The following is a 72,089-nucleotide window of genomic DNA, read 5'->3' on the forward strand; positions in this document are numbered from 1 at the left end:
TAGAGAACGTTATTGATTATATGGGGTTCAGAGATTTTAAAACAGCTACATGGCTGTGGTTTTCATGGTTTTGTGGCCCGTTCAATGCAGAAGAGAATTAAGAGTATTTTTTGTCACTTAGGACATATATAATCTTTAATATCATATCTGAAGCTTCCTTCAGACATTAACAAATCAATTTGCATATATTGTAGGGATGGTATCGAGACGAGACGAGACGAGACTTTGTACAGTCTCGGTTTAAAAATAGCTGTCTCGGTATCGTCTCGAGTCAAAAATCGCCATCTCGGTCTCGTCTCGGTCCACAAATGCTTGTCGTGATCTCGGTCTCGGTCTCGAGGTCCAAACCTCGGTCTCGTCTCGAAAGTCTCGAAATAAATAGGTGAAATTAAAATTGTAAAAATATTATTATTGTAAAGTCTATATTTCTGCTTCTTATTTTTGGTCTTATTCTTGACTTAGAATTATAGTATGGTGTACTTCTTCAGAGCTAATTTGCTAGCTCTGATGCCTTCCATGCGTGTGTTCCAGTTTCAATCATCAGTGGGTATATCATATCTGGGATAAAATTCTAATAGTAACCCATATTTCACTTTCAGCAAAAGACTTTCTCATATGGCCTCAGTACTGCCTATATAATTAAACTCTATTAAATTAACTTCAGTACTATACAGTAGTTTATTTCCTTCCTTAGAATAAGAATTGTTCAATACATTCTAACGGATAACGTAACACATAGCAGCATGAATGTATTTAATCGTACCGAAATTGAAATTTTACAATTTCTCATTTATTATCCAATACATTCTGTTTTGACTGTCATTTTAAAAACATAATATAATGTTCATTATAGGAACAAATAGGGTAAATTATTACTACAATATATTTTGCTTAAAATTGATCAAATGCTTTATTACCGTTTCACATCTACGTGTTTAATTGACACCTTATAACAAGAAATTCCTGAACTTCGTGGTGGGAGCTACTGCACTCATCTTTGCTATGTGTGGCCTCGGGCTGCATCACGAAACAAGTTAGATTCAAAGTCAGATGTTTCGCATAGTTCGCGTCTAAATTTAAGTACATTCTGTTTCTTATACAAGTTCCTAAAGTTTGCATTGCATACGCATACGTATATCCACTGCCGTAACATAGATTAAACTTATTCCTGAGCTCTTAGCGGTGCATGTGATCTTTATTCGAGAAAACCAATCGTGCGTTCATTACGTTGAAATTTTATATTGATTGAAAATTACTTCCGAAACATGAACATACATATTATATAAGTATATAGGTAATTCGAGCTAGCTGTATCTATTTTCTCTCTCTCGCCAAAAGAAGTGATTCTTAATTTTCTAGTTTTCTTTTGTATTCTTTTCGTAGTTTTGCAGCAACATGAAGTATTAAATAGTCAAAAATATATTTTTTTTCGCTGTATGAGTTTCGTTAAATTTGGATCCAATTATACCCTACCTTACCTAGTAAATTTATACAGTATATATATATATATATATATATATATATATATATATATATATATATATAGATAGATAGATAGATAGATAGATAATCTGAACATTAGTGGTAGACTATGTTAAGTCACTTTTTGGTCAAATTGAGTTAGAATATTTTTTTAATAGACTATGTTCTTTCTAGTGGTGTAATAATGTAAGTCTAAAGCCATCTTATTACTTTGTAACTACTGAGTATATTTTGAAAAACAGTATTATAGATCTTAGTTAAGGAACCGGTTTTTCGCTTCTCCTGTAAAATTACGAAATTATGACTTGGTTTAGTTTATCTCTGAGGTTTCGATATAAAATCATCACCATCATCATAATCAAGCATTATCAATCCATGCTGGATGAAGTCTTCCCAAGTTTTCTTTACAACTATCTATCTTGGGTAATTCTTTTCCAGGTTACTCCCCAGTGGTTCCTGATTTTGTCACAATTTCTTCTATGCGGACATTTTCTAGGCTGTTTTTGTCACGTGGTATCCAATCTAAGATTGTTTTAGTCTATCGATCATAATTTCGTCTTGCAATATGTCCATCACATTTTCCGGTCTATTTTAAACATTATTTCATTAGTACCAGTCATTAGTTGCCAAATAATTCATTTCTATATATTTGGGCTACAAATAGTTCATATCCTCTACTTTTGGAGCACAGACACGCTACTTTTTGATCTTTGAATAGGCAACACTGACTCAATTATTTAAATCAACACAATGTATAAACCCAAATTTGCTGTAATGGCTAGTACGCTTGATTTTGGTTCGCATGGTCCCGAGTTCGATTCCCGGTAGCGGTAATGTTCAACGACCGAAGTTTTCCGGATTCCACTATGATCAGTAACTCCACATCTTCTTTAGCCGCCCTAGCATAATCATGAGACGTTAAACTAAAACAAAACAAACCAAAAATCAACACAATGTGTATTACTAACTGTAAGTCTTTGAATAATTGCATATAGCTATATGGTATGGATCGAGTTTGAGGTGGTCGGTGGTCAAACTATAACAAATGAAATGCAGTTAGGATGTAATTAAAATTTTAATAAAACAGTGTTTTAATCTAAAAAATACACCAGGCCTAAGGCTTAGGGAGAACAACTAGTGCTACTGAAAAGTTGTCAGTTACGTTTAATTTGAATTACAATTTGCTTTTACATTTATTGCTTGAACCAAAACTTTGACATTAACATTATAAGTAGCCCAAAGACTATGAAAAACATCGTGTTTTGAAAACATTCTTGCACCATGAAACAAATTACGAGTAATTTTAAAATATTTTGCACTTTAGCCATACAAATCTACGAAATGCTTATAGCCATAAATATAGCTTATTTTATGAAACTCTTTTGCCATTTTTGGCTTTTTTAATAACTGTTAAATTGATTCTAAAAACAGCCTACATTTTCTTTGAAAATATAGAGTATTCTTTTTAAATAAATTATCCTCTTTGTCATTACATATTATCGTATTAATTGATTTCTCTAGACAGAGAGTATTTTATTACGCAATAAACACTTGTTTTTCATTTTTCTTCTCTCTCCCCACCAACAGATTTACAACTACTTAATACTTATCGACTCAGAAAGAATTTTAATGTCGCTCCCGTAACAGTCCTATTTGCTACTTCTTAATTATTTCCATTTTCGAATTTAATTGTAAGAATGAAAGCTTCCTAACACCAATTTAGTAAAGTGGTCGGTTTCTCAATCCACAGAGATTGTTTTTGATTACTAAAAGAGACAAATAGGAGATCTAATTAGCTTGAAAATACTCAATGCAATCATGATGATTCATGTAGATGTACGGAGAAATAAGAAGTGTTTGTAAGGACTATGATCTGCCGAAAGAAGTACTGCTGAAAATTGGAACAATGGCAGTCTACACAAACACAGCCAATCTACAATCCAACAGTGGCGTATCCAGTTCCGGCTGCGACGTCATTAATGATGACTTACTTCAATTCAACTTAGGGTTGCCATATTACCCGATTTTAGCGGGTACCATCCCATTTTCAGGTCCTATATTGATCCCCCGCTTAATCATCTCTTAATCACGAAAAACCACCCCCTGTTTTTGGATTGGAGACAAAATCTAAAACGATGTTGTTGATAAAGCGTTTTTATATTCAACGTAAACCTCTACATCTCTGTGTCAATTTCAATCGTAATTGAGTTAAATTTGGACTTGCGCTCAGGTTCAGGCTGTGAGCTATTTGCCCAGTACGCGTGCGCAAAGCCGTTTGCTAATAAGAGATTTGCTCTAATGCATAGTGGTTTTCTTTGTGTACTTTGTGTTTTAATGTAGTGTACTGTATGTTCTATTTGAATGAGTATTTGTTTGCGGATGTAGTGCCAAAAATATTTGAATTATTCAAGACTTCTTACTATATCCTTACTATGCATATATATGATTGCAAATTGAATTACTATATCCTTAGTATTTTAGTTAGATTAGACTCATTATTAATATTTTTTCTTTTAAAATGTTTATGCTGTGTTTCATACATTGTCAAACCGTAGTAATTTTGTATGTTAGTCGATTTCAACTAGCAATCTTTAAAATTGATTAGAACTTTTATAAGAAATGAATGAAATGAAATCTTTAAGTTTTACGTCCCACAGTTATGCCGGTTAGGCTAAAGGAGACTGTGATGATGAGAGATGAATGAAATGGTGGAATGATGAAAGTGGGAGGAAACGGGAGAACCCCGAGGAAACCCACGCACTAAACTAAATTAACTGAACAGAAATATGTAATATCAAACGTAGTGCACTTTGAGAAATTACAACTTTATGTTGCGTTGGCAACATTGCTTGTTTATCTAGTGGTATTGCAGAGTATCTAGAAGAATTTCCCCTTCCATATTTCACACAGCATGTTAAAAAAAATTCAGCATTTTTAATATATATGACTATTACTGTATATATAACTAGATGAAATACCCATTTTTCTCATGGGACCAGTATTTGGAAGTCAAGGCCTGTGGGAGTATCAGTATCTCAGCAACCGCGAAAACTATGTATTTGACACTAATATCGGTCATTTTGTATTATTTTTACATGTCTCGGTACCCCCTACCCAGCAGGTGAACCCGGCCCGCATGCACTGGTAGCTGAATTTGAAAGTCATCGCTAATGGAAGTGACAACATTGATCTCAGCGACCACAAAAACTATACATTTGACACTAATATCGGCCATTTTGGATTACTTTTACATGACTCGGTATCCCTCCTGTGAACTCCGGCCCGCAGCTGAATGGGGTAAATTTGGAGGTTAATGCGATCGGAGTTTCACCATTGATCTCAGAAAACGCGAAAACTATTTGACACTAATATCGGTCATTTTGTATTATTTTTAGGTCTCGGTACTCCCCTCCCCCGCAAGTGAACTACGGCCCGAATGCACTGGTAGCTGACTTTGAAAGTCATCGCTAATGGAAGTATCATCATTGGTCTCAGCGACTGCGAAAACTATGTATTCGACACTAATATCTGTCATTTTCTACTACTTCTACATCTCCCGGTAAACGCCCCTCCTGATTCAAAATTAGAAAAAAAAACGCTTCTTCTTGGTCTGAAGCCTGGGACATGACACTTGTCACCGAAATTTCGTAACTCTTGGACTCTCGTCTGGTCCCCAGGCCGCACACAGGCAATCAGAAAGACAGGCACGCAGACACACAGACAAACAAACTCTTCCTTTTACTTATATTAGATATGATAAACAGGCGAGGATACAAGGGGAGTGTTAAAGGGTTATACCTCCCCTTGACGCTCAGCTATACACTGTATAAAATGGGTTTCAATCCTACTTCTTTCTTTACACTGGATAAAATGTCAAACTATGGTTTAGCCTCTCCCTTGATCATATCCTGGATCCTCTGGTGTATATATATGTATTGAGAGAGGGAGAGAGAGACAGAGATGACTATACACATCAGCAGTGGATTTTGTTTCGGGAGAGGCTTGAAAACGAGTAAGAAATATTTGTGTTGTACGTGCAATGCGAAAAAATGATCACAAATATATTTCGGGAGGGGCTTCAGTCCGATAGCCATCCCCTAAATACGCCTCTGAACATCAGTCAACTGTTCCCATATTACCTAATACAGCAACGAAAGAAATTTTGAGTAAATGTCAATCTTAATAGTTGTCTATATTAATATTCGAGACGAGACCGACCTAAGTCTCGTCTCGATTTATAGAGCTCCGTCTCGGTCTCGTCTCGGTAGATAAAAGGCCGTCTCGGTCTCAGTCTCGTCTCGGTATATAAAAGGCCGTCTCGGTCTCGGTATTATCCCTACTATATTGTAATATAATTTTATCTGTTATAATGTGTTAAGAAATAGTGTTAACTTTCTCATGTATTTAAGCGTATTATATAAACGTATCATATAAACGTTATGCCTCTTTCCCTCACAACTTAATAATTGGAAATGTTTTCCTTGTCCTTTGACGTTCCATATACAAGAACTTTGTAAATAATCATTATTTTAGGGTGTATGTAGGTTAAGGTGATCATGGATCACAGTTTAAATATCATTAAAACAGGATTTTGTTTCTAAGTTTTCAGAAACAAACAATTTTAACTCTACATATTCTTACGTAATTTTCTTATTACGGGTGTTATCGACATTATTAACATATTTTCATTTTTGCTATTCTAATTTATCTTAAAAGGAAACAATTTAAAAGACTGACAACTGATTTCATGACTGAAAAATATTTCCCTTTACACCATCCTCCTTTTAATAAAGAACGTGCCGAAGTATTGAATTATGGGTACAGGGAGAAACAAGATTAATGGAACTATAGTTTCATTAATTTTTATTCACCATTTAACATTGACAACTCTGTTAAATAAAACAATCAAAGTTTCGGAAAAAGATAGAAAATAGCATCATTAATTACTTTAATAATTAATTAATTATTTAATGATTTATTTGCTTGGCGATGCCTTTCTTATTTTTAATTAGTACTACACGTTGAAGGCTGAGGTAAATCTATAGCTCAAAAGTAGCATTGTCAATATGTTTGTCTGACTAAACACTATTAGAGCTATTGGAAATCTATACTACTATATAAATTAGTAAAAGTGTGAATCGCTCATTGTATCATACTGCTGTAATTAGAAGGTTCTTTTTCACGAAATCAACGATTAAATAGGATAATTTGATATACGTATGCTAAAGGGAGGTTCAGATTTTTTGCCAACAGTAGAGTATCTCAGAAATTCCTGACGTTAGGGAGATAAAACTCGGCAAATAAACTTCCAATTAAAATTAACGGGTTTCAGTGTTTTCGAAAAATTACGCTCCTAAACGAGGAAAGGCGTCAGCAAGTTCTAGAATATTCATATTTGCCGTTTTATGTTAATCCATCTATATTCTTCCTGTGAGAATAACTATCACTTCTGGTACTCACTTAGTAGGTTAGTAGTCATACCTATTACACACACACAAAAGCAAAGAAACATATATAACTCTATTGTCTAAGAAGCCCGAAGGTTCAATACCGCATTCAAAAAAACTCTCCATTGACTTCTGTCTTTAGCTAACTGGCTCCAGTTTCTACTTTCTTCCTATTTCTACGAAATCCATCGTAATATTGATCTCTCATCTGCGCTTAGGTATTCCTACTAAAATTTTGTAAGTTTTCCTACTTTCCATTATGACTACATGACCTGCCCAGTTGATGCAGTTTGCTAATCATAATTTTCATTTGCAGACACAATTTTCAACTATAGGGTCCTACTATTACGAAATAATAGTCGAATCTGTTTTCCCCACAGGTTATGTTTGGTGGAAGGAGTGGAAAAGAACTCGATTATAGCCATCATATTCCACTCTTCATTAGCTAATAACTACTTCTTGTTGACAGTTTTGGCAAGTTATACCTAATACTTTTAATAATTCTTAGTCAAAGTTACGCAATAAATTCAGTAATAACATTTATCTACATTTGGTAAATATTCCAAGCATTTGCACATTGTAATAACAAACGTGGAGTCTGGTATTGTAAAATTTGCCTGAAAAATTTGGAAGTCTGTATTAAAACGTAACTAGTTCGTCAAGTTTTACAAATACTTTCTGAAAGGGAAATTTATTTCAAGAACTTCGCAGAATCAATATCATAATTCACCTTGACCCTATAATTCTGCTGTATTGATAATTTTACTCACTTGTATTCCTTCGTAATTTGGCTTTTTTTTTCAGTGCTAAACAGAACGAAATACACCTCCAACTTGTTCTCACGTACCCCATTGACCGTTACGGGATACTTGCGGACAAGCTCGAGGTGCATTTCATGAAGTTTATCACTGTAACGATCTGCATTGATCGTTTCAGCTCGCTTGAGAGAGGTATCATGGATTACTCCGGCATACCAGCAAAAACACTTTTTGTGAGTAGAGAGATGGTTTCGGAAACCAAGATCCTGACCTTTTACGTTCGTAATAGTGGATCAGTTTTTCATCTGAAGTGATAATCTGGTGGATAAAACTTTCCCTTCTAGCTCGTACAATTGGAGAGTTATACATTCAAGAAGACGATTGTTGTTAGCCGGTATTATCACATGTGGCATCCATGGGTCTAAGGTTTTCATCTCGATTGTATGGAGCCGCCAAACAACAGTGAAACGGTGTATACTTAAGTAATTTGCAATGACACAAACATTTTTTCAGACGCTTGCATTCACAGTGTTTCTGAGGGGTTCATCCAAACATGATGGTGGCAGGTGTTACTGTGGGGCCGTTCTATAATGTTGTATCGCCGTAACAAAATTTTAAAAAACAAACAAAAAAAATTATGAATAATGAGTTCATTCGCCTTTCCTGGACCCAATGTACTAGTAATATCTATTGCGACTGGATGTAAAGAATATCCCAGTTTCAATTTCAAAAAGAAAAATCACTTGCAATCATGTGTTCTCCATATATCTCTTTCAAACGAACAAATTTAACGATGATACCTTCTGACTGTCTGATTACCTCAGCCTGTTTGCTGGAAGTGTACGGAGTTTGTGACCGTAGAGACGTAACTTTAGTCCACCCATATGGTGTGCTGCTGTGGTGAGTTTCTCATTAGACGTTAGAGCAGTCATTTCATTCGCACTAATGTGAACTTTCTGATCGCCTTAACAGTATGTTCTTCGTTGTTTTATCATGTCTGTTATAAGTTACCACTGTATTTACCTGACATGTAATATCAAGTTACCTTAACATTTAGCATCATTGTTCTATGCAGTTTCCTCTACAAGTACTTCTTGCTTCAAATAGCAATTACAGAAATCTGTGAAAATGTGGCCACATTCGAACTCAAGCCAGCCAGGTTTAATGCTCCATAACTCCAGAAATAAATCTTTGTACATGGAGGTACATATTTCACAAGGATACTAAGCAGCACGAGGTCTAACCCAATGAGCTCTGTAAATTGTGTGTGTTATATAGGCCATTGTCCTTTTCCGTGATCATTTTAGACTTTCAGACTATGCTATGCATAAGTACCGGAAGTCTTATAGAACGGCTACTATACTTCTATGTCTATTAACATGTATGAAAGTAAAAATGGTAAGAGATAGGAAAACCTGGTTTTGTGGAATCGATTTAGCGTTCCAACAACACAATCAAAAATGGTAGAAACTAATCACTTCCGGTTTTAATGTTGATTGCCACAGAACAAAAAGTAACACTAGATAGAGAGAATTTGGGGGGGGGGGGGAAGGAAGGCAATCAAAGAATATGTTTCATCTGCAACTTTTGTGTTATATATTAATCTTCAAATAGCAAAATCAGTAAGATATATTAAGAGAAGTCCTTATAACATGAAAACCAATGTTAGAGACAAAACCTATGGTGATTGGAACGAAGGGATCGGTGTCAAATATAGACGTAGGAGGGGAGAAAATAGAACAGGTTTTCGACACTTGGGTAGTATTATTAGAGATGATAGGAGGGGGTGAACGTGCAATAAAAACAAGAATAGGACTGGCGAAGAAAGCCTTTAGTAGGAAGAAAAGTTTATTTTGTGGGACCTATGAGAAAAAGACTCATAAAATACTTCGTGTTGAGTATTGTGCTGTACGAGGCAGAAGCATGGAGATTAAGCCAAAATGATGAAAAACGACTGGAAAATTCAAAATACGAATGTGGAGAAGAATGAGGAGAATTAGCTGAGTAGAGCTGAAAACGATTGAAAGGGTGTTAGAAATGGTCGGGGAGAAAAGAACAGTTCTAAATATTATTGAGAAAAGAAATAGAAACTGGTTAGGACATTGGCTAAGAAGGATTTGTATCTTGAGGGTGTGCTAGAGGATATGGTGGCAGGAAAGAGATGAAAAGGGAAATGGGTACTACAATTAATGGACGATATCAAAACAGATAAATCGTACGTGAAGACGAAGAGGTTAGTGAAAGACCGTGGAACATGAAAAATTCTCAGTTGCAGCAACTGACTTCAGAATACCTATGATGATAATTATATATATATATATATATATATATATATATATATATCCTAGCATCACTTACCCGCTGGGTTAAATTAAGAAAAAAATAATATAATCCGTTAATCAGTCAGTTTTTTATTATTACTAAAGCGCTCTCTGACATCGGTTATTTTCTATGATTTTTATATTTCTCTTCCTCCTCCTCCCCAGTGGTGGCTGAATTTAGATTTAAACAGCATCGCAAGTGTCACTGTTCTTCACAGGACCCCGAAAACTATGGATTCGGTACGAATATCGGTCATTTTCGATTATTTTTATTATCTCCACCCTTACCTCTCCCATATTGCTGGGCACGGTATCGCAAATGTCATTGTTTACCACAGCTACCCCGAAAACTATGGATTCAACACTTACCTTGGAATTTCGATTATTTTTATATATCTCCTCCCTTCCCCTCCCGAAGTTGTGGGGCGGAATTTGGAATTTGGCAATAAACGTTTCGCTGTTCATCTCAGCAACCCAGGAAACTATGGATTCGGCACTAATATCGGTCATTTTCGATCATTTATAAGTGTCCCTCCCCTCCCCCTCACCTAAGTTGCATCGTCAAAGTGATATGACAAAGACTGTCTCAGGCTGGAACCTCATTTACGTTGAAAACTTGATTAAAAACGATCCGCTGGTTCGAGATTGTCACTTTGAATTTTATTATATCGATATCTATCTATCTATATATACAGTATATCTATATCTATATCTATCTATCTATATCTATCTCTATATCTATCTATCTATCTATATATATATATATATATATATATATATATATATATATATATATATATATATATATATATATATATATATATATATGTGGTTTTAATGTTACATGTTCGTGTTCCCCTGGCCACATTCCAGTATCACAACTGGAAGGTTACATCCAGTTTCGTTATTGAAATCGCATAGTTTGTGCTCTACCATTGTTTCAGAATGTGAAACGAACCTTACTTATTTTTCTCACAGAATCAAATGAAGAATGAAAATGAAACACGTAAAACATTATATTTTGTCAATTCTACGAATAAATACTAAACATGTATTAAACAACGCATTTCTTATGCCAACGGTATTGTCATTCCTTTTCCCGCTGGAAATCCACTGTGTGGTTTTGCAACCTCATTGTTATAACTTGAACGATGGAGAAATGAGAGAACAAAAGATTGGTTGGTTATTATAACACTTTCGAAATAGCTTCTCACGCGTCGTTGTCAACGGTTGAAAATTAATTGTGTGAAACGTTGAGAGCTGTAACAATATTTCAACAGCAACCACTGACACCTCTTTTAAACCATTTTAATTATTTCTGCGTTTTGAGAACCATGTGAAAATCACTACCCATACAAATCTTTTTCGCACTAAATTTAACTTCGTAATGATTTCTGTCTCCAGAGTGCGTTTCAAATACAACTTCTGTGCAGTGGTTACTATGTTTTCTCCCCATATGAATTTAATATTTTTCATTAACAAAGTCCACAAAAAAGGAAAAATATATTTGAAGCAATGTGACATATGTAATGCTTTTTGTATTAATATATTCATTGCATACTATGGTCAAAATGTTGCTTCTGCAAAAGAAATTACGTTCTAATACACGAGCTGTTCGCAAACTGTCAAATGTAACATTTCCCGTTGACAGTTGGAAAAGTTTACAAAACTGCATGATTAAAATAGTTTGGTCATGTGCTCCCATACTCTTCATTTGGTCAGAGCACAAAGACACACACACAAACACGCAAACACACACACACACACACACATATATATATATATATATATATATATATATATATATATATATATATATATATGAATTTAGTGCAAACACCTGGAAAAAGTGCTAGTTACTGTAGGATATTACAACATTTCAGTGTACTGCATCACTCAGTTCTATAGGAAAGGATGGTGACGTAAATCTGCGCGGTTGACTGTATCCAAGATAGACCGCAGATGTTCATTTGCCTTCAGATTTGTGGATATGGCAGGCCAAGTGAGGTGTTCAAATTTATCCCGAAGTTCTTCAAACCACGTCCACATAAACACTGTTCGTGGTTTGAAAGGATTTGAATGATGACTCATCCGACTATATCATAGTTTTCTAAACTTCAGGGGTCATTGTTACATATTTGCGCCACCTTGATGTCGTGCTAAAGCGTTACGGTACCTTATCAGTGGTTTCATCCACACAACAGGACGCAATATGTCCATATCATGTAAGTCGCAGAGGACTGTGACTGTTGACATAGGCTGAGAGAGGAGATGTTTGAGTTCCTACACCACTTGAATCGTAGACGTACGACGATTTTGAGTGACAATCTACTATGATGCTATGCGGAACTTGTCAGTGAAAGCTTTCCTTTGACCATTGATCCTCTTCTTCGATACGATTTTTCATAAGATTTGTAGTACGTGATCTCCTTGGACTTCTCTCGTGACGCATCCAACATTTGTAGCTTTCGTCACACTCTCGCCACATAAACAGGCGTCATCCGTTTTTCAGAGAGGTCGCATATTTTACACTATCAGCGTCTGGTCCGTTCAGTGCACTCTGTCCTTTTATTTCTCGTTCTGTAGTACAGAGTTTGCCCTAACACGCAACTACCAACAGGACGGCCGCCTGACAGTTGCCAACCTAGACATCTGCTATGATTTAATTAAATTAATATGTCTATATTTATATAGCATCTATGGATAGCAATTTATATTTTCAAACGTGCCATGGATTAGCAACACTCATATAATTTTTGTAACAGAAACTTTTACTAAATTCTTTATTCATGTATTTATTTTAATAGACATTCTAGTCTACGGATGTTCTGTCGGCACGTTCTTTTCTTCCTCCGTACACACATTATAATTAAGATACCTGCAAGCGAGTAGTGCGATATCTTTCTGTAATTGCGGTCCCGATTTTCGTTCACTATACGTCCCTCGAATAAAACTAGATTAATGCTTCGGATTCCACTTTAAGCTGTGGATCCTCTCCTATAAACCGTTTCGCTGAAAATCTACACTAAACTAGACTCCATGAACAACAAATGAGTTATACGTATAAATACAAGATTGCTAGATATGAAAGTAATCCAATAAAACAAATGATTTATCAAGACGAGTTTGGCAGAAGTACAAATCAACGACGAAATATGAAGTATTCTATTCTAGAAGAAAGCAATATTTCCTTCTATTTTTTTGTACTCCTGCAACATTTTACTGTAATTGTAATTTATTCAATTTATTGTAATTTATTCAATTAATTTAAAACTTCACTATGAGGCACGGAGTCACTTCAATCTTGCTTCATACTAGTCAATTTGCTGTCAAAATTGAATTACCTTTGGGAAGGAAAATGAACAAAATCGTATGAAGCTAGAAAATGCTGTACTATAAGCCCACTTCAGACCACGTAAATATTGTTAAGAATGTCTTCCATGTATTGTAATATTTACTTCATTTATGAAAATATTTGTGATTCAAATATGGAATATATTCTAATATGCTAAAAGAAAGAACATTGTTTAAATACTTACAATTCAAAGGATTTGGTATTTTAAATGTTTTTGTCACGACTTTAATTATAGTGGGAAAGCAATAGAGAAACTTTTAACACATTAAGATTTCTATTGACAATTCTTGTTCTCTTCCTTATTCAGTTCAGTAATTTTAGATGTAAAAACCAATGACAACCCATGTTTTAATTTCTTGGGCAGTAAAGCGGAGGCGCAAAGACATTAGGGATGAGCATCTATTTTTGTATACTGAAAAGTATAGTTTTATATTAGTTGACCTACATTCAATCGGGCGGATGATGGCAACAAGGGCAACCGCCCCTTAGCCTCTGTAGCGTCGTCACTGGTAAGAACTAGTAATTGTACGGTAAGTGAAAGAGTAAACGTCATGTAATGTGAATAATGTGAATTCCATTTTAGTCACCTCAAAAGGTAAAATCATTAATATGGATTCTTCTAACACCTTTTCCAGTAAGATCTAGTTTAAATATCTTCCCACTAGAACAGGAGCATAAAAACGATTTTTTGTTGTGGGGATGATGTTCTGAAGGGTATACTACAAGACACTAACAAGGAAGGTCCATAAACCGTGAGTGTTGGATTTTGATGCAAAATTAGTGACAAGATTCAGTTCGAGTTGCTAAGCAACGTAGTAATAGTCACTCCATGCACAAATGCTTCGTTGAGCTGCTACACCAACGCTATCTTGAAATCCGATAGGCAAAGTTTAAGAATAGCTATTCTTTTGGCACAAAAATGAAAAAGCTTTTGGAAGATCTGTCTTCGCCCTTCATTGTAAATCGGAATAGGGCATCTACATGTGGGGGTGCTTCCAGTGCATGATCGCCATCTTGGATGGAAGGCGCCATATTGAATCGCGTTCAAATATGATAAACAGCGAAGGGGTCATGAAGGGTATCAAATAGCACTGCAATTTACTCCTGATTCCATTTCCATAACCAAAGTTTACGTATCTGTTTTCACTTCAGAGTTAAGAGCTCTCTCACTCACAGGAACGTATAAAAACTGTGCGAGTTAGATTTGTATTACGCAGTAGTAACTACTTGCTATGGGAACTATGCAGCGAGTAGAAAATAGTGTCTGTAGTCATGAAAATTGTGACGAAAGTGTATTTGTTAAGTGTTTGTACTGCTCCACGATCCTGTATGCTAATCACTTAGTTATGGATCTCCATCATTACAACTGAAGAGCAAAAGGTTACTACCTAGGTAGGTCAATATTTACTTATGTGCACCAGTTTATATTATTTTTCTAATATATATTCGAACAATCTCTTTGATATTCTCTGCTCGTCAGTACTATTAAACGTGTGTATCATCGTCCACCAGTCTATTCCATCGCGCTTCGGAATAGGTATAAATTGTTGCAGTGCTGCTATTCCATTTTTCACTACAGACATTTCAATTTTAATTAACGATTTCTCTCACTAGGTGCAAGACCTGATTGGTATAGTGGCTATTGTACATCAAGTGACTACTACTGCACTACTTAAAAAGGCTGCAACTGCTCGCATTACCGCATTTCATAACACAAATCTAACTCGCACAATTATTATATGTTCCTGTGGGTGAGAGAGCTCTTAACTCTGAAGTGAAAACAGATATGTAAACTTTGGTTACGGAACTGTATTCAGGTGTAAATTCCAGTGCTATTTGATACCCAATATTTCACAATATTTCTTATTGCTGTGACATTTTCATCCGTAACTGTGGTGCTCGGTTACCCAGAGCAAAACTTATTTTCTGGATTTGTCGCAGTGTTAAAATTCCATAAAGCAATTCAAAACGATTTCTCGTGAAGGGGCAGTCTCTGAACGATCATGACATAATCTTGCGTTAAACCATAATTAAAATCGTAAAAGATCATTGTACGAAAACAATGTTAATCGAGTTCCACCCTTGTCGACTGACAGCATCAAACCAACATGCTCTTCCAGCTTTCTAATTTTCAAATAAACAGGCTTCTAGCCTTGCAGTTATAATTTCCAGCACTAGAGACCATACCTTTATAAAAATGATATTTTCAATATGGCAACACTATTTGAATTTCAGTATCTGATAACTTTTGACTTGCCCTTCGCATTTGAATATATGGAGAAAGAGCCATGAGTCACTGATTCTATTACATAAATGTTAAAATGTTGAAATAAAGAAAATAATATAGATTAGACATATGTATGAGTAGCAAAATGAGATGTACTGGTTGCAATGTCTCAGTTATAGAGCGATTATCTGTAGCGCATGAAGTCCCTGGCTTGATTCCAGCTTCCGTCAAGTGGATTTTGTGATGGAAGAAAACTATGTGTAGATTTTCTTATGGTTATACAATCCATTTAAACGTTGTTTTCCTTAGCCTCAAAACATAAACAAGACAGATTAAATTTTATTAATGTTGAGTAAGACGCTAGAAATAAAACATTACTCAAATTTGCCACTTTGGGATTGATTAATAGGAGTTGTCTTTTATTACAAACTTTAAATGTATTATGCAATTGTAATTATTTTAAAAAGCAAACCAAAAGGTAAAAGTATTTAACTTTATGCAAGGGTTATTCTGTAAAATACATGTTTCTTCGCGTTGACGAACTTCCACAATACTCGTATTTGTTAAGAGAATTCCGTTTTACTTACTTAAGATTCCCGTTTTTACAAATATCGCCTCCGCCTCCGCCAATAATTGAAACGACCTCTGTTGTATTTACGTTTGCCAAAAAAGCTCTCAAATGACCCTTAGCTCCAATTTTGGACTGGTTTCTAATAGCCATACAACCATGCAGAGCCATACAAAGAACTGTAGAAATAAGTAGCATGCAAGACTGTATTCCGATTTGTGACTTTCAAACCAACTTGAAAGAATTTGTTGGTCATGTAACTTACGCGAAAGTTACGGCGTCCGAGAAAACCGTATTCAATTGATTTTTTGCTTTATTTCGCTTTAAATATCGTTATAATTTTGTTTGTTATTCGTACTTTATTTGAATTCTATGACTATAATTCATTCGTTTGGAATTGCTATTTTTAGCACATCCTTCAAAGTATACTAAGAGTAAATGGATGCAATTACTCAAAACGTTAGTTCCTTCTGAAATTGTGATTAAATTAAATTTTTCTTCTGATATTAATTATCATGTTTTATCTTGAATGTTATTGTTGAAAATATATGTGTTTGATCCTTTTTCGTACAAAGAACAATCATATGAATATCATAAATATATCTCTTTCAATACCCTCTTCATTATGCCCAAGTAAATAATTATTAACTTCTAACAAGCATTTAATGGACCCAAAAAAGACTTAAAATTAAATAACTTGTGAATCAAATTTCGAATGTGCCTTATCGTCGTTGAAATGAATAAATAAATGAAGTCCATGATAAAATTTAAAATAAATATGATAATAATATTGTTATAAAAATAGATATGATATATGCATATTTATAAGAAGTGTAATTTTCATATATACGAGGTGCATTCGAAAACTCGAATGATTAATATGTATTATTTAACGGTCTAGGATTCTTTTCTTTTATTTGTAAATTCAATAAAAGAAAGTCCTATATTTCGGGCGACATATGTAACGATATCTTTATATTTTCAGTGTAATTCTAAATATATTTTATTATACTTCTGGGCAATGTGTAATTTTAAAATAGGTACTAACTAGTGTGAAGAAGAAGAAGAAAGTACGAAAAAGAGATAGAATCAAAAATTGATTCTAATATGTTAATTGGTTGACTTATTGTTCTTACGTTGTCATGACGAGGAATAATCAATAAATTATTATTCCAGAACCATTTTAAGAAAGGGATATATACACACTCTTTTGAGATGTAGTTATTTTATTCATTATGTGCCAGAATAGAAAGGTAATGTTCAAAAGCAAATAAACAAAAGGTTTTATGTGATTATCGTCACATTAGCGTCACATGATTTGACAAATAAAAAAAGAGAGAGAGATTTCTCTTTCGGTAAAGAAACGAAAATATAGACATGACAAAATTGATTCTATAGCAAGCCTTGCACAGTTGGAGAGTTTATTTTTTATTTTAAATTAAAATTTCAGTAAACGCAAAATTCTGAAACAGTTTTATGTAAAGAATATGTAGAAACCATAGAAACATGTAATATTGGTCAAAATATTTAAAAATATGTAATATGAAACTTGAGTTGAAGCACCCTACAGGTGTGAATCACAAACATTTAAGGATTTGACGAACCTACATATGAAGGAAAAATATGTAATTACATACAAATTCGGACATTAATGATAAGAAACGTAATAGAAGGAAACCATATGCTTAAGAAATCTCTACAGAAGAGAACAAATTATTTGATTCCTAGAATTAGTTCTCAATAATGTTATGCCACTCTTATATTCTAAACAGATAAAGAAATTGTGATGTTTTTAATGCGTCATTCAGTCTTCATCTCTCGGTCCATTAACTGATATTGTACTTTTAAACTCGCTCGGAAAACTACACATTGAAGTTCACAAGAAACCGCAATTCTTACATTTGCATTTCAAATTTAGACACTCAAGTTTGTGACAGCTACACATGGTAATCTCTAAACAAGCCTTGGGAAATATCTTCAAATCTTTTCAAAACTGGCTTCAGAATTTGGTCCTCCAAGTACCATCCGGAATTTTCTAGCCTTGGTAGATAGATCTCAGACTTATCAGCGTTCCCAAATTGCTGCTTGGTAATGGGATCTTTTTATATATTGTTTCAGAGCATCACTAGTTGGAGCTAACCTCTGCAAGCTGCATTTTCCTAAAAGTAGAAGCCTAGCTCCAACATAGATCTTGACATTAACCTTCAGGAGCTTTGTGAAAAACAGTTCAGCAGATTCAATAGCGTTTGCTGATAAAGGAATCTGTTCTAGAGAAAATCAAAGGTCACAGTTCTCTGAGTAAGTATACCATAAGTAGATAATGCATCGCTAGAATTATCACCTTCAGAACTCTTTGTTCTTGTTTCCGGTAGTTTTAAAGATCAGGAGACTGTTAAGTCAAACTTCAAGATCGATGTTCCCAGTCTTAAAGGGAAGCATGAAGAATCAGATTCTAGAATGATACTTCGTTCTATGAATCACAAGTCAAAAAGAATTGTTGTGATGAGTAGAGACACCGATGTATTCCTGCTGTTGATAGACCATTATGACAGAATTTCTTGTAAAGAATTGCACATGATGGCGGGAGTTCAAAGACAAGAAGGTTTATTCCAGTTCACCATCTTTGACACCCGTTATCTGAGAATGAGAAGAGCAGTAATGGCTTATCACACTCCACTTGGATGCAATATAACGTCATATCCAGCTGAAATATCTAGGATCAAGAACTGTCTACTTACTCATGTCAGAAAACTGTGACATTTTATTTTCCTTAGGACGGATTCCTTTATCAGCCAGCGCTATTGAATCTGAAGAACTGTTTTTCATAAAGCTCCTCAAGGTTAATATGCAGATCTGTGATGTAGCTAGGCTCCTACTCTTAGGAAAATGCAGCCTGGAGAAATTACCTCCAACTAGTGATACTCTGAACAACATATAAAGAGATCCCATTACCAAACTGCAATTTGGGACATGCTGATAAGTGTAAGATTGATCTAACAAGACCAGAAGATTCCGGATGGACTTGTAGGACCAAATTCTGAAGTCAGTTTTGAAAACACTTGAAGATACTTGAAGATATTCCCAAAGTTTGTTTAGAGATTACCATATGTAGCTGTCAGAAACTTCAGTGTGTAAGTTTGAAATGCAAATGTAAGAATCATGGTTTATTGTACACTCCAATGTGTAGTTGTCCGAGCGAGTATAAAAATTCAATATCAGTTAATGAACAGAGTGATGAAGAAGATTGAATGACGCATTAAATACATCACAAATTTCTTTACCGTTTTCGAGATATAAAGGTAACCAAGAAAGTTATGTTGTTTTTCGTGGAGGTCTGTGTTCAGTTTTCCCTCACGCCGTGAGGTGAGTGCGAATGGAGATAAGGCGAAGGCCAATTGTTGGTGTGGGTATATCCAACATGCTATCTGGTTGTGGCAGTTTAGTTACACTATGAACTTGCGTAAGGACAGAGTGAACATGGAACCTCCACAGAGCGTCATAAAGGTGTGTATGCTGTACGAGTTCAAACTGGGATCAAACGCCGCTGCAGTGGGGCGGAAAGTATGTCAGGGCTTTGATGAGGGTGTCCTAACTACGCAGACAGTGCAGCGGTGGTTTAACAAGTTTAAGGACAGTGACGAAACATTCGAAGACGCACTACTTAACATAAGACCAACACATGGACAAAATGAAGATCTTTAGGCAAAAATTGAGACGAACAGGGCCAGACATGTGAGGAACTTTGACTAAAATTCAGTGTGAGTAAAGAAATCACACGGCAGCACTTCCATCAACTTGAGAAGCACTACAAGTTGGATCGATGGGTCCCAAATGATTTGACTCCAGGTCAGAAGGCAATGTGAGCAAACACCTTTGGTGTCTCGTCTGAGAAAGGAGCCATTACTCTACAGGTTGTTGACAGGTTGTACAGATTATTGATGAGAATTGTGTCCCGTACGAAGCTCCACGGTGCCGTCATCATTGGATAGCATCTCATGAACCGGTTCCATAAGAGCCGAAACCAGCACTGCACCAGAAGAAAGTCCTTCTTTGTGTTTGGCGGACTGCTCTCGGCATCGCTCATCGGGAACTGCTACCAGCTGGTCAGAGCATCAATGCAACTGTGTACTATGAGCAGTTGAGCCGTGTTCAAGAAAAATTTAAAACTCTTGAGCCAGCACTCTGAATCACAAAGGGTTCTTCCTGTTACAAGACAACGCTAAGCTCCACTTAGCTAGGATTACCCGGGACACCATTCTACGCCTTGAATGGGAAACACTATTGCATCCGCCGTAGTTCCCGGACATTGCGCCGTCCGATTATCACGCCAGTTCAAATACCTAGGAAAGGTGCAAAATTCACTTGATACCTTCTTCGCTTAGCGGCCCAGCAAGTTCTACCGCGACGGAATCCATGGCCTCCCAGAATGTTGGCAGAAGGTCGTCGATGTTGATGGTGTCTATTTTTGATCTTCCAGGTCGTCTTAGGTGACAGACATATCGATGTTCGAAAGTGGTGGGTGAAAAGGCAACAGAACTTTCTTGGTTACCTTGATATAAGATTGGTATAACATTATTGACAACTTATTCTAGAAATCAAATAATTTGTTGCCTTGAGTAGAGATCTCGTAAGTATATGATTTCCTTCTATTACGTTTCATAATTATTATACATTTATTGTATTATAACACAATCTTACACTGTACACAATCTTAATAATAGGCAAGTGCTTCTTTTATAAATAAGATTTAACAGTTTAAAAAATAATAATTTATAAAATATGTTAGGCATATCTTATTTTTTGTTTTTTTCTTACTGTTACAATAAATATTAAGAAGGAAAAGTGGTAATATTATATATAAAAAACGTGGATGACAAATTGTTCCCTGCTCTAGTTCGCTCAGTACCATTATAGTACATAAATCGAAGGGCTTGTAGCAAAAACAGCCCTGTCGAAACAAGATTTTTTCAGAAAATTTAAAGAAAGTTGCATGATTTAGAAGGTATCAGAGACAGGTATAAAGAAACAGATTTGCAGAGTTTCTCATACAGTGTATTAGAGAAAGCTTTCTTTTCACTCTTCGAAAAATTTTTTGTTTGACAAGGGTTATTTTCTGAAAAGGACCCTCAACTGATATTAAAAATGGACATTTTAGTTAAATTATAGACAGAGATAATCATCAGGATTATATACTTGAAGGTAGACAAGATTCACCATCAGCTACTAATATCTACCGTTTGAGGGAATGTAACGCTTGGGCCGTACCGTGATCAGTTTCGCACACGACTGAATAAAGTCGCTTATAACACAGGCACTATTAGTCCTATACTAATATAAGTATACATTTTTGAAAGAGCATAAAATGACGAAAAACGTTTAGTTGAAACATTTTTCCGAATTCGTTCTTGTAAAGAATCTGTGGCTAAAAAACTGACGTCACACTCAACCAATACTGAGTAAAAATGAAAATAACAAGAAAACCATTATATTTAGCTCAAAAATGCACTACAATTAGATTGTAAAAGACTATTAGGCAAACAAAATGAAAAAGTTTGGATGCTCTAGCTCCAATGATTACTGAGATATAGTGAATAATAGAAACGGCTAAAATTTCGGCTTTCTCCCCCCTCCCTTCCCGTGAGGTGTTTTTTTTCTGGCATCTGGCATTTTTGTGATCAGTGATGGGTATATATTCAAAAAATATCGGATGCCAAATTCATACATGATTTACCCTTAGAACTCAATTTTAAAACACGATGCATAGACTATAATGTTTTGGATTAATCTAATAGTTTTACTCTGGTAACCTATGTTCAATAAAATTTTAAATTGAATTCTCACTTGCACTATCTGGATGTCAATTACTTGCAACTGGATGCTCTGTGACATCACTAGTTGGTGCTCCCACAATGAGCAAACCACACAGAGAGAACAAGGAATATCCAGGAAACTTGACCATGATTAGAGACAGTGGTGACAACCAAACAAGAGCATTGAGTGTATACTCGATTATTTTGCAGACAAACTATTTTTCATTCGTACATTGCCAACATTTGTTTTATTCCATTCATCTACCTCGTCATTTCTCCTCATTTCAACATCTGTTAATTCTGCCAGTTATGCGATTAATCATAAAGTCCTGATTTTACGTCATTTTACATCATTAATTTAAATTATTCATAGGTGAACAAACAAGGAAACAAGAGAATGTAGGCACAAACTCCAGCGGAAGAAAATTATAAAGGTTAACCAAGGAAATTCTGTCGCTTTTTATGGAGGTCTGTGTTCAACTAGCCCTCACACCGTGAGTTGAATGCGAATGAAGATAAGGCGAAGGTCAGTTGTTGTGTGAGTATATCTAACATAGTATCTGGTTGTGACAGTTCAGTTACACCGTGAACTTGCGTAAGGACAGAGAAAACATTTTACCCCCAAGAGCGTCATAAGAACTTGTATGCTGTACGAGTTCAAACTGGGATCAAACGTCGCTGCAGCGGGGCGGCAGATATGCCAGGCCTTTGGTGAGAGTGTCGTGTCTACGCGGACAGTGCAGTGTTGGTTCAATATGTTTAACGTAAGGATGGTGACGCACCACGTGCCACGCAAACATTCGAAGGCGCATCACGTGCCAGAAGACCATAGCATGTACAAAATAAAGATCTTCAGGCAACTGAGACTATAATTCAGTGAGTGGAGAAACAACTCGCAGCGCCTCCATCAAGTTGGGAAGAACTATAAGTTGGGTCGATGGGTCCCACATCATTTGACTCTGGGTCAGAAGGCAACGCTAGCAGACACCTGTGTTTCTTTGCTGTCTCGTCTGAGGAAGGAGCATCTCTGGACAGGGTCTTGACCTGTGATGAGAAGTGGGTTCCGTACGAGTGGCGCCTTCATTATTGGTTAGCATTCCATGAACCGGTTCCGAAACAGCCGAAACCAGCACTATACCAGAAGAAGGTCCTCCTATGTGTTGGTGAACTGCTCACGGCATCGTGCATCTGGAACTGATACAAGCTGGTCATAGCATCAATGCAACTATGTACTGTCAGCAGTTGAGCTGTGTTCAAGAAAAATTCAAAACTCAGGAGAGTCCTCCTGTTACAGAACAATACTAAGCCCCACGGGGCTAGGATGACCCGGGACCTCATTTTACGCCTTGGATGGGAAATTCTATTTCATCCGCCATACTCCCCGGACATTGCACCATCCGATTAGCACCTGCTCCATTCCTTAGACAATCACTTTAAGATAAGCCAGTTCAAATCCCAAGTTGTTTTGCAAAATGAACTTGATACCTTCTTAGCTTCAGGGCCCAGCAAGTTCTACCGCCATGGAATCCATGGTCTTCCAGAACGTTGACAGAAGGTCATTGATGCTGATGAGAACTATTTTTGATCTTCCAGGTACGTCTTAGGTGGCATATAGATGTTCGAAGGTGATGAGTGGAAAAGCGACAGAACTTTCTTACTTACCTTTATATTTGTACAAAGTATACATCAGTAGTTCCAAACCTGGGGGATTCGTGGAAAGCAAGTAAGGAGATGCAAGCTACTGACAGGAATAAACCAGATGTGTATACTAATTACAAATATTGCGAATGCTATAACAAAGGAGCGTTAAATCAAATACCATACAAATACAAAACTAATGAGAATTAAGTGTGGTTTCAATGATAACAAAACTTTTTTTAAAATTAAATCTACACTCTTACGGTATGCAAATGTTTTGCTCGAAATAAATGTAAATTGGTGACCGTTATTATTATTATTATTATTATTATTATTATTATTATTATTATTATTATTATTATTATTATTATTATTAAAGATTTGAGAAAATGCTGCATGCGAAATCGCTAAAGGTGTCATACCAGAGAGCTGCAGCGGTTGGCGAGGGGAGTGAAGTATGGAGGGGGCGCTAGGGAAAGAAAGTTCGGAACCACTTGTATGCAACTACACAAAAATCACAGAGAAAAATCGTGCAAACAAAAATATGATAGAGGCATCTAGCATTGAATTATTTTCTTTTTTCATTTCTTCATGTATTATTCCTTAGTTGCGCTTGTATGAAGACTGATCACATTCAAGCTGTGACTACGCTAGCTGTAGAATCTTGGGGGGAAGCGCAGGGGCTGAGACATTTTTGGGAGGGCAGCTATTTCTTGGGGTGGTATACCGAAAATATTATGTTTCTTATATTACTATGTAATAGAACAGTAAAAATGTCGTTCATCGATCGGTGTAAGTTTTTATTATTTCGGGGCTCAAATAGGGCAAAGGTAACAGGGAGATGTGGGACCGAAAACTTAATAACAAAGACTTTTACCTAATCTCAGCAACATTATTCACTAATATTGGCACTAAGTCTGCTTTAACTGAGAAAAGTTTTTTAGAATAAATTCTGTAATGTATTGCATCAGAATAGTGTACTGAATTAAATCATTATATATTTTGTTCAACTGTCGTTTCGAACCACTCAAGACTAAACTGAACATGTAAAGCATACTATTGGTGAGAATGATCCTGCTAGTAAACAAAATACAACGTTTCATGAAAGTTAAAAAAAAACACTTGGATTCGTGAATAGATTAATGACATTGTTTTTCCTTACATTTCTAATAGTTGCTCCACATTTATTCCTGCATAAATGCAATGTGATTAACAATATATTATAAATAGCCCCTGCTAAATAGTTCTAATGCAAAATCTTTGATACCGAAACCAATTTAAACTTTAGATTCAAGTGTACCGGTATTATAAAATAAGGAAAAAAACTTTTGCGAATCAAGAAATATTACTCCCAACAGGCTACAGGATCAGTGTAAAAAGCTCCTAATTTGGGAAAACTAACATTATCTAAAGAATAACTCTTTCAAATTCTCAAAGTATATTACTTTATATCGGTGTTTAAGAGATTGCTCATCTAAAGTATGAGTGTCGTTACGAGAAAAGAAAATATAGTGAGTTTCAAGTGATGGTATTCCTTGCAGTGTTGGACAAATTTCAATTCAATTAACAATTAACAATTGATCTGTAAATTTAATTGTTAATTGCAATTAACAATTGAAGTAAGTAATGGTTGATTGTTAATTGTAGTTGGTCATTAATAATGGAGAATCAATTGCAATTAATCAATTGATTGAAAGTAATTGCACTGAAAAGTAATTGCAATTGAATTTAGTCATTCAATTGCAATTGAAATTAATTGGCAATTAATTCAATTGTAATTGATTTCCTCAGCAATTACTTTCAATTCATTGATCAATTGCAATTAATTTTCACTGATTAATTTTCAACACTAGTTCAGAGAGAGCGTGGGGCAATGAAAACTTTAGCCACGACCAATTGACTCACCACCCATCGTGACCCACAACCCACCATGACCTACTCTGACCCACCACCCACCTTGAACCACTCTCACCCACTCTAACCCACAGACCCACCAAAACCCATTGTCATCCACTCTGACCCATGATTCACGCCCTCTTCTCTACTGACTAAAGAGTTTATACTTGTAATAAAACAAGCCTATGAAATTATCACTCATCGGAGTTTCAATTTCTACGAGCAATCGCTCAAGCACCGCTCTATTACAATAACGGCGGATCTGACCTTTCTAATATAAATAAAATAAAGAGTTTGTTCGTGTCTGTCTGTCTATCTTTGTGCGGCCTGTGGACCAGACAAGTGGACTAAAACTTTTCAAAATTTGGTCACGGGTAGTGATGGGTAAATTCCCGGGAAGATATTTTTCGGGAATATTCCCTGGGAATATTCCCGGGAAGATTCCCAAAATGGGAATTTATCCGGGAATTTATGTTCAATCAGAAAGAAAATTGCAATCTATTACTATATTATGATTTCAAAGTTGAATTAATTTTTATATCACAGCATACGATTACTGTTGTCCACAGAGGATTCTTTAAAATGTATATTCTGTACGGTACTATGTTACTTTATTAACACTTTATTATATTTAGAGAGTACCCATAAATGTATATTTATTTACAATATGTTTTATCGATTAAATATGTGTGAAAAAATTATATAGAAAATTTTACAGTAACAGTTTAAATTCATATGTAAGTGGATTTGCTCAACTTGACTCTATTACTGATATTATAAACACATTAAACGTATAAATGTTATAAACCAATTAGGTTGGGTAAATGCTAGAAGATACCTGTCTCACCAATTTATCAACATTTCCGCATACATATTTATGTTCACAAAATTTGCAAGATGCTTACTTATCTTTATATTTTAGCACGTAACATTACTATATTCTGCCTTTTATTCTATCTATTTCTCGAAATTCCATTCGTTAATTCATATGTAAAAGAAGTCCGAGTACTTCTTCAGAAATTCGAGTCAGAGAGAGGAGACAGACCGACGTCTATTACTAATGGTGGTTCAGGGTTTATTAATAGTACTTCATCTCTATTTCTACATAATTCTAAATTACTTCACAAAATGGTTCCTTTTAATCATTTGTAAATTAGTACTTTGCTAATTTTGACTGTTCTTTAGCATTGGGGACCAGCTTTTGCACCTACTTTTTTGCGATATTCTATCCCGATTCGGTTGTTTTATGGTTTCATACGTTAAATTACGTTACCAACATTAAATTCAGACAGCGTTGCAGAGCAAGCGTTAGCGAATGAAGGCGGGTTAGAGCCCCGCATGGCACGTTGTTTTCTATATTCATTACCAACAGTTCACTTTCTTTTCTCACATAAATCACTTCCACTTACTTCTCCGTTTTGTATAAATCCCCTACTACCCTAAAAAAAATGTGTTCGATACTTTCTTGACTACTTGAACATCACTATCAACTCATTTCTTCCGTAAATCATCCTACTTTTTGCTAGTTTTGGCACCCCAATACTAAGCAATTACATTACATTTAGTGCAAATGGAAATGGAACTTAAAAAATCATATTATTAGTTATATAAAGTACCGTCAAATAATTTTATTTTTTTTAACCTCCAAACTCTTTAAAACCTGGAAGTAAATCATAATATATTAAAGTAATTAGTCGTATGGTTCTTATAATTTGGAAGATAAATTAAAGAAATGGAAATAAATTCCTTCCCGGGAATTTATAGGCCAGGGAAAAAACCCGGGAATTTATAGGCCAGGGAAAAAACCCGGAAATATTCCCATTTTTAAATTCCTTCCCACCGGGAATATTCCCACTGCCCATCACTAGTCACGGGTAGCTTGGTCTAGACCCCAGATCAAGACGAAGAGTTTTTTTTTTTAATTTCGAACTAGGGGGATCTCAGGGGGACGTTTACCAGGACCGGCCTGGGGACCAGACAAGTTGACCGAGAGTTAGCACATTTTGGTCAAAGATACCTTGGTCCAGGTCCCACACCAAGGCGAAGCGTTTTTGACAAAATTCGAAGCAGGGGGTCTCAGGGGAGCATTTACCGGGACATGTAAAAGTAGTAGAAAATGACCGATATTAGTGTCGATTTCATAGTTTTCGCGGTCACTGAGATCAATGGTGAAACTCCGATCGCATTAACTTCCAAATTCACGCTATTCGGCTGCGGGCCGTGGGTCAACGGGAGGGGGGAATACCGAAATGTAAAAGTAATCCAAAATGACTTTCAAATTCATCTACCGTTGTATGCGGGCCTTGGGTCACCAGAGAGGGGAGTTTCGAGACATGTAAAAATAATGGAAAATGACTTATATTAATGTGAAATCCATAGTTTTCGGGGTCGCTGAGCTCAGTGGTGAAACCCCATACCGCGTTTACTTTCACAGTTAGCCCCCATCAGCTAAGGAACGGAGGCATTATAAAGGGGATCACGAGACATGAAAAATTATCTACAATGTCCGATATTAATGTCAACTTCGTAGTTTTCGCGGTCACTGAGATCAATGGTGATACTTTCATTAGAGATGATTTTCAAATTTAGCTACCATTGTATGCGGACCGGGAGTCACCGGGAGTGCGGAAATACAAGACATGTAAAAATAATGGAAAATGACCTATATTATGTCAAATCCATAGTTTTCGCTATCACTGAGATGAATGGTGATACTTCCAAGGCGTTGACTTCCAAACACATCCCCCATCCGCTGCGGGCCAGAGGCGTTGGAACCAGAGGATCATAGGGGCTTTTACCGGAATATGTAAAAAGTAGTAGAAAATGGCAGATCTTAGTGTCACATTCATAGTTTTCGCGGTAGGGAAAGTACCCAAATTTCCTCCCTCATTTGTTTTTTTTTTTTTCCTGTTAGAACAATAATAGGTATAGACACATAGAAATAACGTACCATTGTAGTTTGGACACTTAGCTAAGACATGCCATATTGGATTTTGAAAAGATAATAATTAAATAAAAGAACTGCTGGAAAATATAAAAAAGTACGATTTTTTTATTTTCAAAAAAGTGTTCCTAATTTCGTACCCCAGTGTTTTGAGAGAAGAGTGTGTGAGTTAAATTTCTAAATGTAAAAATTGCTTTATTTATAAGGGTGCTACATAAAAACGCTGATACATAAGAAATACTCAGAAAATGAAATATAATGCGTATAAAAATGAAAATTAAGCCTAGGAGTTTCTTTGAAAATAATGTCCACTTTGTAATACCTTGCCGCATGCAACGTCGCTTACAAGAAAGGAAAAAAAAAAACGTTAATACTTAAGAAATTCTCCGAAAATGAAATATGACGCCTATAAAAACTGCAATTAGGCCCACTAGTTTCTCGTAATAGCCTCTTATTTGCAACGTCACACACACACACACACACACAAAAAGACTACGTAAGAAATACTCAGAGAATGAAATATTATGCTTAATTAAACTGCATTGAGGTTTCTTTCTAAGAATTTAAACTAGGCATACATCACACATAAATGATTTACTAGAAGGGGAAGGAGAACACAATTCGTGACACCATCTAAAGCACCTTGTATACCGTATCCACTTTGTCCGTTTCTTGTCTGCGGAGGGCTTCCCACAAATGTTACCGTTAACATCCTCGTCCTTGCTGACTTCATTGTCAGTAGATATATGTGGGGTATCTTCGTCTTGTTCTTCTTCCTCACTTGATGACGGACAATTAGTCATCTTCTCGGCTTCTTGTTCTTTACAGAAACAGTATTTGCTCGTTTCCTAGGTCTAGCTGATCCCTGCTGAGACTCAATTCAAAACGTAGAGGTGCTTGGTTCACTAGACCTAGATATTTTACGGCTACTTTTTGCGGAATTTTCCAGAAGAAGTCTTCTTTTCGTGTTTTTTTCTTCTTATCTGCCTTCTGACGTTTTTCATGTCAGGAGATTCTGTGACAAGGGCATCTGAAATTAGGTGGGAAACAAATGATCAGACTGCATTACGGACGGCATGATCAGACGGCGGTCTAAACCAAGACGAAAGAGAAACATTTGTTCCAAATTTCGTCCCGGGGATGAAAATTGGGTATACCTGAGGGGACGAAATTTGGAACTCACTCATTCTCCAATATGACGAAGAGTGCGCATAGTACTCGTGCTTCAAACAATTACAAATTTCCAATTTTAAAATAGACATTATAAACTATTTGTAGACGGAAGATTGTGGTGCGTTTACTTACCTTTGTTGCTAAGAGTGTTGTCACACCCAGGAAAACAAAACGTTCTTGCTTCTGATAATTATTAAACAACAAAATAATCACTACAAAACAAAACGACTTGACGCACCGATACGTCCAACTCACAATTTTCTCCTTAACGGAAGTTTTAATTAGGTGCCACCAGATTGGAGGACTTATTAACGTAGACAAACCAGGGGACGAAATTATCCTGTATCGGCTGGAGGCCAGAGGAGATTTTTATCACAATTCGAACCAAGGAGGTCTGAGGGGGGCGTTCACCGGAACATGTAAAAGTAGTAGAAAATGAACAATATTTGTGTCGAATCCATATTTATCGGAATTGCTCAGATGCATAGTGAAACCACGATAGTGTTTACGTTGAAATTCAGCCCCCATCAGCCTTCCCAATGAAAACACATGTACGTTGTTGGATATATATTCACACAAAATATATCCAATTTTAGAAATGTTCCTTAATTGTTCTCCCGTTGTTCAGTTTGTTTACATTGATATTTTATCTGATCCGTGCGAAGAACGGGCATAACAGCTAGTACGAAATGGTAAAGTGTTTGTCATGGACCAAATTACAATGAATTCAATTATATAGATAATTATTGTAATTGTCATTGATAATTATTTCCTTGTTGAATTATAGATACTTTTCAGTAGAAAAAAGAAAAAAAGTTAAATTATAGACCAACGTAAAAGGAAAAATGTATAAAATTTTCCACATAATTAAGCTTACAAACTTAAAATTTACATGCAATTAAGCTAAATTTCCATTTTTGTGTCGTTTTGTGCGACTATTACCTCGTTTTGTGCGTCACCGGAAATGGGTCAATGTTATCCTACAAATATGGTGGAACAAGTTAATGCTTTTCCGTCAGGAACGATTTCGAGGTCGTTTCCTTCACATCGTCTTGTGCGTGTTTTCTACCGTTTTGTAAGCCTATTTTCACGTTTTGTGAATCAATGGTAGTGGATCAAAATGGGCATTCAATGTGGGCAGAAAAATGATCCACTCTCCCACCAGTATCGAATTTCGAGGTCGCTTTTTTCGTATTGTTTAGTGCATGTTTTATACCGTTTCTGCGCATATTTTCTCGTTTTGTGCGCCAACAGAAGTGGGTCAAAGAAGACCTACAAATATGGCAGAAAAAGACATATTCATCCCACTTTCAAGGCCCACTTTGACCTTTGTGCATTTCCACTGATGCACAAAGCGACACACATCATGCATAAAAATGTGAAGGAAACGACCTCGACATTCGATGGCGATGGAACAACATTAAGTTATTCCGCTATACTTGTAGGCCATTTTGGCCCATTTTCGTTTTCGCACTAAAGTGAAAATAGGAGCACAAAACGGTACAAAATAGGCACTATACGATGAGAAAGAAACTACCTCCAAATTCGATAGTGGCGGAACAATGGCTCTTTCTCCTCACACCTTGATGGACCATTTTGACGCATTTCTGGCGATGCTCAAAACGTGGAAGTAGGCGAACAGAACAGTACAAAATACACACTAAACGATGTGAAGGAAACGTCCTCGAAATTTGTTGGTGGCGGAACAGCATTAACTTGTTTCGTTATATTCATAGGTCCGTTTTGACCCACTTCCGGTGACGCACAAAACGTACAAACAGGCACTAAACGATGTGAAAGAACCGACCCCGAAATTCGATGGTGGCGGAACAGTGAGCAATTTAACTCCCACTTTAAAGGCCCGTTTAACTCACGTCGGGTGATTGATGCACAAGAAGAGAAATAGGTGCAAAAAACTTTAAAAATAAAAAGGCACTAAACGATGCGAAAGTAACGACCTAGAAATTCGATAGTGTCGGAACAGTGGGTCATTTTTGTCACATCTTAGAGGCTCATCTTGGCACACTTCTGGTGAGGAACAAAACGTGCAAATAGGGGCACAAAACGGAACAAAACAGGCACTAGTCAATGCGAAAGGAAGGACCTCAACATTCTGTAATGGCGGAGCAGTTAGTCATTTAACTCCCACTTTGAAGGCCCGTTTTACTCACTTCCGGTGATGCACAAGACGAGGAAGTAGGCACAGAAAACTTTTTTAAAAATAGGCACTAAAGATGCGAAAGAAACGACCTAGAAAAACGATAGAGGAGGAACAGTGGGTCATTTTCGTCACACTTTGGAGGCCCATTTTGACACACTTCTGGTGACGCTCAAAATGTGGAAATAGGGGCACGAAACGGCACGAAACATTCATTAGTCGATGCGAAAGGAAGAACCACGAAATTCGATAGTGGCGGAACTCTTGGTCATTTTCGTCCCATCTTGGAAGCCCATTTTGACCCACTTCCGGTGACGCACAAAACGTGAAAATAGGGGAACAAGACGGCACGAAAATTCACTAGTCGATTCGAAAGGAAGGACCGCGAAATTCGGTAGTGGCGAAGCAGTGGATGATTTTCATACCACCTTTGAGGCCCATTTTGACCGTCTTCCAGTGACGCACAAAACGTCGAAATAGACACACAAAAGGGTACGCGATGTGAATTTAACGACCTCGAAATTCGATAGTGGCAGAACTGGGGTCATTTTCGTCCCATTTTGGAAGCCCATTTTGACCCACTTCCGCTGACGCACAAAACGTGAAAATACGCGCTCAAAACGGCAAGAAACTGGCACTAAACGATGCGAAACAAGCGACCTCGAAATGCGTTGGTGACTCATTGGTGATTCATTTTCGTTGGTGATTCATTTTCGTCCTACCTTGGGGGACTCATTTTAACCCACTTCCCATGACGCACAAAACGATGTGAAGGAAACAACCTCGAAATTCATTGGTGGCGGAACAGCAATAACTTGTTCTGTCATGTTTGTAGGTATATTTTGACCCACTTCCGGTGACGCACAAAATGTGGGAATAGGCGCATAAAGCGACACAAAACACACAATAAAGATGCAATACAAAGTACCTCGAAATTCGTTGGTGGGGAACAAGTTCATTACGCCGTGAGCATCAATATAAGTATATACTGTAATTATTACCATCAAGGCTAAGAATTGCACGGTGGAATTTTTTAGCCAAAGTAGAAGCCCAACCAGGATAGTGATGTCAACCGGCGCGGCTCGGTTCAACTGAGCGTACAGCTTGAGCTGGCTTGATTGGGATGACCCATCGACTGGGCTCAATTGAGCCGATGGCTTGAGACAGCTCGGTAGAGACGAGTCATCCACTCGGCTCCATTGGAGCCAATGGCTAGAACCAGCTCCGTTGAAACGAGTCCAAAGGCTGGGTTTGAGTCAGCTTAACTGAGCCGATGGCTCGAACCGGCTCGGTTGGGGTAAGCAATCAGCTCGGTTCGGTTCGGCTTATGTGAGCCATCGGCTCGAGCTGGCTCAGTTGGATGAGCTGTTGGCTCGGCTCACTTCTCGGTTTGGCTCGATAAGTGAATGTGCTGTGAGCGAGCCGCTTGAGTCGTTGACAACCCTAAACCCGGGTTGAGCAGTTTTGAACATGTTTGGCTGGAGTCCTATAACTTTTAGCAATTTTTGGCTCGAGCTCGAATACTTGCTCGAATACTTGAACTCAAACCTAAAACCTCGTGACCAATGTCCTTGCCTCCTGAAGATTTCTTGACGATCGACATCAACAGTCAACTAATTTTTAGTATTCAGATACGAACCTCCTATATTCCATGTTTATACAGGTACACGGTGTTATAATAATAATAATTAGTTATAGTAGTAGTAGTAGTATCATTGATAATTATATTGTCTATGTAGGATACTTGAAGAGAGTAGTACTTGGAACTACACAAAGGGTTTAGCTCGAATTGGCTTGTTTTGGCTCGACTCGACTGGAAAGTCGATCCGAATTCGAGTCGAGTTGGGGGAAATTTTTCGAGCCGAGCTCAAAGATGTTTGCTTCGAGTCGAGTCGAGTCGAGTTTTGAAGAAAACTCGCTCGAACTCGCTCGTGTCCATTCCTATTGTATGCATGACGGGCATATAGAGTTCTTTCGAGGGGGATAGAATCATAAACATAATATATTTAAAAAACACTTAGTTTCACGGCTTTCTTCCCAGGGGTGCGAAAGGATGGTAGTTATTCAGCATTTCTTATAAGTATCTTATTTGAAATATGTAAAACAGTAACAAGTGGACAACAAAATATACACACATCTTCTTATCTTCAGTTTTAATTGTTGATTTCAATTTCAATTAACAATTACAATTAAAAATTTCAAGTTTCAATTATCAATTGCAATTAGCAATTAATTGTTTCAATTGCACCCTTTGCGATTGACAATTAACAATTAAAAATTTCAATTGCCTGGTGACCAATTAACAATTAACGAAAATTTAATTGCAAATTTTATGATTGACTTCAATTGCAATTGAAATTAATTGTCAATTACAAATTGAAATTAATTGCAATTGAAATCAATTGCAATTAATTTTCAAAGCAATAACTTTCAATTGATTGATCAATTGCAATTGATTTCAATTGATTTTGCCCAACACTGGTTCCTTGTAATCATCTTTTCAAGATAGTTGGATAAATTTGTTACTCGCAGGCTGAAAGAGCCAAATTGCTCGAACCAGCGATACACTAATTACCAACATGAACTGTCATGGTGAAATACCTGGCCTTAAAGATTCAGTATATAATATTAAACGCAAATTGTCAAATGCAAAAGCTTCAATCTTGAATTGTATTGCACAAATGACGGAATTTGGGACAAAAACATTACTTATCCCAATCTACGTGAGTACCTCGAAACAAAATTTGGTGAAAAAGAATGTAGTTTCCAAAGTCAGTAGTATCACACAAAGCCTTGGTTAGAATATTCTGTTTTAAGGGACCAGGGATTCTGCTATCTTAGTAGGAAGTTTTTAAGGAACAATATACGACATTGATGATTTCAGGGGGTGGTCCGGAGTGGAATTTTCCCCGGAGCTACAAAATTCCCCCGGGTGCTTCAGAACTCTCCTTATAATTATTTGGTGAGAATCTGTTGTCTACTTGGGCTTAGTAGATAAATATTTTTAAATTAAAAAGAAAATTATGATTAAAGAATTATTTCACTTAATCCATTTTTTTAAGGTTAAGCCGATCAAAGGGTTACGCCCTTTCTTCGGGACGAGGATTATAGGTATGGGGAATTTTCTTTATTTATAGGGGGCATTGAGGGTTTGGAGCATTATTTTATTTTTATTTCATTCTTATTTGTGGGCATCTTTTTTTTATTTTTTATTTTTTTATTTTTTATTTTATTTTTTTATTTATTTATTTATTTATTTATTTATTTATTTATTTATTTTTTGTTTATGAGAGATGAGGTGAAGTGCAGATGGACGTCACAAACACGAGGGTATATGTTAGTATGGACGAGTGAATGGTTATCTTCTGCCCTGGGGCGTCACAGGGCTGATGTAGACAGATGAAGCCCGCTGTTAGCAACATTGATGGAACACTAGTGCAGAGATGGATAAATGCATGGACTAAGATGAGGTGGATGATAGATGGCAAAGTCGGCCTTTTGAGGGTCATCGTCGTCTAGAGTGTTATAGTATAGAGTGAGAAGATGTTGGAGAGGAGTGGCTTGGTGACGTGGGGGCGTATCATGTATTATGTCCTGTTGAAAGGTGTCTAGGAATATCGGATTTCCATCTGCAATGACTTTTGTAATATATTTAATGCGAAGTGTTTCTAAGTATGGAAATATTGTTGGAAAGTTGATTCGGCGATAGAGGTCGGCAGTCGGTGCTGGTAGTTTGATACGATAAGCAAGTCGGAGAGCATGTCTTTCGGAGATGGCGAGTCTATTATATAGTTCATCTGGGTCAGAGATCCAGCAGATATGACCATGTGTGAGAGCAGGTCGGAGGAATGCTTTGTAAGTCGTAATGACTGTGTCGGTATGTAAGCCCCAGGTTGTGCCCACTAGCCGTCGAAGGAGGTTTAAGCGGTTCGTTGCCTGTGATCGAATCTTTTGTAAGTGGGGTTTCCAACTGAGTTTAGAATCAAAGATGATCCCAAGGTAGGTAACTTGTGATGATGGGCGGATGAAAGTGCCATTTACATTAATGTGAAGAAGGGAAGGATTGCGATGGATTCGTGATCGGCAACGAGGTGGGAGAAAAATAAGAGCTTGCGTTTTGAGAGAATTGATAGTGAGGCGCCATTTGGAACACCAGGAGGTAAAGGCGTCAATTGCCTGCTGAAGTGTTTTATTTATGGTTTGAACAGTATTAGATGTGGCAAGAAAAGCGGTATCATCTGCATATTGGTATACTGAGACATTTGGTGGGAGAAGGGGCATGTCGGCGGCATATAAAATATATAGAAGAGGTGAAAGAACAGATCCCTGAGGGACGCTACAGTGAAGAAAGATCGGATAGGAAAGGGATTGGTTGATATTGATATAAGTCATACGATTGGAAAGAAAAGAAAGTATACAGCGGATGTATGAGATAGGAAGATTGAGAGAGTGAAGCTTTGCGATGAGGCCGGCATGCCAAACTTTGTCAAAAGCCTTCTCCAGATCGAATAGTAACAGACAAGATGGTTTTGACGTATTATAATGATTTGTTATAGCAGTGGTGAGGCGCAGAAGCTGGTCAGAAATACTAATATGTGGTCGAAAGCCGGCTTGATGTAGAGGGATGAGATTATGGTCGGAAAGATGAGTATGCAGACGGCTGACTAGAATGCGTTCAAAGATTTTGCTAAGGACTGATGTTAGTTGGATTGGTCGGTATGATGAGAGTGCAGTAGGAGGTTTGTTTGGTTTGATGAAAAGGAGAGTTTTGGAGATTTTCCATTGAGGAGGGTAAAATCCGGTGCGAAGAATGAAGTTGTAGATGGTGGCGAGAAGTGAAAAGAGGATGGGAGGAGATGATTTGATGAGTTTATAGGTAATGTGATCAAAGCTGGGGGCTGTGTTTCGTTTTGATCAGATGGCGGAGGAGATATCTTCAGGAGTTATGAGATCGTTAAGAGGAGAAGCGGTAAGTTGGTGGTGAAGATTGGGTTGAAGTTGAGGAGCGTTCGGGTTTGCGAGATGTTCCACACGGCGTGTGAGAGTTGGATGAAGTGGTTGTATGGTTGGGGTAAAAATGTCTTGAAAGAAAGAGGCGAAAGCATTTGCTTTGTCAGTATCGGTTTGAAGCGGATTGTTATGTGAGATGATTGGGTATGAAGTATGACGGGTTTTGCCAGTTAACTGATGAAATTTTTGCCAGAATTTGGTAGGGTGCGAGGTAGTGGATAGAGTGTTGCAGGCTGAGATCCAACGTTTTCGTTTGTAGGCATCTAAGTAATTGTGGAGCATGCGATTCCAGCGACGATGATGTGTTAATGATATAGGATTACGTGTACGTTGGAAGTCACGGAAAGAGCGTCTAGAAGCAGCAACGATAGATTGATATTGTGGAGGTATTGGAGGTTTGTGCGGATGACGTGTACGAAGAGGGATGTTGTTTTGGGTGGCTGTGTCAAGGGATGTTGTGATTTGATCCACAAGGTTATAGAGTTCTTCCTCAGTAGTGGGCTCCTGTAGACTTTGCAATGAAGTTGTGAGGTCGGTTTGAAAGTTAGCCCAGTTCGCATGTGTGTAATCAAAGAAGTGAATTGGCGGGGGTTGTGTTTTGGGGTGTGTGGTGATAATAAGATCAAGGAGTATCGGAGCATGATTGCTGCCGAAAGGTGGTAGAACTCTGAGATTGTGAATAGTAAGAGAAGGAGTACTGATCACTATGTCGGGTGAGGTATTACTGATTGGGCGTGATGGCGATGGGAGATGATGGTAGTCGACGGCTAGAATATTAGAAATGTAGTTTTGGAAATGTTGTTTCTCTGTCTGAGGACGACTATGAATATTGATATCTGCCATGATTATATAATGTCTGAACGTATTGTCGATGTATTGAAAAAATTCGTAGGGAATAGGGTGGCCTGGTCTGACATATATGGTGCAAAGAGTAATGATTTTTGTGCGAAGATACAGTGTGACTATGGAATACTCTGGGAGATCATGTGGTTTGGGGAAAGTATGAGGACGCGCAGGTATAGTATAATAGGTTCCAATTGCTGTGCCACCATTAGCTCGTTGATAAGGTCTAGGACAGTCATGACGTTGTAATTGAAACTGCGGAATGCGGATATAATCAGTAGGTTTGAGATAAGTTTCATTTAGGGTAAAAGCTTGTACTTTTTCCTCTCGGAGAAGTTGTTCAAAAACTGTTTTATGAGTAACAAGAGATCGAATATTAAGAAAGAGGAAGGTGACTGCCATGGTGATTGATAACATGAGAAAGGTTGTGTGGATGGGTTTTGTATTTACAGAGATGGCCATTCTGGATCTGTTTTAGTAGAAGTTATGGAAAAGTGAGCATGTGGACCTGTATAGGTGGCAGAAAGTTGTAGGCCAAATAATTGTTGGGCGATTTGGTCGACCTGCATAAGAATATGTGGTCGTAAGAAGGAATGGATATTTTGTAGAATGAGCGTCGTGAAGCGAAGCAAGTCTTCTACTGTGACAGGTTCTCGTAAGGAGTTTGTAGGAGTTGTAGCGGAATCGGTAGTGCGGATTGGGACTGAGAGTTCAGGTTTGTCAGTTGGTGGAGCAGGTTTTTGGTGGCATTTGTAACTGTAGGTTGGATGCTGTTGGTGGCAGGTATTACATAGAGGTGGTTTTTTAAGGTTGGGGCAATTGTTGGTTGTATGGTCTTCATTGCAATGTCCACAGCGGGGTGAGTTAGGACAGTTTTTTGTTAGGTGTGAGGCATATGTTTGACACCGTTCGCAGCGGATAGGAAGTGGTGGTGAAGTGCGAGATGGTTCTACTCTGTGTCGTCTGTGATATATATAGGCACCATTTTGAAACAGATCGTCTACTGTGTTTTTGGATGCTGTGAGGACTCGAACAAGATAGGTGGGGCCTGAATGACACTTGATACGAATGCATTTATGGATTTCATAACATTCGAGACGTAATTCGTCAAGGATTTCTTCGTCAGTATAGGCCGGTGGAACGCCTTTTATTACTACTGAAAACATGGGCTGACGTCTAGGTGGTGGTGGTTGCTTTTTTCTGGTTGATGCGAGAGCTTGAAGGTTGGCTTTGTCGCCAAAGATGTGAAATCCTGCTTTATTTCGAATTGTAGTAGAGAAGTTTTGGTCTGGAGATTTGATGATGATTCCGTTGCGAGTGAAGACTATTTCAGATACATTGGCTCTTGGATAGTATTTCATCAATTGAATTAGGATATGTTTTGGAGTTGAGTATTTGGTATCAGCATTGGTGAGAAGAAAATTGAAAATCGGTGGAGATTGGTTTGGAGCAATGTCCATATTTTGATCATCTATGTCACTATCGGATGCTTGACTGCAAGGAGATCGTGATCGAGTTTCTTTCTTCTTATTTTGTGACTGTAGTGTATCACCTGATCGCTTTTGAGAATTTGGACCCGTTCTGGGTTTGGCCCCCTTGCACTCCATCGAGTTCAGAGGGGACACACCCACGGATCTTGAAGACTGTGGTATGGCCGAAGCCAGTACAACGTGTTAGATGTAAGTAGAATGAGAAGAGAATAATAATGATCAAATGCAGATGTCCAAATAAGATGAGGTGACGTGAGATGATCAGTGATGATGATGGGATCCACCCTCCAGCACTGAAAAGTACTGTCAATCCCAGTGAGAGCGTATGCGTGCGAATCTCAATTGTGCGTATGCTACACAATATCCTCGGTGGCACGTTAACACTTCCCAGCTAGGCTAGGCTTGGTACAAAAAGCAGCTTGTGACGTATGGTACGTCAAGCTGGTGAAAGTGTCTTAATCCATTCTATACTATCATTATATTGTAGAAACAAAGAAGAAGTCGTACGAGTGTTAAAAATAAAATAAGATTTTGATCTATCGAGTAGCAACCTAAGCTTGGGATGAACCAATAGCCAACCTGTCATTGTCTACAGATTGTAGCGGAAGTAAAGATGTATTGCAAATCTATACACTGTAGAGCACACATTTTGTCAATCGCTATCACAAATCCTAGAAATAAGCATCCGATTATGAGACGCTCGCTGCATGTTGTAAAAAACACATATAAACTATTTCATGCTTCCCCGAAAAGAGAAAGAATTCTATGTGAAATTAAGAAAGTTTTGGAAGAGTCTGTGATAATGATTTCCGAAACTGTTGATGTGCGTTGGCTTAGTCATTATTATACGGTTACGCAGTGTTCGTCTGCTACAAATCCATATAAGGATGAAGCTGATCTATCTACTTTTGCAAGGGGAATTTTGCTAGAAATTATGAATTTCACTTTTATTGTTGGTTTGGTGATTCTGAATGAGACATTAAGTGCAGTTAGTAACCTCGGCAAACTTTTAAAAAAGGAAACTATAAAACTTTCGTTTCATCCTGTTCTTCTGTCTGGAAATGTGGAGCGTTTAAAGAGCATCGACTCTCTTTGCGCTACAAGGGTTGAAGAAAATGAGTTGAATAACAAAATCAAGAAACTTGAGGAAGATGCATCAGAAATCAAAAGTGTATGTTTTAACGAGGATAAAGTGAAATACACTTTGATACACTTTTCATCACCTTGATACACTTTTACAGCTCAGTGAGAATAAATATAAAAAACTCTGTGCTATATTTCGAATTAATGATGTTGATACTGTCGTTTGCGGATGTATGTTCGTTTAAACATCTTTCACGTAGCAAACTTCAAGATTCTGGAATAGATGTTGCTTCTTTTATTTTAAAAACTGGTATTGTTTAAGAGGCTCTTAAACCTCTGGCTGAGTGTGCTCTTAAACCTCTGTTTCTACTGCTACTGTAGAAAGGTCATTCAGTACTATGAACAAAATCTTGACAGAACGTTTTATCAGTTGAATAAGTCTGCTGTAGATTTTACAGTTAATATTACTTTTTTCATATTGATAGCCATTTATTACCTCTAATTGCGTTATTATCAGTTAGAAAAAAAGTGAAAATACTGAAATTCGAAGTTTAAGAACTTTTTAAGTTTAAGAATAATATATTATCTATTATTAATATATTGTGATATTTATAATATATGCAAGTTTTAACTATTGTGCAGATTTGTCTACTTGTATGAGACACCATATTAAGCTATAGTAATGATCAGAATAATGTATAAGTTCTTTATATATTATCAAAATTTACTTGTATATATATATCGGTGTATATGTGTAGGTGTGTGTGTGAATTTGAATTGTTAGTTCAAACATATAGGAATATCGACAACCCAACTTTCTAAAATTAGAACTTAACTCTCTATTAATACTTTAACTGTAAAATATTTTAGTAGTTTTTCACAATTTTTGTCGACCTTTCCAGAGTCGATAAATATTTATACCCCTTCTAAAGTAAGAATTATAGGGGGAACTGTTGTAGGATATTCATGGTTTGTACTTTTCTCCCCCCTGTGCATTAATATCCCCCGGTGGGAAATGTTCTTAAATCATCACTGATCTACGGGATTAGACTTTTACTACACCAGGACTTTGCAATTGTAAGTTAGCATTTGAGTATCGGAAACATTTGATAAGCATGATTTCTCTAAAAGCCACATAGAAACAATTCAAATTTGAGAAGAACTTAAACTAAGACTGTGTAGGAGGAAAGATGTTAATATAATTAAGGTGTGGAAAGATATCAAGAAACGGGTACCTTGTTAAGTGTGCAGCAGGAATAGTGCACTTTCTCGCGGTAAATGAGATTTTAATGTCGTGAAGATTGAAGATATGGAGTAAAAGATCTGCTAGAATTAAAACCTTATAAATTAAGTTTTACTGTATAGCACTGTATTATATAGCACTGTTCAAGTACGCAATGGAAAAGGATTCGAAACTGAAGTCCATAGTTATACATATTCCTTAAAATGCTCAATATCCGTTACCTGAAATTCAGAATAAAATAACTAAGTGTTGGCAGATAGTATTGGACAAAATAAGAACGTAACATGATGAAAGTGAACCACAGTTTTATTGCTTGAAAGCATATGAAACACGAGAACACTCTGGTGTTAAATTTTTTTCAGTGGTGAGATATGTAAAAGAAAGGTGTATGCGCTTTTATTGAGTCTTAAATTTATCATCTAAAGGCATACTGGAAAAAAGTCTTTCGAGCTCTTTCAAGGCAGGGTTTTGAAACGAAGAAATCATTTGTCAATATTATAAAGGTACTGGTGTGATGGCAGGATGTAAGGAAGGGTGTTCAAAAACTATTGCAAGAGAAAATTAAAAAAAAACAGTATATTGTTTTTGATGATTTGACGATTATAGCTTACATTCATTGCTATAATCATCAACTTCGTATTGTAATAATTGATACTTGTTCAGCGATTCCGAAATACAAAAGATTATTTTAAATAAGCCAAGTTGCCGTACAAGTTTTTCAGAGAACATCGAGTACCACAGCTCTACAGGCTTAAGTGGTTAATCAATCAATGATGGGTTGGACACTTTCAAACAGCGAAAACCATTCCAGAGAATTTTGATTATATAGTATCGCTTCTATAGCTTTTTTTCTCAAGGTGAATTATTTATTTATTTATTTACGACTTCTTTTACGTGGCGAAGTTAAGGTTCTGCAGCCTTCTCTGAGCATACGTGCATATATTAAAAAAAAGCACCAATGCATAGAAAATATTAACAATTACAAAAGAAAAGTATTGAGCCACATAAAAAAGAATATACTACTTAAGTAAAAAGAATAGTTAAACACTTCAAAACAAAAATTGAGAATATTATACAAGAGAGGGAAGGGAGGAAAAAGAAGTCTATGAAGGAATACAATCTGAAATAAAATAACGTGGAGAATCCTAAATTGCATATTCCATATAGCGGTATTAGAAGTATGAATATATAAGCTGTACCAATTAACATAAGTTACTAATAGATTGTGTGTTCATATATGGGTAATTAATAATCTGGTTTAAGACTAAGATGTCTCATGTGCTACTAGTATCCTTATCTTTACTTAAGAGAAGGGAATTTACTGATTTTTTTAAATTTGGCAACTGTGGAAACGTTGTGTATTGATTGAAGTAAACTGTTCCAGAGGCATGTAGTACTTACTGTGAAAGACTTTGAGTATGAATCAGAATTGTGAGTGGGTATGGAGAACAAGAAATTATCTTGTAATCTTGTGCTTCTAGTATGAAAGTCCGACAAATATAAGAATCTACGTGCTAGGTACGATGGTTCTGACAGAGTAAGTATTTTGTACAATAGAGTAAGATTATATAATTTTTTTCTTTGATCTAACGTCAGCCATGACAGATTTTTTTTTTAAATAAAATGTTGTGAGATGTTCCCTGCAAGTTAAATTGAAAATAAATCTAATGCAGGCATTTTCACTCTTTGCAATCGCTTTGATTGATTTTAGGTTAGATCAGAATAGATTGAATCGCAATAGTCAAAATGTGGAAACACCAGTACCTTGACAAGTTTGATATTGATAGATATTGGTAAGACATTTCTTAGTCGATTTAATGTATGCAGGGCACCAAATGCTCTCTTACAAACTCCATTTATTTGATCTGACCAGGAGAGATTTTGATTAGTATGACTCCCAAATTTTTGACAGTTGTAGAGAATGGAATAACAGTATTGGACAATTTTATATTTAGGAGCTGATAGATATTAATAGAAGAGAGAATTCTTGGGGAGCCAATTACGATGCGCTGCGATTTTGTTGCATTTAATTTTTACCCGTGAGCCGTACACCAGTTTCTGATTTTGTTTAACTCAGTATCTATTTTCTCAATCACATGATTAATATCTTGTTGGCGAAAAGAAGCATACAACTGAAAATCATCAGCGTAAATATGGTATCTACAATATGTGAGAATTTTAGGGAGATCATTAATGTAAAGGGCAAAGAGAAGGGGACCTAGTACGCTACCCTGCGGCACTCCACCGTTGATACAATGCAATGTCGATATGTGATCCTGAGTGACCACCACTCTTTGTTTACGTGGTGAAGGTAAGAATGAAACCATTTAACCACTGATTCAGAAACATTAAACAATAATGATAATTTCTGAAGTAATATGTCAAAACCAATCGTTTGAAATCTCTTATTATAGTCAAGTAGAGTAAGGAGAGTCAGTTTTCTGTTATCAATAGGCGATCTTATATCATCCGTTATGTTTACTAGTGTAGTGCATTGGCTATGATTACTTCGAAAACCAGGTTGAAATGTATCCAATAAATTATTTGTTGTTAAGTATTCCCGAATTCGATCATTTACAATACATTCAAAAACTTTTGAGAGTGTGGGAAGGACACTGATAGGACGATAGTCTGCAATATTGTCAGCGTTGTTTTTTTTTCGGAAGTGGGCGGACCTTAGCGAGTTTCCATACTGTAGGAAAAGTACCTGTGAAAATATAGTAATTAAATATGTCAGTGATAGGATTAAGTACATGCGGTAGGATTTTCCTGACCATGGTTATTGAACTATCATCTGTACCAGTGGCTTGAGATTTAATTCTTTGGATCGCTTTTAATACATGTGCTCCGAAGCTACAATATTATTCATTGTTTGAAGTTTCATGGAGGCTGGTATCATATAGCTTTGAAAAAATTGTTCGATTCATCTTGGGTATTAGATTCTGTCTTCCTTCCGTTGAAGCAAATTTGGAAGTTTATCAAGTCTTTAATAGATATTGAAGAATCTCTACATATAACTCATCTAAAGCAAATTCTCAATTAGGCATTCGGCCATGTAGTATGAAAAACTAAAGAGAAATTTCGAAATTTCCAGGGAATAATGAACCGTATTTGAAATTCCTCGAATGTTAGTTGCCCAGTCAGAAATATTTTTGAACAATTCTGAAATATTGCCACTATTGAATCTTCTAGGCTACAATAAACAAGCATTTGAAATAGAACTTAAAGTTGTTAAAGTAAATATTGTATCCAACAACAAGGGCAACAGTAATATTTTAAAGATCCTAGATATATTGAATCTGTAAAAGTGCTTTTCCAAATGCAGGAAGTGCAAAATTTCGTGCTTCAATGGCAACGTGTGAGAACATATTTTCTGCCTTAAAAAAGGTCCTTACACTACAAGGAGAATGAATGCTTCGCGATAGGAAATCTGACCTTGTTTTATTCGCATTCGAAAAACAACTATTAGAACTTTTAGGTACGAACTTCTTTGTCGGACAAATTTTGAAGATGATTACAACTGTAGGTTTGTGGGAACTTACGAGCCTTTTAAGGTGCTTTCTAGAACACGTATACAGACGTAAAGACCTAACAATGAGTATGGTTTCTATTACTTATTTTCCTATAGAAGCTCAAAGAAAGACGCTTCATTTTTGATTTTTCATAGTACTCTGTGAGACAAATTCCGCATTTTCAATTGTTTATATTATAAAATTGAAAGTGACTATGTTTGTGATTCTTATTTTCTTGAACAACCCGACCAATCTCGATCAAATTTTCAACATTCATGACTTTCGTAACTGGGTGTGTTTTTATCGTTTCACTTTGACGGTAGAACTTAGGGCAAAGAGGGGTAGGGCAATTATAAAAATATAAATGAAACTTAATAAATCTTGAACTAAATAACCAATCTCGATCAAATTTTCAACGTGGATGAGGTTTGCGCCCGGGATGTTTTTTGTCATTTCACTTTGACGGAATAATGTAGGGGATGGGGACGAGGAGAAGGAGATATATAAAAATCAATAAATACAAAAAATAAAAGTGACTACGTTCGTGAGTTAATAATTATTGGACCATCCAATCGATCTAAATCAAATTCTCAACATAGATGAAGTTCGAACCTGGGAAGTTTTTTTTTATCATTTCGCTTTCACGGTAAATCTTAGGGGAGGGGGAGGGAAGGAGGGGAAATATACAAAATGAATAAAACTTAATATCTCTTGAACCACCCAACCGATCTCGATCAAACTTTCAAGATAGATGAAGGTCAGGCTTGGATGTTTTTGTTGTTTCACTTTTACGGTGCAACGTAGGGGAGGGGGATGGGGAAGGGGAGATATATGTTTAAAAATGACAATAAAAGTGACTGTCTTTGTGACTTCATCAAGCTTAAACCAACTGACCGATTTTAATCAAATTTTCAACATAGATGAGGTTCATAACTGGGGTGGTTTTTATCATACCATTTTGAAGGTAGAACTTAAGGTAGGGGAGATGTATATAAAAATTAATAAAACTTAATAAATGGACCACCCGACGGATCTCGATCAAATTTTCAACATAGATGAAGTTCGGGAGTGGAAAGTTTTTTTTTTTTAAATTTTCACTTTGACGGTAGAACCTAGGAGAGGAGAAGGGGAAGGGAGATTTATGTATAAAAGTAAATAAAACTTAACTCTTGTACCACCCAACCAATATCCATCAAAATTTCAACATGGATGAGGTTCAGGCTTGGGATAATTTTTAACATTTAACTTGGATGGTGCAATGTATGGGAGCGGAGGAGGAAATATATGTAAAAAATGGAAATAAAAGTGTCTATCTTTGTGACTTCATCACTCTTGAACCATCTGAGCGATCTCGATCAAATTGTAAACGAAGATGAAGTTTGGGCATGGGATGGCATTTATCTATTCACTTTCGTGGTAGAACTTAAGGGAGGGGGATGGGAGGGTAAGATACATAACGTAAATTAACTCTTGAACCACCCAACCGATCTCAATCAAATTTTCAACCTAGATGAAGTTCGAACCTGAGATGTTTTTTGTTATATCCCTTTGATGGTTTAACTTAGGAGAGGGGAGGGGAAGAGACATCTAAAAATGATCGAAAGTGACCGATATTAGTGTCGAATCTTTATTTTTTTGGGGGTCGCTGAGATGAACAGTGACACTTCCGATGCTGTATAAATTTAACCCTTATCCGGGTAACCGGGGCCTCCCAGGCCCAGTAGCCCAGTTCATTTTTCTAAAATTTCTCAATAACCATACATATTTCGAAGACATAAAATACTGAATTCTTCTATCTTTCGTCGAAGTTAAAATCATGAACATATCGAGTTGGTAAAGCTAATGTTTTTTGTTTTTTGTTTTTTTTTTTAATTTGAAAATCTTTTCCTGACGTAATCGGGCAACCGGGGCCTAGGAGGCCCCATATAACTTTAGTGAAATTCCTGTCAAATATTAGATCAAATTGTCACATAATTATATATTGAACACGTGACTATTGTAACCTTTAGTCGGAACAGTATGCGGCAACAGACATTGAATTTTGAGTGTTTTGCACTTAAAATATATACTGGGCCTGACAGGCCCCGGTTGCCCGTTTACGTTACAAAAATGTCTGGACCGGATTTGCTATTCTGCTTGGCTTACAAAAGCGTGACACGAAGTTTCGCTACTTGACAAAAATATATACCGGTACATTCTAGACTAGTCTAAACAGTAAGTGACAATAGGCATTGATTTTGTGTATTCTGCACTTAAAATATATACTGGGCCTCACAGGCCCCGGTTGCCCGTTTACGTTACAAAAATGTCTTGCCCGGATAAGGGTTAAATTTAGCCCTGCAGCTTGGGAGAGGAAGAGTGAGGAGTAGATATATAAAATAATAGAAACTGACCGATAGTAGTACCAAATCAATATATTTCCAGGTCGCTGAGACGAGCAGTGACACTTTTGATGACGTTTAAATCTAAATTCAGCCCCGCAACTTGGTGAAGGAGAGGAGGAAGTATAATGATCGAAATTACCAATATCAGTGTCGAATTTATAGTTTTCGAGGTCACTGAGATGAACGATGACATTTCCGATACCGTGCCCCCAACATGGGAAGGGAAGAGGGATACATTAAAATCATCGAAAATGATCGATATCAAAAAGCACTTTACTAATAGTAAAAGATGACTGACTAACGGAACATATTAGTATTTTTTTTTTTTAATTTAACCAAGCGAAGCGGGTAATTGATGCTAGTTTGAAATAAAATAGCATAATCCTCTGCCGTTCATTTTCACAATACAAAAGATAGAAATTCTCACCTGTGCTATGCATGTACACATCTTGTTCTGAAGAGTTAATAGTGAATAGCTTCACACATTATTGAAGCGTGTAATTAGTGTAATAGTGTCACACTGTCATCAACTCGGATTTTTCAAATATTCAAATATTACATAGTTAAAATGGAACTTTTTACTCTCTCTCTCTCTCTCTCTTTCTCTTTCTGTCTGTCTGTCTCTCTCTCACACACACACACATTTTCTCTTACATATATGTATCAGCGTCTTTTAAGAGCCTGCCTTACTAAAAATAATACGAAATTTACCATTTTCTTGTGCTTGATTATTCGTCAGTGAAAGGAGATAATGAAATGCAAGTTACCACAATTATAGATAATGCTATTCTACAACAGAAAATATGAACCTGAAGAATGTTCAGTGTTGCAATCCATATAAATTACAGTGTTGCCAAAAAAGCAATTTCCCTAAAATCTAAGTTAAGACAGCGAGTAGAGGAATGAACTCAACTGCATTTGATTACGTATCATGTTGTTTTGGTTTATTGTGAACTACTTTTTAATTAACATTATTATTTAGTTTTAATAACTGTATGTTAAAACTATTTTGTTTATTACAAACTAAATACAACTATTATTTAAAAAGTAGTCCACAGGAAACCAAAACAACATGATACGTAATCAAATGCAGTTGAGTTCATTCCTCTACTCGCTGCCTTAACTTAGATTTTAGGGAAATTATTTTTCTGGCAACACCGTAATTTCTATGGATGGCAACACTGAACATTCTTCAGGTTCATATTTTCTGTTGTAGAATAGCATTATCTATGCCATTGGGGTACGTTACACTTCATTATCTCCTTTCACTGATGAATAAACAAGCAAAAGAAAAATGGTAAATTTCGTATCATTTTTAGTAAGGCAGGCTCTTAAGGCGGTATCACGACGTAGTTTGCGATACAAAATCACAGAATTGCGATACAAGCGAAAAATTGCATCGCAAAGTGAGGTATATCTATAATCATAATTAACTGACAAAATGACTACTTTTAAGACAAAGACAGCATACTATAGCCTTTTCTCGATGAGAAAATCGTTCTTTTTTTAATATCACATATAGTTGTGGTAATTCTCCTCTCGCAAATATGACGTTCTCTTTAGGTTCCTCTGGTTCTCACTAACACATGCCAATGCACCATAGATTAAAGATTATATTACTTGAAACTGGTTATAAAAATGACGAACAACAAACAGTACGCACTTCGACATATTATAACCTAATGAAAATAAAGCGTTTCAATGATCTTTCGAAATGCAAAACCTGAGCTCACGTTTCTGAAGGTAAATAACTAGCGAAAGCAGGTAACTTTATCACTATCCTCCTTTTCTGTCCTATGTTGTTTGAAACTCTGGTAAGTAATTCGTAAGTGACACATCTACTTAATTATTTGATATCGCTGACCAAGAACAATATTCTGCTACTTCGTTCTGTTTGTCATTGAAATGGCGAAAGAAAAGCAGTATTCGATTTATAACTTTCAGAAGATGAAAGAATGAACTTAATCTGGGAAGCATTTGGTCTCATTAGAAATCAGTAAATTAACACTTGTATGGATTAAGTTTTGTGTTTTTGTCGTAAAACTAAAGGTTCACTTCTTTGGTTTACCAACTCTACGTTTCTTAACAATATTACAGATTTAAAAAAGAACTATATAAGCACATTCTAAACCAGCTACCGTCCACGTAAAACAGTAATACTTAGATAATAATTTCGTTTGCCCTGGAAATGCTATACAAAAATTATAAATTGCGATATAAATTTAAATTGGATTCGCAAATTGCTATGCACGATGCCAAATCTAAAAAAAAACACTTATATATATATATATATATATATATATATATATATATATATATATATATATATATATATATATATATATATATTATAAAGGGTGTGTGGGGGAGGAAAAACGAAAGGAAACTCCACCTACACACAAGCCGTCAGAAGAACTAAAGTGGGGAATTTAGCTCAGTTCACAGGCACTGGATTCGGACGGCTGTCCTTTAAAGTAAAAGATCATTGGGATATTAGAGTTAATAACGAAGAAATTCTATGAAAGAAGAGAGACAGGGCTAGGGTTAGGATTATCGGTTAGGGTAGGTGTACCTTCATGACGTCCGGGCGTGCGTTGGTCCCTCTCTGGTCTCCTGGTATCTTGCTATGGATCTGGTCCTGGACTATTGGCGGGATATCGCGGGCATCCGCCAGTTCGTAGGAGAAGTCCGAGATTAGCTTCCACTCCGCACCGTTACTCCCGGCTTCAAATCTATATCGCTACTCCTCGAGACGGAAGTAACCGGGGCTATTTAAGGAGGGCCCCCAGGCTCGGTGACTATTCTGGTTGATATCGAAAGCGAGTCCCAGACGTCATAGGAGGTGTGGTTGTAGGTGTTGGGAGGAGTCAGGAAGGTGTCTCTCGTAACTTTATTACAATAAATACATAACATTCATAAATTGCTGATGTAGCAAAACAACAACCAGTCGACTGTTGACAGTTCAGGACGCAAGCACTCTACACAGAAACTCCACAAAACACAAATAAAATTAATAGAAACCTGTCACCAACATCATTGTCTGCATAACTCAATGCATTATTAATAACAGTCTTTGTGAATCGAAGCAAAGACACATTGATTCCTTTACAATATATATATAATTACAATAATAATATCATGAAAATACTTAGTAGGCCACCAACAATAAGGAGTGCCTCAATGGAATAATTCTGCCTACGAATCTGGTCTGGGGAGGCAACTGGGGCGGACAATACCATTAGGGGGTATTCACACCCTTGCTCCTCCTCTAGCGTCGTCATTGTTCTCATCTTAAATTTTGGGAGGTGTGCATTGGTCAATCACTTAAATTTGGAAACTGACTAAACTAAAAATGGATAAATGATCTCTAGGACCAAGATATATACTGCTGTAAACTTGAGTATTCCGTGTTATTTTCTTGTGTAGGTAATGCATTCCAAAAAAGGTTCAATTTTAGTTTTGTTTTAAATAATTTTCCTAAAAGATGTAATTTTATTGTAACATGAGTATTTGCATAAATACAGGGTCAAATTTCTGCTCATTCGACATGATTACCTTGAGACATTCTTCTTAAATTTTGGAATGGTTATATTGGCCTACTTCTAGAATTTTGAAATTGTGAAAAACAAAATCTGAAATTAGTTCTCAGTTACTTGGGTTTATACTTTTGTACATTTGAATAGTTCACGTTGATTCCTTATATGGTAAAACTTTGCCAAAATTTAAATTTGCAGGATTTTGACCGTATCTAAGATTCGATATTTTACTCTACAGTATAATTGATCATGAAGGTATGTACAGGACATTGTCCCAAGTCACTGTTTAGAAACTAACTTTGTTTAAATGTGATCGGTTTATCCCTGTCTCCAAGTCGAAATGTTGTGCTTGAAACATGGTAGTTAATTATTGTAACCAATGATATCCATTAACAATTTCATTCTTTGAACCTTAGGATTGTAGTTACGATTCATATTCTAATGTTGTTTAAAAAGTTGTTTAAAGCCTTTTTGACCACTGTTCTAATTTTTTGTCACACTTTCAGTTATAGTCCAGGCGCATTTGTAAGTCCGTGGGATTTTGAATGAAGGGATGTTGCGGGTAGGTGGAATATCTTCATTAGGAGGTACCTAATCATGTGGTTCCAGGTGGCAAGCCGAAAACCGTGGCAGGGGACCGGAAGGGGAGGAAACAAAATGGCCGCCAGTGACAGTTGTCTCTCTGGCTTTAAAGTGCTATAACTTCTACAACTTTTATACTAAAACCTTGAAAGTTGCGCAAATATGTAAATAACTCATCAAACATTCCATTTTAGAACAATTTGCTGCAATAGCAACGCCATATTTTAAATATGGCGCCCTTAAATCCCAAAATTCGGTATTATTTATTTCTTTTCTTTATATTCAAACGAAAATAACTCGTAAACTGCCACAGATACGCGAAATCACCTTGAAACAAATGTTGTGGGTCCATGTAAGGGCTTTCCAACGAGGTATATGCCATTTCTGTATCTTTAAAACTAACGGAGCTAGACTAGTTTATGTTACAGTATGTGTATACCTTATAGCTTTTAATATATGGCTACTAAAATTAGGCGAAACCTGCATGTGTAAGTTCGTGAGTTTTGTGTGAAGGATCTTTACGGGTTGAGGGAATGCATTCACTAGAAGGTATCTAATCTTGTAATACCAGGTGGAAAACCGAATACCGTGGCAGGGGACCGGGAGGAGGAAAACAATATGGCCGCCGCTCTCTCTCTCTCTCTCTCTCTCTCTCTCTCTCTCTCTCTCTGTGTGTGTGTGTGTGTGTGTGTGTGTGTGAAGCTTTATAATCGTTTTTTGTTTTTATTATTATTAGTTCTTTGGCATTGAAAGATTTTTTCTTTGTTGGACGCATGAACAGTATAGTAGAATGAAATAGGAAAATGGAAGAGCATGAGAAAAATATCAAAAGTCATCTGCAAGTGCAGCTACCTCCTTCGGCGAAGAAAATAAAATTAAGTACAAACTATTCCATGTGTATTTTTTGTCAAGAGGAAACACAGAAACCACTTGTGAAATCCTCCAATTATGAAAAAGCGCTTCAATGTATAAAATTGAGAGCAGAATGGATGGACGAAGAATACATTGAACTGTATAGACGTTTGGGTGAAGTAACAAGTGAAGATCTAAGAAATGAAAATGCATCATTGCATGCTGATTGCTTGATAAGAACTGCACACACAAGGAGATGATGGAAAGAACTAGAAGATCGTTTGAAAAAGAGCAACAGGAAATCCCCATTACACATTATGAAGACTCGGAGGGTTCAAACTCATATATTACAAGATCACAAACACCAACTTATGAGAAAACAAAATGTTTCTTCTGTGACGAAGAAGGAAAACGATGAAACCCGCTGTATGTCATCGCCTACGATCGATCCGGCAGTCGTTTGAAAGAAGCAGTAAGTTTGTCAAAGAATGAAGTGTTCAAAATAACTGCATTGATCCTGGAGGTGCTCATGCACAGCATCACACAAGTCTTGCTGGAATACTCATGTTGTCAACGTGTTGCGGAAAAGCGAAGGCAAGAGGGATTCTGGCCTTAGCTCTGTGAGTGAAGAGGCTACCAAAACAGAATTTATTTATTCACTAAGCAAATTCCTTCATGAAGGTCGTGTTACGTCAATGGGTGAGGTAGAGAAACTTTATAATTCCATCGCTAAAAGCAATAATTTGAGTGACGATAAACTTCTGACTAGAAAACAGTTGAAAGCCTTGATAGAGGAAGAATTGGAAAATGTTGGTGTTGTTTTTTCCCATCCGAAGAGGAAGAACGAGCCTCAAAGAATTTCTTTAAAGATTACAAACGATATTGCTCTAGCTAACGCTGAGCAGGATTCTGATGATGTTGGAAGAAATATGAAGATTCTTTTTAAAGCAGCAGACGTTTTGAGAAAATATGCTTTCCAAAGTGAAAAGTGGTCGTTTACTGGGACTGTGGGTGAAAGTGATGTAAAGAAGTCTATTCCAGAGGAGATCTCTCATTTGTTCAAATGGTGTTGCAAAGGAGAGAATAAAATCGGATGTGAAAACGCAGATTTTGCAATCAATGAAAGAAGTCAAAGACTATCACAGACGTTCATATATGAAATATTGTCTCCTCATCAAGCAGCATATACAAAAGAAAGCTCTAAAGGCAATGTACGCCACACTCATGATCTACTATTACAAGTGACAGTTGGGCTCACTATGCACTCAGCAACACGAAGTAAATTTATTGTACAGTTTTTACATCACGCAGGTGTGTCTATCGAATATAACAAAATTCTTCGTATCGAGACTCAAATAGCAAATGAAATTATCAAGAGTATGGATTCCTCAGGTGGACATTATATACCATCAGAACTTGTTCTAGGAAGGTTTGTGTATTGCGCGGCAGATAATATTGACTTCCAAGAATACTTGCCATATGGTAAAGGGACTCTACATGGTACTGTTATGGTTATTTATCAAGAGAAACAGGAGGAAGATGTATCTTCTCAAATCAGTTTGTCAGGAAAACCTACGACTAGATCACTCGAGAAGATACCCGAATCAATGTCTAAAATGCTACTTTGCGTCATCTCAGGATCATTAAGACCGTCAAATCCCTCTCTGGTACGTTCAGCAAAGTCTCCAGAGGAAAGTTCTGAGTTAATTCAAAGATACGAACGAGATGACATAGTCTGGATGATGGCAAGTTTGCAATTTCTCCGATCGCACACTGATGATTTTGAAGATTCAGAAGAACAGTATAAGAAATCTTCTGGAAGAACTACAACAAACTCTGAATCTCCTGTGGTGCCGACATGGTCGGCTTACAATTCGCTTCTTAACAAGACCATGCCCAAAACGAGAGTTTGTCGACTACTTTTGATTGATAGTAGTCCTACCAATGCTTCAACTCTGCTTACGTTTATGAAAAGACTTGACCAAAGAGTAGAACTGGAAGAAAGAGATACAACAACACCCGTAATTACTTGCACTGAAGCTTCATTCACAAATCAAGTACTTCTTACTCTATTGCTGTTCTTGATAGCATGGCGGAACTCCAAGCGTTGAAAAAGCCAGCGCATGTTAACACATGTCTCGATTTGTCTACAGAATTCTGCAAAAGAATAAAGTCAATAATGTTGAAATACGATGAAACTCACCTTGTTTTCGATACGTATGGAAATAAGTCATTAAAGATGTCAATGTGGAAGAAAAGAGCTTGAGACAGCCCAACAATCGAATACAAGATATCTGACTGTGCCAATATAAAAAATGTCACTATGAAAAATCTTTTATCTCATCCAAAAACCAAAGATGCATTTACTGCTTATCTTTCAGAAAAAAATTCTTCATGCGAGTAAAATTGGGAAAACGCTTAGTTGCCAGCTGGAGAACAGAAGCAAAATCTTCAGAATTGAAGGACATCAATGAGTTAAAAATATTCATGAAGAAGCAGATACAAAATTAATACTTCACATTCTTTATGCAGCGTCTCAAGGGGCACAGACCATCCACATAATGTCCCAAGATACGGATATACTTGTTCTTTGTTTGTGGTGGTCTAGACACTTACCTGCCAATACGAAGTTTGTCACTGGAGTTGGAGTTAAGCGAATGATAGATATTCATACTATCCGTATCTCTTTTGGATCTTCTAGATTAGAAGTCTTACTTGGATTCCATGCTATTTCAGGGTGTGATATTACTGGGGCATTTTCAAGGAATTCAAAGAAGATGTTTTGGAAAGCATTTTACAACGCTGGAGTTCACATACTTGCATCTCTTGGAAACCTCGGTTCTAGTAAGTTCAATGACGATGATGAAAGGCTAATTGAGAAGTTCATTTGCAATGTTTATGTGCCGAACACTAAAATTCAAGATATTGGGAAACTACGATGGTGGCTATTCACTAAAAGGGACACTCAAGGCTCAGGTCTTTCTCCAACCAGAGCGGCTCTTACACCTTTCATTAAAAGGGTGAACTTCCAAGTACTATTGTGGAAAATCACATCCAAATCTGCCAAGCCTACTAGATTGTGGATGGGAAGAAGAAACCAGTGACGAAAATAATATTGTTCCTGTGATGTGCACACTACCTTGCGCTCCAGAGACTGTATTGCAGTTGATTCGCTGCTGTTGCACAATAAGTAAATGTTCTTTGACATGCAAATGTCGATCTCCGACCATGCGATGTACAGAACTGTGTCTTTGTGGAGGAGATGAGATCAGTGTGCAAACCATGACTTACGATGGGAAGATTCAGAAGATGATAGTGATGAGACTCTCGATGACTAGTAAGAAACCATACGAGTTACATCGTAAGGGAGAAACCTTAGAAATAGTATATAAGGAATGCTCAGGTGAAAAACTATCGGTGTGACATCATAGGAGAGAAACCTTAAAAGTATAGTGTAAGGAATGCTGAGGTGAGAAACCATAAGTGTGACATCGTAGGGGAGAAACCTTAAAAATATGATGTAAGGAATGCTCAGGTGTAAAAACATCAGTGTTACATCATAGGGTAGAAATCTTTAAAATATTGTGTAAGGAATGCTCAGGTGAGAAATCATAGGTGTGACATCTTAGGGGAGAGACCTTAGAAATACAGTGTAAGGAATGCTAAGGTGAGAAACCAAGTAGTAAAAACCCACTAACGAACTGAGTGTTTTTTTATAGTACCGATTGGGTCAGATAGAAAGTGGATTCTCTAAACAATAGATAAATGAAGTAAATCAAACCCCAAGGTCAATTTAAATGAAGTAAATCATCTATATTATAAACAATAGTATATACTTATTAGTTACAAAAAAATTCTCACAAGAATAAATATTTTCTGTAGGTGTAACTCTTTTACATCCGAAACTGTGTAATTCAAGGATATATTTCTAAACTAATTGTATCACAGAGCATCATATTAAAGATATTAGATATAAGTACGTAAAGCCAAGATTAATTATGTTGCATTTCTTTTCAGTTTATGTTCGTGTTGTGCTTTCGCTATTAAAACCCACAAATTCTGATACCTACCATTACAATAACTAGTTATTTTGTGTTAGTTTTAAAGATACGACATCAATCTCTGATTTTAAAGCCACCGATCTGGCTTACAAGTTTATTTCATGCCTATTCCGACTACCTGTGACGGTTTACAAGTTGTTTACCTTTGAATATAAAGACATGGACAAATAATAATAATCTAATTTTGATACTGAAGCACGCCAATATTTAAAATATGGAGTCGCTATGGCACCAAATTGTTCTAAAATAAAATTTATAATGTATTATTTACATTTTTGCACAATCACGAAAATTTTAATATATAATTTGTAGAAGTTATAGCACTCTAAAACTAGAGAGACGAATTTCACCGGCGGCCATATTCTTTCCCCCTCCCGGTCCCCTGCCTCGTTTTTCGACTTGCCACCTGGTACCACATGATTAGGTACCTTCTAGTGAAGGCATTCCCTCAACCCGTAAAGATCCTTCACACAAAACTCACGAACTTACAATTGCAGGGTTCGCCTAATTTTACTAGCAATATATTAAAAGCTATAAGGTATACACATACTGTAACATAAACTAGTCTAGCTCCGTTAGTTTTAAAGATACAGAAATGGCATATACCTCGTTGGAAAGCCCTTACATGGTGTAACGATCCCGTTACTATGAGTTGGAGGCGAAGAAATAATGGAAAAACTATGTAAAAAAAAGAAGAAAATGTTTATAATTATGTAATATCGATGATTAACTTTTCTCTGATTTGTAAAAACTAACAAGAATTAGTAACCTTTCCTCGTTTGCTTTTTTTTTAAAAAAAAAATAATGTGAATCTACGATTGTGGTGAGTGAGAGAGAGAGAGAAATACATTCCTTTTTCTGTTTTGGTCAATTCAAGGTCGCTTGCGCGGTAGGTGACGTGCCTTATCGCGATCGTAGCGCCGCTGTCCTTCGTGGGAGCTCGCAGCCTTTCCGGCTGCGAACTGACGTATTAATTTGGAAGGAAGGAGGACGTTTTCCTGCAGTCTCCTAGCAGGCGGATAATTTATCGTCGATGTTAGAATATGGGACGCGTGTCTTGTTCGTTTGACTTAGTTTGTAGGGTCTGCTATTTTTTGCATTAGTTATATCTGGAAGGAGTTGATTCAATATACAAGAATAAAAGTGCAAGTTGTGTTGTGTTTCGTAATTTCTTTCTTCTTGAAAAGAAAGGAAGAAAAATAGTGATACGAAAAGTTGCAAACGGAAGGTTGGTGTTTGACCATGTGCATTGGTGCTGTCTGAGTAAAATTGAAGAGGTTAGATTATGCTCTGTGATTATCCAGTGTCTAAATGGTGCTCGAAGTATTGAGTGAAATTTGTAGTTGTTCATATTTCCATACTTTTAAGTCAGACAAGTTTGTTTCGTGTTCAGGTGTGCAGGGGCATTTGATGAATTCAATTAGTAACGTAGAAATCTGTATAGTTGACCTAAGTCTTGGTCAATAAGTCGCTATTTCTTTCCTCGCCAAAATCTATCGTATTTTATCGAGAGTGTTAAATGGTGTATTTCTATGTGGGTTCCTTTCGGCAGGAAGATTAGATGTGCTAGTGAGTAAAATAAATCTGTTCTTGGCTGTTGCCTTAAAAATAGCATGTTATGCATGCATTAATACTCGTAATATCCAGAATCTGAGGTGGTTTATCTTTTGTTGGTGGAATGATAAAGTGGGATATTTCGAGTGAGAACAGAGGTTTGCTCCCCATTGCACGTTGGAACGCATAGTCTTGCAATATAATAATATTCCCTGCAATCGTAGCAACGACCACTCTCTGGGTTCAATTGTCTGACGGATTGGTGGAATGATAATGTGGAAAAAGAGAGAGAGCATTTCAATTTGTTGAAACCAGACCTAAGTTTGGTCATAGTGGTTTTAGCGAATCTGGAAACAGAGCGTGACTTTCGATCTTTGAATGGAAATTAGTTTGGCTGAATGGGGGGATGAGAATGTTGAAGATTGAGGTGAGAGTAGTGGTGAATGTCGTTTGGTAAGAGACACTATACCTTATCCTGGGTTTGTCTCGTAGTATCACTGATTACTTTAGTGACTCGCGATGTTTTGTGGTCCGAGAGAGAGCCGACTGAATCAGTGATAGAACTAGTTACATTCGGACGTTTTCGGTTTTCAGACCTAAGCATTGGTCTTTGAGTTACTTTTCCGATCACTGCCTAAGCACGTTTATTCTTGTAATTTGATAAAGAACAGACGACAAGCAGACTGAGAGCGAGGTAGTAAATACCAAAGAAAGGTAAAAAAAAAAAGAAGAATATAAGAGGTGAGTGTTCATTAATATATATATTATAGTTGATTGTCCTTTGTTTGTGTTCTATGTTTGTGGGTCGTCATTTTTGATTCCAAAATAGTCGATTAATAGATTATTTCTTTGGACCGCGTTAATAATTACGTGAATTTCGATTGATAATTCAGCATTGTATTTTTGGTAAGCGGGCTAAAACCCGATGCATATAGTAATTGTTTATAATCTGCTTTATTTTCAGCATATATTAATGCGATTAGTATTGAAATTGAGCCAAATAGTTTTTGAACAATTTTTGAGATTTATCCTGTTGCTTGCTATTGTAGGCGAATGGTGCGGTGAGGCACGGCACTCCAAATTTGCTGAAAGATTTTGACATACTTGTTAATTTAATTATTATTGTTGTTTCCAACATAAACCTAACGGATCTCTCGATATTGGAGATTTCCCCCCCCCCCAAAAAGGATTTTTCTTGATCGTTTTTCTAGATTTTTTTTTCCTGAGAACTTTGATTTAAGATTCTGAAATTCGATTTAAGGAATTTATTCTCTCTACTCTGGTCAAGTAAATTGAAATTGATAAAAAGAAAAAGGAATTATAAATATTATTTACGAAATTCATATTGAGATTAAATTGTTATTGTTCCTGGATAGGCTTATTATTCCGATAAGAGTTGAACTATATATGATCAATGACTGAATATTATCGTTGAATCTATATTACGAACAGACGTCGAAGGAATAAAGAATTGTTTGTTGCTCAACATTTTTTTTTCCCGAAATAATATTGTATATTATTATAATAAATTATATACACTTGAATTGTTGTTGTTGTTATTATTTATTTATATATATATTTACATATATTTATGACTGGTAATTGGTATTTACATTTACTTATTGTTGATTATGCTGAATTATCCATCTGTACCTGCCGTATGACTCGGAATTGCGTTCTTCTTCGTAGATCCCTCTGAGGTCGGACTTGGGTAGTGTTGATTGGTCAACATTGCATGAGCTTTGGTATCCATGAATGTTGTCCTTTTAACATCGGCTCTTGTCCTGATAGCGGATGGGAACGCTACAAAATGGTTAATACGTCAGTTCCATTTTTTTTTAGTTTCATTTTTTTTTCTCGAACCTTTTTTGCTTCTAGTCGTAAATGAATTTACATTCGAAGTTTATTGTAAGTAAAAACTATAATCTTGAGACAGTTTAATCATAACAGAGGGTAATATATTTTGGATTAAATTGAATAAATTTGAGAATATTGAATATTAAGCGAAATTTAAGATTGTAATCAAGTCGATTGAATATAACAAACAAATATTTTTCAAGACTAGGTTTTGGTATATAGGGTTGTTCCATGCTGGTTCTCTTTGGTTGTTGTAGTATCCGTAGTTAGTTTAGTTATTAATTTGTTTATGCTAACCTGTTATATATATTTTCTTGTGTATTATTTCTCTTGTTACCTGAAAAAAAAAACGTGTTTAAGGAATTTTTGTGAATTTGCCACTTTATGATGGCTAATCGATCTGAGTTTGTGAGTATTAATATACCCGATGGGTATTCAGAACTAGTAACACGGGATAGAACTGGTTGTTGTGATGCTGATTCACGTTCTGATTTTGGGCAATTCAATATGTCATTAACTCCTCCCACTCAGGGAAGTCTTTACGCCAGACGGGTTTCAAATGAAGTCAATCGGAGTACTATTGGAAATAATGATAGTATGCATTCTGTTAGTTATGGGTTTAGTAGGCAAGTTAATGCAACTAGTTTAGGAGAGTCTCAGCGAGATGTAAGGCAAGTTGCCTTTGAAGCTCCATTAAGGCAATCTGAACAGACAGGGTTTGTAAATCGGGATTCTTTAAACGATAACGTTGCTGGAAATATTCCAAGTCAGAATACTAACAGATACCTTAATCTTCGTGACTATTATCGAAGAGTTTCACAGATAAGGAATTCTACTCCGAAAGCTCCTTTGAGTTCTCCTTTTCTGCAACCTATAAATAGATATGAAGCTAGAAATAGTGCGGAATCTGGTGTACATGCTGGAGTTAATAGATTAGATTCTGGTGGGATCGAACATAACTTAATGGTAAAATATGCATTCAAAAGAAACAGTGAATCTCTTGAGTTGAGATTTAAGGATGTAAAATTAACAGATGGGAGTAATAGTCATCAAGTTTTCAATTTATTGTTGAAAATAGAAGAAACATTATTAGAAACTAGTTATTCACTCGGGATGGTATTAACCGTTCTTGTAGCTAAATGTACTGGTGCTTTATTAAGAGAAATCTTATTTGCCTTGAACAACAATGTAAGTTGGTATAATCTACGAGGGAATTTACTAAGTAATTTCGTTACTCCAGTGAGTAGGCATTCTTTTGTATCAGAGTATGTTTATAGAAGACAGAAGTTGTCTGAACAAGTTAATGATTATGTAAGGTCTGTTATTGTAGCTATGAATGTATTAGGATTTGATGGTCCGGAATCGGAATTAGTGAGTATAATTATGAGTGGTTTAAATCCTAATCAAAAGTATAGGATGTTGAATAACTATTTGCCTGCATCACGTTTGGAATTATTGGAAATAGCTGAAAAACACGTGTTGAGTTTTAGAAACCAGTTAGATTATAATAGAGAAATGAGTGATAATAGAAAAAAGTCTAGTGTTCTAGTATCGAGCTATCATAATAATAAATTGGGTCCGAATGAAACCTCGGTGAATAATACTTTGTTAGAAAATAAATGTAGATCAACCCTTTACGAAAATAAATTGAGTCGATCGATAGGTGGCTCTCGGGATTTTCGGAATTCTAGGGGTCCAAGTAATTTATCTGAGCCTGGAGGGAATCCTAGAACAACTTCATCGTTTATTCCTTCAGAGATGGACAATACTGTGGCGTCTTTCGTTGTCGGAAAAATTAATAGTCAGTTGACGGACATTTGCGTCGACGGTGGTTCCAGCTTCAACATTGTTCGTGCAGATTTGGTTCGTGCTTGTGGTTTCGAGAAATATATTACTACAACACAAGAGAAATTAGTAAATGCTCCTTCAGGTTTGCATTTTTCCACGAACAAGGAAATTGTGTTGACCGTCAATTTTTCAGGACACTTTGAAAGAGTTAGTTTCAAGGTGGTAGATGAGTTACCTTGTAAGTGTTTGCTGGGAACTCCGTTTTTGCGTTCCACCAATTCGGTTGTTGATTATTCTAATAATACCTTAGTTCTCCGTGGTGGCAAGAAAAGAATTGCATTGAACTTTAAGAAAACAGTTCGGCATTTTGGTTTTCAATCTAAAGGGTTTAAGTCTGGTCCTCATGCCGGCCAGTTGAAGGGGAAGAATGGAAATCAACAGAGAATACAGACTCGGGATTCTCTGGATCAAGATAAAATGGCTTCGATCTTTATATACGAAGATTTCTTTGATTATGGTTTGCGAGATGAAGGAATTCAGTGCGATTTGGATCTAGTTGATGCCGAATCTAGAATTTTGGAGATTCGTGCTCCGAATAACTTACAGCTTGGTCAACTTAGAGCGATGATTGATTCAGAAATCGATTCGGGTCATCATATAGAAAATACTTTATCTTCCATGGTTGATAGTTATGCGAGGGTTCAACCAGTTAGTAGTGTGCATGGTGCTATAGAAAGGTCCAACCGTCATTTGTCTCCGAACCGAAACTTAGTTTCTGGGACTTCGAAGCAGAATAACGATTCATCGCAGTTTAATACGTGCAAGACTGGTGGTGTGATTGGAAACTCTTGTGACCAGCATCCATCTTACGTGAACTTGGTGACTTCGTCATCGAGATTTGGTTGTTCGTCTGGAACAGCTGCTTGTGCTAGTGGTTCAGATGGTGAAAGGGGGAATTCCATTCCTCGTTTGCCTTTTGATCAGAACTTGGGAGAGATGACATCGTTAATGAACAATGATACTATCAATTGTCGATCTGTTGAGACTTTAGGTGGTGCGAATGCAATGTCCGATTTTGTGAATCCGTCTAGTGAAACTTTGGTGACATCTGCATGGGAAGATGGTTCTTTTCCGACTCGAACGTGTTGTAATAGAAGATCTGATGGTGCGAGAGACATGCCCTTTGGGAATAATTCGTCCATGGGACAAATAGTGAATTCTGAGTTCGACGTGAGATGTCGTGATTCGGGAGAATCTTTTCAGGATTATGATAATGGTGCGAATGAAATGTGCTTTGGTCATCGGATTGTCGCTGATGGAGACACTTCGAAATTAGTTTTAAATAATGAAAGACCTAGTAATATGAATGTTTCGGAACTTAAGGATGGTGTTAGTCAGTCATCTAGCAAAACTGTTACTACAAAAGACAATTTAGATCTTGTTCAGAATGAGGATCCATCGGTAATTGAGATTCCAGAATCTGAGAGTGTTAAGAAGAACAGTACTCGCAAAAGAAATAGGAATCGTAGAAGAAAGAAAAAAAGGGTGGATAATGTGACAGAATCCTCGAAAAATGGTAGTGTCTTGGAAAAACTAGATGATGTTAGTCCTTCGGGAGTGAATTGTTCGTCGAACGACAATGAATGTAAGGATGCGGTGTTAAACCATAGTAGTGGTTCCGAAGCGTCTGACGTTGACCTAGAACAGTCTGAAAATTTCCATAAATTAATTCAGCGGAATCGGAAGTTTCAGCCTCCTGACCTTTCATCTAATCAACGGGTAATGGCTCAGAATAACACACGGGTGAAGAATCAACCTAACATACAGGTGAAAAATCAGAATTTAGGGCAAGACTCGTGGAAGTTCGATAACCCTGAGATTGTTGCTTTCATCGACTCAATGAAAACTAAATATTCTGATGTAATTTCCGATAGGGTTGGATGTGTAAAAGGGTTCGTTGGTCGACTCCATTTAAAGGAGAATAAACCTTTCAAGGATACCCCCTTTCCAGTTCCTAAAAATAAGGAGAAAATTTTTTATGATCAAATTGAAGAACTTGTTAAGGAGGGGATTTTAGAAGAGGTTGACCATGCTAACTATGGCAGTATTTGTTTTCTAGTGAAAAATAAGAACAATACATATCGAATAGTAGGAAATTACATTAAGGCTAATAGCTTAATTGTGAATGACGTATATCCATCCCCGAATTTAGAAGCGTGTCTGACAGGCCTTGCGGATAAGAAACTGTACTCTAAATTTGATTTAAAGCGGGCCTACAACCAAATCTACCTTGATAAATCATCACGTGAGATTACTACCTTGGTTACTCCCAAGGGATGTTATCAGTACACCCGAGTTCCGGTCGGAATAAAAACTGGGAGCAACATTTTGTCAAGGGCGATGGAAAAGGTATTAGGAGATCTAACAGATAAGGGTGTCAAAATTTATTTTGACGACGTCCTGGTAGCTAGCGATACAATTGAAGAACACATGTTAATGGTTGAAAAGGTGTTACAGAGGTTCAAAGATTATAACATAACTGTATCTCCTGACAAATGTTTCATGTTTTATAAAAAGATCAATTATCTGGGGTATATTATTCAAGGAGACCAGATGGAAATTGACCCAAGCAGAGTATCTGCTATACGAAATATTCCTCCACCTCGTAATAGGCGTGGATTGTTGAAAATACTAGGAGTATTTAGTTATTATTCTAAGTTTGCGTCGGAGCTCCAACAGCTAATGGCTCCGCTTAGTGCCTTGAAATCTCCTAAGATTAAATTTGTTTGGACTCAAGAACATCAACAAATTCTAGATAAATTAAAAAATATTTTGATAGATAACATAGTTTTAAAGACTCCAGACCTTAGCAAACGTTTTGTAGTCCACGTCGACGGCAGTGGAAAAAGTATTGCCGGATGTATTTCCCAAAGGAATGCGAATGGGGACCTTCAACCTGTGTGCTTCTATAGCAAGAAACTCTCAGAGGCGGATAAACACCGCAGTATTTATGAGATAGAATTTATAAGTCTTGTAAAAACAATATCTCGTTATAGACACTACTTGGTTAATGAGTTTGACGTGTTAACAGACAATAAAGCCTTGTCCTGGATACTTAACAACAGTAAAAGGCTCTTAAAGTACGGTCCTTTCGTCGAAACGCTTTGTCAGTTTAATTTTAAGATACGCCATATAAAGTCAGCGGAGAATATAGTAGCGGATTTCTTGACACGAATCTACGATCCGTTTGAATTCAGTATATTGGATGGACCGGTAGGATTAGCTGCATTTAGAAGAAATATGAATATAATGCATCTTTGGAATTTGCCATTAATTAAGGATCCTATCGATAAATTACAACGAGAAGATCCAGATTTAGATAATATTATCAGAAGAATTGAGAACGGTGACGATGTTCAAGGGTATCACCTTAATAAGAATATCCTGCTAAAAAGAACTAATTCGGCGATTAACCCCTATAAGATAGTAATCCCGAAAGATTTGAGGAAGGTGCTTATAGAATATCATCATGAAGATGCGTTGATTGGTGGTCATGCTGGTGTGTCAAGAACATTAGCTAAACTGATGAAGAAATTTACCTGGGAAGGATTGAAAGAAGACGTCAAAAATTTCGTAAGTACGTGTGATGTGTGCCAAAAGGTTAAGGAATCGAATCAAAAGAAAATGGGACATTTAATTTCTGATTTCAGTAAGAGAGTTAATTCTCACTGGATGTTTGACATAGTAGGTGCATTACCAAATTCGAATGGATTTAAATTTATACTTATAGGTGTTGATAACGCCAGCCGATTTGTGGTTTTGGAGCGTTTGAGAACCATAAGTTCCAGTGTGGTTGCTAACAAGATGATGGAAATATTCAGTCGACTAGGTTTTCCGGAGGCCCTGTCCACTGACAATGCTTCAATTTTTGTTTCCGAACACTTCAAGAAATTCATGTTTAGTTTGGGTATCAAGCACATACGGCTGAGCCCCTATCACCCTGGTGGTAATGCGGCTGAAAGATTTATAAAAACCCTGAAGGCATCCCTTAGAGCTTACATCTCGACGAAGCAACATCTGTGGTCAACTCTTGTGCCGGAGCTCCAATTCACCTTAAATATAAGCGAGCACTCAGGATTAAAGATGTCGCCCATCGAAGTATATTTTGGACGTCCATATAATACACCGTTAGGAAACCGATGGAGCATCAATGATTCTGATTTTGGTGGAAAATCATCTGCTCAGATATGGAAAGAAGCTATTCAGAATATGGAGAAAAGTTGGGCAACAAGGCGTAAGTTGATGTTAAGAAGAAGAAATCCCGTTAATTTAGACATAGGACAAAGTGTCCTCTTAAAGGCACACGTTAAATCATCATTAAGAGATAAGGTAGCGAAATCTTTAAGCGACAAGTGGTATGGTCCATTTGTGATTAGGAAATTTTTGACACCGAATACCGTCTTAGTTTCTGATGAGAATGACACGCCAGACTCATATCGCCGTTCGCATGTCTCAGAATTGAAGGTCTATAGGAGTAGGAGAGATTAAGATTAATATTGTCAGAACTTAGTTGTCCTGGTCTTGAAAAATAGTGTTGATTTGTTTGTATATGTAGTTATGATATAAGAACATTTTGACTGAATTAACTGTGATATTTGTTGAGCATTTGTTAATATTGTTGTTTGTTATATACTTATTTATTCATTATGGCCATAATGAACAAAAAATGTAAATAATTGAGTATTTATTGTTGTTTTAGCATTTGCTATTATCATTTATTTTGCATTTGTTGTTGTCTATATTGTTATGAACGTTACTTATGATATTTATATATTCCGTAGCTATCCAGTGCTGTAGACGAAAAATTTCTTGATGGAGAATTTTTCTTTTTTCGACGAAGGCCAGCCTGTAACGATCCCGTTACTATGAGTTGGAGGCGAAGAAATAATGGAAAAACTATGTAAAAAAAAAGAAGAAAATGTTTATAATTATGTAATATCGATGATTAACTTTTCTCTGATTTGTAAAAACTAACAAGAATTAGTAACCTTTCCTCGTTTGCTTTTTTTTAAAAAAAAAATAATGTGAATCTACGATTGTGGTGAGTGAGAGAGAGAGAGAAATACATTCCTTTTTCTGTTTTGGTCAATTCAAGGTCGCTTGCGCGGTAGGTGACGTGCCTTATCGCGATCGTAGCGCCGCTGTCCTTCGTGGGAGCTCGCAGCCTTTCCGGCTGCGAACTGACGTATTAATTTGGAAGGAAGGAGGACGTTTTCCTGCAGTCTCCTAGCAGGCGGATAATTTATCGTCGATGTTAGAATATGGGACGCGTGTCTTGTTCGTTTGACTTAGTTTGTAGGGTCTGCTATTTTTTGCATTAGTTATATCTGGAAGGAGTTGATTCAATATACAAGAATAAAAGTGCAAGTTGTGTTGTGTTTCGTAATTTCTTTCTTCTTGAAAAGAAAGGAAGAAAAATAGTGATACGAAAAGTTGCAAACGGAAGGTTGGTGTTTGACCATGTGCATTGGTGCTGTCTGAGTAAAATTGAAGAGGTTAGATTATGCTCTGTGATTATCCAGTGTCTAAATGGTGCTCGAAGTATTGAGTGAAATTTGTAGTTGTTCATATTTCCATACTTTTAAGTCAGACAAGTTTGTTTCGTGTTCAGGTGTGCAGGGGCATTTGATGAATTCAATTAGTAACGTAGAAATCTGTATAGTTGACCTAAGTCTTGGTCAATAAGTCGCTATTTCTTTCCTCGCCAAAATCTATCGTATTTTATCGAGAGTGTTAAATGGTGTATTTCTATGTGGGTTCCTTTCGGCAGGAAGATTAGATGTGCTAGTGAGTAAAATAAATCTGTTCTTGGCTGTTGCCTTAAAAATAGCATGTTATGCATGCATTAATACTCGTAATATCCAGAATCTGAGGTGGTTTATCTTTTGTTGGTGGAATGATAAAGTGGGATATTTCGAGTGAGAACAGAGGTTTGCTCCCCATTGCACGTTGGAACGCATAGTCTTGCAATATAATAATATTCCCTGCAATCGTAGCAACGACCACTCTCTGGGTTCAATTGTCTGACGGATTGGTGGAATGATAATGTGGAAAAAGAGAGAGAGCATTTCAATTTGTTGAAACCAGACCTAAGTTTGGTCATAGTGGTTTTAGCGAATCTGGAAACAGAGCGTGACTTTCGATCTTTGAATGGAAATTAGTTTGGCTGAATGGGGGAATGAGAATGTTGAAGATTGAGGTGAGAGTAGTGGTGAATGTCGTTTGGTAAGAGACACTATACCTTATCCTGGGTTTGTCTCGTAGTATCACTGATTACTTTAGTGACTCGCGATGTTTTGTGGTCCGAGAGAGAGCCGACTGAATCAGTGATAGAACTAGTTACATTCGGACGTTTTCGGTTTTCAGACCTAAGCATTGGTCTTTGAGTTACTTTTCCGATCACTGCCTAAGCACGTTTATTCTTGTAATTTGATAAAGAACAGACGACAAGCAGACTGAGAGCGAGGTAGTAAATACCAAAGAAAGGTAAAAAAAAAAGAAGAATATAAGAGGTGAGTGTTCATTAATATATATATTATAGTTGATTGTCCTTTGTTTGTGTTCTGTTTGTGGGTCGTCATTTTTGATTCCAAAATAGTCGATTAATAGATTATTTCTTTGGACCGCGTTAATAATTACGTGAATTTCGATTGATAATTCAGCATTGTATTTTTGGTAAGCGGGCTAAAACCCGATGCATATAGTAATTGTTTATAATCTGCTTTATTTTCAGCATATATTAATGCGATTAGTATTGAAATTGAGCCAAATAGTTTTTGAACAATTTTTGAGATTTATCCTGTTGCTTGCTATTGTAGGCGAATGGTGCGGTGAGGCACGGCACTCCAAATTTGCTGAAAGATTTTGACATACTTGTTAATTTAATTATTATTGTTGTTTCCAACATAAACCTAACGGATCTCTCGATATTGGAGATTTCCCCCCCCCCAAAAAAGGATTTTTCTTGATCGTTTTTCTAGATTTTTTTTTCCTGAGAACTTTGATTTAAGATTCTGAAATTCGATTTAAGGAATTTATTCTCTCTACTCTGGTCAAGTAAATTGAAATTGATAAAAAGAAAAAGGAATTATAAATATTATTTACGAAATTCATATTGAGATTAAATTGTTATTGTTCCTGGATAGGCTTATTATTCCGATAAGAGTTGAACTATATATGATCAATGACTGAATATTATCGTTGAATCTATATTACGAACAGACGTCGAAGGAATAAAGAATTGTTTGTTGCTCAACATTTTTTTTCCCGAAATAATATTGTATATTATTATAATAAATTATATACACTTGAATTGTTGTTGTTGTTATTATTTATTTATATATATATTTACATATATTTATGACTGGTAATTGGTATTTACATTTACTTATTGTTGATTATGCTGAATTATCCATCTGTACCTGCCGTATGACTCGGAATTGCGTTCTTCTTCGTAGATCCCTCTGAGGTCGGACTTGGGTAGTGTTGATTGGTCAACATTGCATGAGCTTTGGTATCCATGAATGTTGTCCTTTTAACATCGGCTCTTGTCCTGATAGCGGATGGGAACGCTACAATGGACCCACAACATTTGTTTCAAGGTGATTTCGCGTATCTGTGGCAGTTTACGAGTTATTTTCGTTTGAATATAAAGAAAAGAAATAAATAATACCGAATTTTGGGATTTAAGGGCGCCATATTTAAAATATGGCGTTGCTATTGCAGCAAATTGTTCTAAAATGGAATGTTTGATGTGTTATTTACATATTTGCACAACTTTCAAGGTTTTAGTATAAAAGTTGTAGAAGTTATAGCACTTTAAAGCCAGAGAGACAACTGTCACTGGCGGCCATTTTGTTTCCTCCCCTCCCGGTCCCCTGCCACGGTTTTCGGCTTGCCACGTGGTACCACATGATTAGGTACCTCCTAATGAAGATATTCCACCTACCCGCAACATCCCTTCATTCAAAATCCCACGGACTAGGAAATATTGACATATGCTCCTGGGCTATTAAAAAGTTTTCCAGTTGAAAATGTTTCATTTAATAAACACTGTTGAAAAAGTGTTGTAAATTTCTTATTTTTTCATTTATTAAAAAAATTAAATTAATGTTTAACATTTTGTGACCATTGTTTTTAAAATCTTTTAGCACTTTTGATTATTTTTTAAATTTAAAAAAAATTTGCACTCATTTAAAATTGTTTAGTATTTTATTAAATGTTTATTTGAAAATTGTATACACTTGCTGCTGAAATGTTTTTCTGAAAATTTTTGTTTAGACATTTTTGTTTGAAAATTTTGCTTAACATTTTTCACTACCTGAAATTTTGTAGCTCATAAAAATATTACATAATAAGGAAAGAATCATTTCTAAAGTATCGGAATAGTATAGAATAAAACAATCTGGTTACACTGCACATAAGAATTGCATCATCATGATGCAATCATGTATGTTAGAACATGTTCAGACAACGTCAGCAGAATTGTATCACATTCGTTTATGATGTGTACATTGTTGGTCTCGTATAAGAAACTTTCGAAATAATATTTTTTATAACGTAATCATGACTACTTCTTTATAGTTTCGAAATACATGTGATGTATTAAAATAACTTCTTAAGATTTCTTCTTTACATGAGAATAAACCTTATTAAATTATATCTAGCCAAATTATTTCAACAAAGTTTGGATTGAGTTTGCCTGCAAGATCCCTTGGGGCACAATCGTGCTTGAACGCATAGGGCCCATGTGACAATCGATCTTCTGTAGTTTTCCTAGTGAAACGTGTTTGACGATCAACCACCGTATAGTGCGGATCTTACTTCGAACGATTTGTAAAACATCTAATACCTCAAGAAATATATGTCCGGTAATAATTTTAATAGTGATAATTAATTGCAGATGGCTCTTACACACAGGTTACACTCCGATGTAGCCGACTTTTACAGCATCGGAATACACAGGTTGATTCCACAATATGACAAGTGTCTAAATTTCGATGGTAAAAATATTGAAAAGTAGTATAAACAGTACTGTATCTGCGGAAATAAATGTTACAAAGTTCTTTGTTTTTACCACCCTAGGGAAACTTATTTTATGGATGTGCCTCATAACTGTGTGAACAACTACAATTATTAGCCATTGTTTCTATCTTCTCTTTTCTTTTCCTTATTTTTAAGGAATGATTGAATGCGACTTCGTCCCTACTTATCCTGAGAGCACGGTCGCACAGTGGTAGAGCGTTTATCTTTGGTATGTGGGGTTCCTGGATCGAACCCCGGCCAGGTAAGTTTGTGATAGACAACATCTTGCTCGTGGTACTCCTGTTCTCTCAGACTTTGCCGTTCCACTAATTATTTTATCGTCATTCACTTGCTTTAATCATCGTCTCCCTTAGCATAATCGTGGAACGTTTTACTCAAAGATTTTACCTTTCCCTATTAAAGGTTGAATGTTATTTTAGAGAGCTGATGTTTTTAACAAAGAAGGTGGTGTTAAACTATATTCTCTTTCTTTACCTCTTTAATAACCCCTCTATCTCTCACTCACCCACACATAGTCCAACTTTCTCTCTGGTTTAATTTTCCCTCACTTAAATACCGCTGCCGTAATTAATTGGATATTGTTATACCACGCATTTCTGGGAAATTAAATAGAAATTCTGTGCAGGGGAAGCGAAACAGTGGTTCAGTGGCAGACCGCTCACATCTGCTGTGAAGCCTCTGTAATTTGATCTCATATCCTGGAAACTTATATCATGCATGTGGGTTTTCTTTCTCGCTTCAACTACCTTCATTCATCTGAACTTCCCTTGCATTTATTTCTATTTCATGAAGGCTAAAGCATCAATATGACGTAAAAATTTCGTTCCAAAAGAGTAATTATGCACTGTGTAGGTATTTGTAGAATATATTAATTAACAACTAAGAGAAATACAAAGTCAGATAAATCTATTGACTCCTTATGGAAAGTATTTACATATAAAAATTTTGAATAATAAAATTACATCGCTATTTTAGGCGGGGAGCTGGCTCACATTTTGTGTCCAGAATTTTTCCAGAGCTATTCTCTATTGGTTTGTGTTACCATGAGTGCACTAATAATGGAATAAGATGATTTCTTGCTTGCAGGAGGTACACAACCCAAATGGCGGTCATATTCTAAGATAGCCGCCACGGAGCATAACACTAATATACTTTTAGGAGTTTATGATTACTTGGCTACAACCTTTGACGTCAAGATACATAACTTCACATTCCATATCAAGAGACTCATCAAATAAAATGATTTCGTTCTGTAAAATATGCCTACGATATGCCTACAATGTATTACATTTTAATCAAGAGTTTCTAACGTCGAATACATAATTTCTAGACTGATTTTCTAATTGTAGCGAAGCCTGGATTATGATTAAATACATAGTCATCATTTCTACTCTTTTTTTCTAAAATTAGAT

At 36.5% G+C, this 72,089-nt stretch overlaps 1 protein-coding gene across 1 annotated transcript; it reads right to left on the bottom strand.

Annotated features, from left to right (window-relative positions):
• Nucleotides 1-36,691: 36,691 nt before the first annotated feature.
• Nucleotides 36,692-38,032, bottom strand: LOC145679099 (uncharacterized). Its single transcript, XM_081749695.1, has one exon. The coding sequence runs from the start codon at nt 38,030-38,032 to the stop codon at nt 36,692-36,694; it is 1,341 nt and encodes a 446-aa protein (XP_081605821.1).
• Nucleotides 38,033-72,089: the final 34,057 nt, after the last annotated feature.

This window comes from Thermobia domestica, chromosome 1 (assembly GCF_964235325.1).
Source record: "Thermobia domestica chromosome 1, izTheDome1.hap1.1, whole genome shotgun sequence".
Taxonomy (NCBI): Eukaryota; Metazoa; Arthropoda; class Insecta; order Zygentoma; family Lepismatidae; genus Thermobia; species Thermobia domestica.

What these genes read in the sequence shown, in the direction of transcription:
- LOC145679099 (XM_081749695.1), bottom strand. Translation starts at nt 38,032, where the DNA reads ATGGCAGTCACCTTCCTCTTTCTTAATATTCGATCTCTTGTTACTCAT.